The 72,089-nt window shown below is 34.3% G+C and overlaps 4 protein-coding genes across 6 annotated transcripts; 2 read left to right on the top strand and 2 right to left on the bottom strand.

Annotated features, from left to right (window-relative positions):
• Positions 1-17,061: 17,061 nt before the first annotated feature.
• LOC107843557 (protein IQ-DOMAIN 3) lies at positions 17,062-21,723 on the bottom strand. Of its 3 annotated transcripts, none has more exons than XM_047398286.1 (7): positions 21,633-21,723; positions 21,191-21,299; positions 19,877-19,972; positions 19,458-19,778; positions 19,019-19,240; positions 18,490-18,609; positions 17,062-18,119 (listed from the first exon to the last, which is right to left on the bottom strand). In XM_047398286.1, exons 3-7 carry the CDS (start codon positions 19,949-19,951, stop codon positions 17,415-17,417), a joined length of 1,443 nt encoding a protein of 480 aa, XP_047254242.1. In that variant the 5' UTR covers positions 19,952-19,972; positions 21,191-21,299; positions 21,633-21,723; the 3' UTR covers positions 17,062-17,414. The 3 variants fall into 3 exon arrangements, with proteins under 3 accessions (XP_047254242.1, XP_016543355.1, XP_047254243.1); XM_016687869.2 differs by having other exon boundaries at positions 21,515-21,666; XM_047398287.1 differs by lacking the exon at positions 21,633-21,723 and adding an exon at positions 21,519-21,625.
• A 3,310-nt stretch (positions 21,724-25,033) lies between these two features.
• On the top strand, positions 25,034-25,513 carry LOC107844562. The gene has a single exon (XM_016688947.1). The coding sequence runs from the start codon at positions 25,034-25,036 to the stop codon at positions 25,511-25,513; it is 480 nt and encodes a 159-aa protein (XP_016544433.1).
• A 7,602-nt stretch (positions 25,514-33,115) lies between these two features.
• On the bottom strand, positions 33,116-44,222 carry LOC107843558 (importin subunit alpha-9). Its single transcript, XM_016687871.2, has 11 exons — positions 43,858-44,222; positions 41,929-42,154; positions 41,110-41,263; positions 40,605-40,707; positions 36,622-36,806; positions 36,274-36,353; positions 35,389-35,539; positions 34,643-34,724; positions 34,503-34,561; positions 34,122-34,427; positions 33,116-33,558 (listed from the first exon to the last, which is right to left on the bottom strand). The coding sequence occupies exons 1-11, from the start codon at positions 43,907-43,909 to the stop codon at positions 33,394-33,396; spliced, it is 1,563 nt and encodes a 520-aa protein (XP_016543357.2). The 5' UTR covers positions 43,910-44,222; the 3' UTR covers positions 33,116-33,393.
• A 12,255-nt stretch (positions 44,223-56,477) lies between these two features.
• Positions 56,478-58,236, top strand: LOC124888074. The gene is made up of 3 exons (XM_047398285.1): positions 56,478-56,819; positions 57,499-57,683; positions 57,975-58,236. The coding sequence occupies exons 1-3, from the start codon at positions 56,750-56,752 to the stop codon at positions 57,993-57,995; spliced, it is 276 nt and encodes a 91-aa protein (XP_047254241.1). The 5' UTR covers positions 56,478-56,749; the 3' UTR covers positions 57,996-58,236.
• The last annotated feature ends 13,853 nt before the right edge of the window (positions 58,237-72,089 follow it).

Here is a 72,089-nt window from a genome sequence, read left to right as displayed (position 1 = left end):
ACTTAGTCTTGAACTCAGCAGACCCCATTTGGATGTGCAAATTAATCTCTTCTATGGTATCTCTCTGCCCTCCATCAAATGCTCTCACATTTACATGGCTTTGATGAATTTTCCCAAATCATACCCCATTTGAACCAACTTGGAGAGGGGATAAATGTTCATACCAGATCCGTCGTCTATTAATACCTGATTAATTGCATAATCTTGACAAATGACGGTGACATGCATGGCTTTGTTGTGCATTGCTTCTTCAAACGGCAACTCTTTATCACTGAATGATATGCGATGATTCCCCATAATATTTCCTATCATCGCAGCCAGGATCTCAACACTCATCCCTGCGGGAACATATGCTTCATCCAAGACCTTTGATAAAGCTTGTCGATGGTATTGTGAACTCATTAATAGCGCCAAGACAGAGATTTGAGTTGGTGTCTTCTCTAAATGTTTGACAATTGAATAGTCTTTGGGTTGCATACGCCTCCAAAATTCTTCAACCTCTACTTCAGTGATTGGCCTTTTTTGTGAATCCCTTTTGTTGGTCAATTTTTTAGGGATGTAGCATCATTCCGATTGCGTCATCCCTTGGGCATCAGCAGTCTGCACAATAAACTCTTTCCTTGGCAGGGGAGCGTACACTTGAGTCGGTGCAGTCATCACTATAAATGAGGCTTTCACGTTGATACTCAAGGCATCTACAGCCTTCTCTATCTTTTCTACCTCTTTCGCTCTTTTGCACTTTTTATAGTTCACATGGGTAATGGTCTTGCCAGATGCCTATTCAACTTCTATTTCAATCATGTTAATTGTAGATCCCCCATGGTTAGGCAATGGATTACTGTTAACATTTGGTGTAGGTTCGTGGAGTATGATGACCTTCTAATCGATTAAATCTTGGATCCTATGTTTCAGGTAGCCACAATCCTCTGTACTATGCCCCGCTGCTCCTGAATGATAGGCAAAATGTTGATTTGCATTAAAAATTGAGAGTTGGGATTAACATGCCTTGGCTGTATTGGTTGCAAATGACCAGTATTTTTTAATCTTTCAAATAATTGGGTGCGACTTTCAGCTAGTGGGGTAAAGTTTCGGGGAGGTTTCTTTTCGTGGTTTGGATGTTGGGAGTTGTACTGGCTTTGATTTGTTGGAGGAGATACTTGGTGATAATTTGGAGGCTCTTGGAAATTTGTTCGGTTATTTGAAGGAGTGGATTAGAAATAAAACTGATAATTTGGATGTAGAACTAGGTATTGGGGAAAGATATTTAGTTGTGGAGCTTGGTATGAGGATTGGAGGTTTGGGAGTGGAGTTTGGTACTGAGTTTGGGTATTTGAGAGTGGATCTAGGTATTGGGGGTAGGTGTAGAACACGTGTTGAAGGTTGGGTGACGGTGGAGAAGGTAAAACATTTCTCGAGTTGAACCTCTTTTTCGTTTTCGCAACAAGATTAGCAGAAATCACACCTACATCTTTCTTTTTCTTCTTCGAGAACATGATAGTCCCAGACGATGTTGGGGTTTTGGCAATTTTCCCTGTATGAATACCTTCTTCTAATGATTCTCCTATTTTTACCAAATCCGTAAAAGGTTCCCTGACAACGGACACCATCCTGGTATAAAATGCTCCTTCTTGAGCGCGAGAGAACACAGATACCATTTCCTCCTCTTACATGGGGGGTTGCACTTTGGCGGCTTCTTTCCCCAACGAAAAGCATAGTCTTGAAAACTCTCAACATTCTTCTGTTTGATCCGATCTATTGAATATTGGTCAGGGACTATTTCAACATTGAATACGAACCGATCAAGGAAACCCTTGGCCAATGCTTTCCAACCAGTCCACTTTTTTGGCTCCTGAGACATAAACCACTCCAAGGCTCACAATACCTTCTCAGATGGGCCATTGGATTTCTGGTACCGTCAAACATCTCAAACTTAGAGACTTTGTACCCATCTGGTAGGTTTATTTCTGGGTGAACACATAAATCGTCATACCCTAAATCGTTGTGGTCCCTGTCTCCATGAGACTCTTTGATCCTCATGATCTCTTTCTTCATAGCTAGTAAATTCCTTTCATGCTGGGTCCTCCACTCTTTATTCTTCTCCTTGTAATGGACCATCTCGAGGTTAGGAAGGGGTTCATAAATATCAGGGTCTATGATAGCTTGAGAGGGATTTGGAAGGAGGCTTGATTTTGCGGAAGAAAGGAACTTGGTTGGTAAGTGGGGAGCATATTTTGGAATTTGGAAAGGTTCTGTGGACTTTATGAGTAGTTTGGCAGAATATGAAAAGGATTTTGCGGATTTGGAAATGAATTTAGTTGATTCGAAGGTAGGTTTGACGTATTTTGTGGGTTTGAGAGTGAATCTTGCGGATTTGGGAATGCATTTTGTTGATTTGAAAATGTGTTTTGAGGATTGGGGAATGGATTCAGAGATGGGTTCTGTGGGGTTACAGATGGATTTTATGGTAGGTAGGCGTTTGGGTTATTTTCACGATTAGTATTTTGGACAAATGGAGGAGCGGAAATAGATGATACGTTATTTGGATGATCCCCAAGAATAGGTGTGCTGAGGGGAGGGATTTGGAGTGGAGTCCCATGTCCTCCTGGAGCGGGGGCATTGACGGTGATGGCCAAGTTAGCCAAATATCGAGTGCAATTTATTTCCTCCTGAAGCATTTCTAACTTTCTTGCAAGTTCCGCAATCATTTCATTTTGTTCCGCTATCATATTGTCCCGGATAGTCAATGCGCTTTCTTCGTCATTTCCTGTCATTTTTAAATGACGGTCAGAGGATGGGATTTTGTGCGCTTTCAATCAGGTGAAGTAGGGATGTTCTGCTAACTTATATCAACATAGAGTAATTTCTATTATCTGTAAAGTAAAACAACTCAAAGGCAGATGTGTTAGTTTCCGTATATGATAAGTAATGCAAAATATTTGATAGGAAATAACACATAGAGTTGCTTGAGTCATAGCCAAATTCATCCATAGGACATAGTGGATAAACTTGTCTTTGATCCAAACAAACGCACATAAGCACATAAAATAGTTATATCACACAAAAGCATTATAATAACACGTATCCTAGCTGGGGTGACCCTTTTTTCCTCGAAGTCAATCCATTAACCCCCAACTTCTATAGACACAAAAAGGGCATAAATTCGTACAAAATATAACGAAAAAAGGATACTATCTTTAGGGAAAAGGGAAATAACATGAAAGAAGATAAGTTACCGCGCAGGGGAAATAGAAAAACTAGCTACTGGAGGCTCCTTCGTCTATCTTTGCCTTCTTTGCCTTGTTTACTTCCTATTCTATTTGATACCTATTGATGATAAGATGACTCCTACATAATTGTGCCTTGCATTCGTAAGTCATTTTCCCTATACTATCGAGTTGGGAGGCCATGCTATCATCCAAATCGATTAGACATTGTCTGGAGTCATTAGCTTCTTGCCTAGCTCTTTTCAACTCTTCCCTCAACATATGTATTGTTAAAGCATCCTCCATGTGTACCTGCCGGTGCGCGATTTCACTTTTCTGGAACTCATCTTGTAGCCTGTGGAGCCAAATTTGATGCTCGGATTCTACATCCACAACCCGAGTGGGCACATTTGGTCCCGGAATCAATGCTCCGACTAGACTCTTTTTCAACCACTTCTTGTAAGTGTCGCTGACTTCAGGATCATCTCTATACGAAAAGTCACTTCTGTCCACCTTCTTCTTCTCCATCCATTTATCATGCCGTCTTTGAGCGGAGACTCACTTTTGTTGTATTCGGTGAAAAACCTAAGCATGGAATCTATTTGTGGTACGTCCTGCTTGATCTCGAATTTCCTAAGAACTCTGCCAGGATTGTAGGGACGGGTCCCTCTGAGATCGAAAAGCATTAGGAAAGGCCACTTGCCCCCTCGAATGGTGTATTTCCCTGAACGAAGAGAGTTAATGGACCATTGCACATCGTCATCTCTTAATTCCCCGAAAGTCTTAAACCAAAATTCATGAGATGCTTCCCTTTTGAACTTGTGTAGAAACAACCACATGTTACGCGAAGCCAGCATATCCACCCTTGTTTTATGATCAGGTTGTACCGTTCTCTAATCCTTTACCAAATTCTTCATCATCCACCATTGTAATATGAGGTTGCAACCTTGAAAGAAATTATTTTCGACTTGACACCTTCCCAAGGCTCGATATATGTTGGCGACAATCATGGAAGCTAAATTATGGAATACCTTGTTAGAATCGTAATCCATTCCAAAGAAAAGTGCATGAGCCACCGTAATAACCCTTGGATGAATTGTGTCATTTTTCCCCTGTGGGAACACCATGGTTCCGAGTAGACCTACCGCAAACGCAAAGGCTCTCATCTCCTTCAATTTTGCCTCGGACTCAAATTTACGTCCAAATTTGTGAAAGGCATTAAATCTTCCAAACCGACGATAAAACTCCCGAAAAGTGATATTTGCACCATCACGTTCCCCTAGCTAGTGTCATCATCGGTTAAAAATGCCTCTTTGATTGTTTGACGGTCCCACACGACAGGAACTAAAATGTTCTTATCATGTTTTTCCTTTCTCTTGAAACACATTTCAATACTCTCATAGCAAATTAACACTTTTTCGATGGTAAGAGTCAATTTCACATCCCCGAAGCGAAACACCATATTCTGATCATCCCAAAAAGTGGTAAGCACGTGGATCATTTCGAGCCAAGCATCCATTTCAATCAATGAAGGCAGGTATCCGATGTGTTTTCTAACAATTTTTCTCTCTTCTGTGCTCATATAGTCCCACCATAGTTTCAGGTAATCGTCAGGTTTAGTAACCATCTTGAACTTCTCGTGGGAATGCAATTGAGCCATACCTATACGAAAGCAAACAAAGATAAGCCTTCCCCCATATCCCAAAGGGTAATGGATTGAATTAGACAAGCATATATTTCTTCAACACATAAATATGATTCGTCTGTAATTGACTCAGGGTCAATAGACGCAGGGCAGGTTTTCTAATGGGCCCAATACCCTGCTCGGGTATTGGGTCATCCTAGGCTCATGCCTAAAATAGGGTTTTGATTTTGCTCTGTCCTAGGTACCTAGAGTGGGTTGTTCTCAAGCGGACAACTTGAGTTTGAAAATACAAACAGCCATCAGACGACTCACGTGCTAATAAACTATTTGTATTTCCAACGCATTTTTGGAATTGATCAATAGGGGCCGGGATACCCATGAAACCCCAAAATAGTTTAAATAATGTAGGACTATGCCATGAGATGCGATAGTTAAACTTTACAAAATCAAAGAATATAAACACATAAATAGTTAATCAAAAGAAAAAAATCAAACAATTGGTTAGAACCTAGTTCCAATTCCCCAGCAGAGTCGCCATTTCTGTTTTGCAGAAATTTAGCTTTTGAAAGAGTCTCCACTTAAATTTTGAAAAGGAATTAAGAAACCTTTGTAAAATACTTAGACGATTCAAAACAGGAAAATCGTTTAAGTCAGAGATTATGAGTAAGCGGTTCCTATTAACGTTTTAGGAAGGTGTTAGGCACCTAAAATGTCCGTTAACATGCGGTTATCCGATCTGTTTGAAAACACTCTTTTGATTAACTTCAAAAAATAAATTTGTTGGAAAAATAGTTGATTTAAGGAAAAAAGTTTTTTTTTTGCAAAATCAGTTTTTTAGCGACTTAGTTAGGGATCTAACTAGCTTCGCAAGAGAACACGTAAAACAAGTAAGCAAAAGGAAAAGGGGAAAAGGGAGAAGTAGTGATTTAGGCCATTGGGCCCGAATCAATGAAACTTGCCCTAGTCTAGTTGGGTTTTCGACCCATTTTCACCTGTCTAATTCTATATTTTCGAGCCTTTACCTCGAGTCTCGCTTCACCTGTATTAAGTACAACTTTGGCTTCGAGGCCTAAATGAATAAATAAGAAAATAAATAAATAAATAAACATGACAATAAATGAACAAATAAATAAAATAGAAAGCGAGACTTTCAAGTTTCTGTGCCGCTTAAACGATGGGATTTTAGCCCCTTCTTTTCTTCTTCGCTCGACTCTTCATATTTATGCGCCATGGGAGAACTTTGGAATTAAACATTGAGGATACGGGCCTCGTTGGCCCACTTGATAATGCATATGGGGGAGTCCATTGTGGACCCCAAAACAGATTCACATGCATCGAAGGAAAGAGAAGAGTCAGAGTCATTATAAACCATATAATTCACAAAGTAAAAAAAATGAATAAATGCGCATATAGAATGGAGTAGGAATAAACACTGAACTAATCTTATTTCGTCGTTTTGGTCAATCGATGGGCTGAACTATGTCCTAAAAAATGACTTGGTTGCAGGCAATATATTATCGAAGAACCCGCATTAATACAGATTAGTCATACTGAACCAGGAAGAAAATTTCTAAAATATCCAAAATGCACATTAGTCATGACTCATTGGCGTCGTTTTAACAGCAATCATAACGTGATTTTCAATATAAGAAGCTAAGCCTCCGAACTTTGAAATGACCCACAAAAATGGAAAGAGGAAAATAATACTCATTTGTTGATGCATTTCCAAAGCCACTGGAAATAAGTAAAATACATGACCACGGATAAACTTATTTTAAGCAAATTCAAAGGTCCTTATCCTTCTACTGAATCCTTACTCTTAAATGAAGATTCTCGTGAGTATTTAACCTGAATATAGGCCATACGGAATGCCATGTCACAGAATTAAGCTAAATTTCCTAAACAATGTATTCAAATGTGTAGCATCCCACAACACAACCATATTCATCCTCCTGATGTATATTCATTCCAAAAAGAGCCCAAAAGAAAGGTGGAAATTCAAACTTCTAGTCTTGAGACCAAAAGAAAGACCTAACCCATTAAACTGAAGGGAAATATGGCAAAATCTACTATCTTCATCCTTACTGTCCATTCAACAGACACAAAGAGAGCCTTTGGTCCCTGAGATAAATCATCGAGGAATCCCAGGATTTGCTATTTGTAAGCGAACTTATCCTTGTCGTTCCTCGTCCCTCGAAAAATCGGGGAACTTGAGAGGATGTATCGCTAATAATACTACGGCTCAACAGTTTTGATAATCAACGAATACCAACAACGAGCAAGATAGTAGATTTTTTTCTTCCTCCTCGCTTTGGCAGACTCAAACGAGATAGTCATCAAGGAATCTTAGGACTTCCTAGCGTATTTTAGACCTTACTCATTGTCCCTTTGGCATATGAGAAAGCTTCTGCTAGCAACATGCCATCTTGACGAATACAACACCAATCCATAGTAACAACAGTTGAAACACCTTCAAATAATATCTACAAACAGGACAACACACGGCTAGAACTATTGAACATAATCAAAACCACAAATTTTAATTCAAAATCCAGCTATGGCGCCAAAAGTAGTAAAATGAGAACATCAGATAAAATTGAAAAAGTAATTTAAACTAGCATTTGTTTGAACAAAATAATTGTTGTGATTTTATTTTAAAATTGAAGAAACTCAAAATTAACTTAGATTGCGGAGGGCAAAAATTAGGTGTCTACAGACGCAATTGATCTATATAGATGGATACTTCTTGGACTGTTGTCCATGATCCTGGAGTACATGTTCATCACTGCTTTAAAGAGTATGTAAGCTGACATGAAAGAATGCCAACCCTTGGATTGAAGTGAATCTTCTTGAAGTCATTCAAATATTCATTTATTACCTCTTCTATTTTCTATTCTGTGAGGTGTTCAATGTCACTTAATACTCCTTTAGCCCACTCATGTTTCAAGTTCTGAAAATGCAATTAGGAAAATTCGTTCAATGTCACTTAATACTCCTTTAGCCCATTCATGTTTCAAGTTCTAAAAATGCAATTAGGAAAATTTCACTCAGCTACTCATGTGTTTTTTACATTGAATTATCGAATTTGCTAATAAATAACCTATCTTAATTATTTACATTATGTGTATTAAGTTTCATGTGATTGTAAATGTATTATGCAGACAAACATCCCCTTCAAATGTTAATGAAAATTAGAAAATTGACAAGACTAAAACCTATCTTAATCGTTTACGTTATGTATATTCAGTTTTCTGTGATTGCTAATATATTATGCAGACAAACATCCTCTTCACATCTTAGTGAGAAACAGAAAATTGACAAGACTAAATCCAGGTTAGCTAGTTTATATGAAATAAAAGAGGTATGAGGTCCCTTTTTTTAGGGAGTATTTTATCCTCACGGTGAGACGTTTAAGCACGAATCCAAATTTAGTTGGGTTCCCATATGAATACCGAATAAAAAATTATTAAAAATGTATGAATCTAATGGTCGACAAGATCGATGATTAAAGTTTGGAGGTACATGAAAAGCTCTAAAATCCTATAAATGAGTTTTAACTTTTTATTTGGAAAGGAGTAGCGTGTAGATGGCAAATAAAATTAGCCAAGAATAGAAAGATTTTTGCCTAATTTAATGCTGCCCATAAAAAAAAGTACAAAAACAGATAATTAGGATGCTTAACCATGGTTTAAGGGGCTGCTAAATGTTGATCATTAGATTTAAAATGAGACAGATGTCGCAAGAATAATGGTGTACTGCAGCAACTAGAGAGATCATCTACTAGAGATGAGCCTCGTCCCAGATTTATATACATTAATCATTTGGCCCGAACATTTAGCATAAATATTTAATTTATCAACAACTGTCCAAGCACTCTAACTATTGGCTAAACAGAAAATTAAGGAATCGTCTGCTAAAAGTAGATGTGAAATTGTCGATCCATTTCTATTCAAACTTAACCTGTGAAATTAACCCTGATCTTCATTCTTTTAAGGAAGTGTTGATAGATGTTCAGCATAAATAAAAAAAAGACAAGGTGATAATAGGCCAACTTATCTTAGACCTCTATTTGGTTTAACCCTACCCATAATTTCACTATTTAACTAAATCTATAGGTCGTAGAAGTGATACATTCCATTATCCAACCCACAAAAGATTGGTAAAAATCCATTTTTAGGAGCATTTCCTCAATAAAAATCCATTCTACTCTATCATAGGCTTTAAACATATCAAGTTTCATAGTCATAATTTTTTTTTCGTTTTTTATATTTTAGCAAATGCATAAATTTATGAGCTAGCACAATATTGTCAGTAATTTGTCTATTACCTAAAAAGGCAAGTTGATTAGGAGAGGCTATCAAAGGAAGGACATCTTTCATTCTAGCAACTAACATGTCGAATGAGTTGACAAATTTAGTCATAATCTACTCCACTAGTAAGTTGACATATTTGAATAAAATCTGCTCAAAAAATAAATTGGATATGATTGTACTTTGCTTTTATAAATATGAGCTTCATAAATTGTTATTCTAGGAAAATAGATTAAAGAAAATCTCTTCATTCATCTATCTGAGAATTAATTAGATCATTTTGATCTTCTAGTTCACCTATTAATATTGTGCAGAACTCTATGAATAAAATCATATTTTTGCATATCAGAGAGGAACTTTTTCCCTAATATCTTATGGTCAAAAGAACTTTTCATAGAAATAACTTTTTGGAACATCAAAAGAAGACAAAATATCTTTTCTAAAAATTCCGACAGAAAATCTGAGCACTGAAGGAGGAAATGTTTCTCACATTCCCTTTCAGTTAACTTCTCATCAATTAAGCAGGAAGAACTATTTGAAATAGGCACAATCCTTGAAGCTTGTAATCGATAGTCATGAAAAGTTGGGACATCTGACTGGAGAGACGAAAAAGTTAGAAGTTGGAGATTCAAAGATAAACACCCGGAGATCAGAGAATTCACTCGCGATTGCCTAGTTAATAAATCTTATGGAGCCAGTCATGCATAAACTTTATCTTTTTTACCCACTATTAAGAATATGTGGGAAGCCGTTAGGGAGACATATACTGATGCAGTCCTTCCAAATTTTTAAGTTAAAAATAAAATTAAGACAAGTTAAGTAGGTGATAAAAAAAGTCAATGTTTATTATAATAAAATAGTGTCTTTGTGGAAGGGGTTAGACTAGTGTTACAATGATAAATGGGAGTGTCCTGTGGATAGTGGAGAGCAATAAAAGAAAAAAAATGAGAGAGTTTACTTTTTTAATAAAAGTTAAATTGAGAGTTTGATGAGGTCAGATCATGAATTCTAGAAAGAAATCATTTACCCTCAGTTCGTGAATTTTTTCATAAAGTTAGAATAGAGAAAACTAGGAGAAAGGTCATGTCAAAATCAGATCTACATGTTGAACTAAAACCTGCTATAGACTGTTCGACTCTTATAATAGTGTCGAGCCAGCGATGGACCGTTGCACGAGCCATCGCAAATCTCATTCAATTATTTTAAAGTCATTTTTAAAAGGGTATTTGGGTCTTTTTTCACCCGATTTAATCCTTAATTACACCCGACCATAGCTCATAAGTTCATTATTCTTTTATAACATCAAATTAGTGTTTCTCTGCAAGATCTATCCTCAAGAACAAGAAAACCCTAGGTGTTTAATTCCTAGTCGAGAATTTAAGTTTTCCTCCATCAATCTTCAAGAAATCACAGCCTAGGTATGTCATGTGTTGATTCATGGGTTCCTTTCACCCATGAAGCTCAAGAATCTCTTTTAAAATCCAAGATTTGGGTATTTATGAATATTCATGATTTAAATTGAATTGAAATTCATGTCCATTATGTTGTGCGATTTTGATTTATGTTTTAAATTATATTTTCCAATGATTAACCCTAGTATGTGATGGTTTGCATAATAACCATGATAAACCCCCTTCAAATTACAAGTTGATTGATGTATCCATGATTATTAGATGTGTTGATGATTTTATGACCAAAGCATGTCCCCCTATGTGTTTGATTAAATGCCTATGTGAAAGAAAAGTGTCATACTAGTATGATAATATGAAATCCCCATTCATGTATAAGTTTATGCATGTCAAATGTTTGATGAAATTTCTTACTCAATGAATTATGGATTGTTGATGTTAGTCATGTATTCAAGAAAGTCATGCTTTGTCAGTTTCTTTCCATGGAGTCCTGGGGGTACTTGTTCCCAAAAAATATAGTTGTGTGCCTAGAGTCGGTATTATGTTTTCACGATATCCTTAGTCAAGCCATGATTCATAGAACTCAGTCAGTCATGTGACTTAGAAAATCTCAGTAATACAGTAATCTCAGTACTATTCCGTTAGTCAACGAAACTCAGTTAATTCAGTTAAATCAGTTCAGTAATCCATGTTCAGTGTCTATTCAGATAGGAGTAGGAATTAGCACCGAGTGAACCCAAGGATGGGAACTCACCTGTTATATGAGGGTGTGATTCTTAAAAGAAATCCTTGCGTTCCAGAACTACGTAGTCAGCGTAGGTTGAGACATCATAGCCTACTATATGAGGGTAGATGAGGTGGCTTAACCTGTTATGTGAGGGTTCCCACCGTTCTCACTAGAGTTACCTGTTATATGAGGGTTACTCACAGATTGTCCTTACCAGTGGTGCGGTATTGACACCCTTCCAATTGGGATTACAGAGTGGACACAAACTCAGCTATAATGGCGTATTAAGGGCATGTTGATTAGATAACTACTTTCCATAGCTTCAATTATAGAATCAAGACTGTCAGATACAGTCATTTAGTCTTAGTAATAGAACTCAGATAATTCTACAGAATTCAAGACTATTAGATACAGTTGACTCAGAATAGTACAAAACTCAGCTAGTTTCATCAGAAACTAGACTGTCAGATACAGTCGCTCAGTATCATTTAGTTCAGTTATACAGTTATCAGTATCTCATGTTATCAATACTCAGATTCAGTAATCATGTTATCATGAACTCAATTACATTTATTATGTATTCATGTATGTATTCTCACGTTCATGTTATCCAGTCAGTTAGTATAGTTCATGCATGTACACCCTTTTCATTCAGCCTACCTTTTATGCATACCAGTATATTCAAAGTACTGATGCATTTGTGCTATGGTGTTTTATACCATAAGTTCATAAGCACGAGCTCCAGAGCATCAGTAGCATTTCAGTCTCAGCAGTCAGAGATAGTAGTGAGTCCTCATCCTTCGAGGACATGACCATTCTTTATTATCTCATTAATTAATTAATTAGTTGGAGACTTGTCCCATCAACTCCTTATTCAGACAATTCAATCAGTTAGAGGATTTTCAGACTATTATGTTCAGGCAGTTATTTCAGTGTTTGGGTATTTCATACCCCATCCATATGTTATGATTTATCAGTTATGTTTTATTTTTGAACCTTAAGGCCTTTCAGTTCATGTTTCCGCATTTATACAGTATATTATGCAGTTCTCAGGTACAGATATCAGTCAGGGGTTAACTTGTGGTCCTGCAAGGTCATGAGCACCGTGCAGCATTTCGGGTACCAAATTTGGGGCGTTACAATACTCCTCATGTAGGAAATAATAAAGTCAAGGTAGCTAATAGTTCCTTATCTGTAATTGCTAAAAAAGAAACTATTAAACTATCACATTTTCTCACACTTCATGGTATTCTTTATGTTTCAAAATTCTCTTATAACTTGTTTTTTATCAGTAAATTAACTCATTCTCTTAATTATCGTGCTATTTCGACTCTGATTTGTGTGAATTTCAGAAAAAAATCTCAAAAAAAAAATAATTGATAATGCTAGTGAATTTGGAGGTATTTATTTTCTTGACATCGGAAACAACTGTCTACAATTGAATTCTATTTGTTTGAACTTTACTTTTGTTTTGAATAAAGTCATACTTTGGCACTATAGGCTTGGATAGTCAATTTTTTATTATTTAAGACATTTGTTACCTTAGTTATTTAGAAATAAAAGTTCGTCCTTGTTCCAATATGAATTCTGTGAAATGGCTAAGCATCATCGATTTTTTCCCCCTAAAAATACCAGGCTTCAAAGCCCTTTATAATGATTCATACTGATGTTCGGGGACCATCTAGAGTTTTAAAAATATCTGAAAAATGATAGTTTATAACTTTTATTAATGATCATACTAGGTTGGGTTGGATTTTCTCATTGAATGACAAATTTGAGGTTAAAAATGTGTTTGAGACGTTCTATGCCATGGTGAAAACACTGTTTAATGAGAAAATCAAGATTTTTCAAAGTGACAATAATCGTAAATTTAATAATGAATAATTAGGAAGTTTTTTTAAAAAAAAAAACTGGATAGTATACTAAAGCACTTGTTCAGATACACCTCAACAAAATGGCATCGTAGAAAGAAAGTGTTATGAATGGACAACAATAAGCAATATGATAAACAAAACAAAAAAATAAGATGAACACACAGACTTTGTAATACCCTACATTTTTGGGCTAGTCTTTGAACTGTCGTTCCTACGTGTATAAGCTAGAATCTAAATAATTCCCATGTGATTATAAGTTTCATGATTTTTATTCTTATGTTTGATTTTCTTTTGAGGTGGAAAATATTCATAAGAATCAATTAGAATAAAGTCGAGCTTAGAGCCTCTTATTCATCCAAAGTTTGGTATTCGATTCTACAAGGGTCTACTTAAACGTAGATAATTGAATTAACTTTCCAACAATACCAATTTCTCCTGAATCCGATACCCGAGCGAAAAGTTATGGCATTTTTCGTGTGAGGCAGTAAGCCGACATGATAGCAACACGATGCGTCAGCCTGCACGTTACGGAACTATTTCACGCACTAATTCATTTTCTAAAGGGTCTAAGGGAACTTTGGTCACTTCTCCTCACCCAAATCCGCCCATAACACTTAATTTCAGCCCCCCAAAAGCAATATACACTCAATTATTCATTTTTCTTTCAAAGAAAAACCCTAGCCTCCTCAAGAACACCAAGAACTTCATCAATTTTTCTTCAAAAAAAGCAAGAACTCAAGTTTTCTAATTCAAGAATACTTTCAAGATTGTGTTTCTTCTTCAAGATTAAAGCTTTAAGGTATGTGGGAGTTCATCCATGGGTCCTCTTTCACCATGGAGCCCAAAAGCTCTTCTATTTTAATTAAAGAATGAATCTTCCATTACTAGGGTATTTTGTATGTTCAAGAAAGATTGAATTTCATGTTTTCATGATGTTTTTAATTCAATTCAGCTCATGTATGATTCCATGAAAGATTTTAAATTCATCATGCTATGAATTTGAATTTTTCATGCTTTATTCAAGTAAATTCCATGATAGATCCTAAATTCATGATGTTTAGCAATATTTTCATGTTTTAAATTCATGCCTTCCACATGTTTGATGAAATTCTCATATCATGTTAAGTCAATTTCAAGATGAATCCCCAATCTATGAACTTTTCCATGTAACTCTATTGTTCCCTCATGTTTAAGATATTCATACATTTAAGCTACGAACTTTACATGTTTTGATGAAACGCTCATGTCCTACTTCAAGCGAATTACATGTGAATTTTCCAATTCATGATTTTAGTTATGTAATCGCCCGCTTCTCATCTTCATCCTTACTCTCACCCAACTTATCATACGTCTCCTTCTTAGTCTCCGTTTTCTTCTTAACTTCTTCTTTCCACCACCAATCCCCCTGACAATGACCGGCCCGACCCTTGGACATACCCAACACCTCACTAGCAGTCTCCTTGATGCACCTAGCCACCGTATCCCACATTCCATCCACGTCCCCCGTACACTCCCACCCCCCATACCCTCCACCTTCTCCCCTATCTCCCGCACATTTACCGGTGTTAAATCGCCCCACTTAATTCTAGGTTTACCCTCCTCACCCCTTCTCTTCTTGTCTTTCTTAATACCTAAGTCTATCACCAAGGGCCTATGCTGGGTCGAAAGATTCTCACTCGGAATGACTTTACAGTCCTTACACAACACCCTATCCCCTTTCCTAAGCAGCAAAAAGTCAATTTGGATCTTGGTTATCGTGCTTCGAAAGGTAATCAGATGGTCATCCTTCTTTGGGAAGCTCGAATTCACCACTACCAAACCAAAGGACCTCGCAAAATCCAACAAAGAAGCTCCCTCTTCATTTCTCTCCCCAAAACCAAAACGACCATGCACATCGCCAAAGCCTTCCGGCAATGCCCCGATATGCCCATTGAAATCTCCTGCTATAACAATCTTCTCAGAACTAGGCACTCCTCTCACCACCTCATCCAATCCTCCCATAACTGCATCTTCTCATCCCTATCCAAGCCCACCTGAGGCGCGTAAACACTACACACGTTCAGGGTAGACCCCCCAATGACCAACTTAATAGTCATCAACCTATCGCTGATCCTCTTAACCTCCACCACCTGCCCTCTAAGCTCATCATCTACTAAGATGCTAACTTCATCCCTACGCCTCTCGCTACCCGAGTACCAAAGCTTGTAACCGTCTACATCCCTAGCCTTAGACCCTACCCACTTAGTCTCTTATACACACACAATATTGATCCTCCTCTTTCTAAGAATCTCCACCAGCTTTATAGACTTACCCTGAAGAGTACCTATATTCCAAGACCCAACCCGCAGCCTATCCACTCTAGCACCACGTCTTTTTCTACCTCTCTTAACGCCAGACCTCTCCCTAACTCCCACACTCCCCCTACCCTTCCCCCACCCCCAGCACAGCCCCCTACCCCAACCCCCGTCGGACATGACCCTATCCTACCATCAATGCCCACAGCCACAAGTCCAGGAAAATACCCACAACAACAGTAATAAAGTAACAGAAGGAAATAGAAGGCAAACGCACAGTATATGAAATAATCAAGAAAAGGTCAACGCAGGTAAAGACAACACAAATAATATCCACCACTAAGCAAAGAAGCCAGTCACAACTATGCTCACTAGCAGCAAGTAATGAACGCAGAAAAGAGACCAGAAACAAAATAGTATAAAACAGCCAAACTATATGAAGTGACAAAATAATCAAAGTTTAGGTGTCACTGGTACGCCTGCATGCTGCTGGTCCGTCAATTTTGATGTTGAAAATTGGTTGACAGAAGAAGGTCGACTGGAACGGGGCCGCTGTTTATGTCGACGGAGTGTCACCGAAGTTTCGTCGGAGCGTCTTCAGGGCTTGCCGGGATCTGGGCGTCGATGGACGTCGAACCAACTCGACTAATCTACTTGTTTGGTTGCTTATGGATATCTCTCCCGTTACCTGAGTCGAGCCGGCGGGAACCCTAAACCCGCCGGCGATAGTCGCTACGGGAAAGAAATAGAAAGGGTGGGGAAGACGCTAACGAGAAACTGGGGAGAGAGATCTGAGGGGAGAGAGAGAAAAGGAGAGAGAGAAAAAGCGAGAGAGAGAGAGGTCTTATCTTCTTCCTGCTCGTCTACGCCGGCGCCGGCATCAGAGTCCGCCGGTCATTCGAGGTGGAAATGTTAAGTTGAACGTTACAAAGTGTACGTCAGAGTTCGTGTCACTTACCTCCGGTCCACAAATCCAACTTTAAAGTATGATTGAAGACATTACGCATGTCATCCAACTAAATTTCATTTAATCCATCTCAATTATCTTTAACTCGTCTCATCTTAGAACCTAGCCCGAATCCCTTTTTACACAAAAGCCTTATCCCTTCTCCGACTTCTAAATAAGAGAGAGTTAATCGAATAGTAAACATCCTTCACCTCCAACTTTAAGATTGTGAGTGAAAAGGTGGGAGCATCCTAATCCCTTCTCCTCATTTCCTCTCTTCTTCACTTCAAAAAAATAAAAATGCATTCGATGGTACACAAATATTCACCCCTTCTTCCTCCCTTCTTGACTAAAATACAAATGCATCCCAATCCATTTGGATGGTCATTAGTAGCACATATTATTTCCATGTCACATTTCATTTATTTTTTTTCATTCTCAATTTGTCATTATGATTTTTCTCATGATATCCAGTTCATATGTAATAATTTCCAATTCTGATGTTTTATTTCTAATTACATCACCTTCTTTTCTGATTGAGCTTCTTTAATTCCTAGTAAGGTTTAAGGCCATGATTTGTCAACCATCTCCATAATTCTTGAAGGCAAATATCACTTGGTCTAAAGACAGAAAAACAACAATATCCACTGACGAAACAAAAAAATAGTCTCACTTTTTTCACCATTTTGTATACATAATAAAAGATGAAATCACATATAATCACAAACAAGAAAATGTTTCCTCTAAAGTAAATTCACAACTATCACAATCTGAAATCAACACTCGTGGAAAAAGAAAATATTTAGAAAGCATTATTTTTTTTTTATAAATTAAAAAAGCAAGCACCACACAGGCATGCACGTATAGTAACGAAGAACTCGTTTTGATTTATGAGGAAGTCGAAGTTGCATGAATCGATCAACAAATGGCTTTGTTATAAATCTTTATATCTCCTCTACGTTTAGCTGGTGTAGAAGGGCCGCGGTACAGCTTGTGATAAGATGAGCTAGTTGACAACTCCATTCACATATTCCTCAGCAATAGCGGTATTTGTGGGGGTAATCTCGACCTTTGGTGGGCCTGAATGCCGCCTTGTAATGGCTGGTGAAGGTGAGTACGAGAGTCGCTTCTTCACAGACCCTGCTGATCCCTTTGCTGGTGTTGTGCTGTTTTCCACGCCCAATGGACTCTGCAACCGTGTTCTTGCTTTTGCTGACTGAGTGGATGCCATATAACTTGGTACTGATGAGCAGCTTCCCAAGCTCTCATCATCTCTTACTGATGATCCTGCAATGCTATGCCTCCTGTTCATTTCTGATTGAACACTAAATACACTTCGTGCGTCATCATCTTGGTTTATTGCACTGACTCTTGCACTTGCTGGTTTCAGTTTTCTAGCTGTGCCTGGCTTGGAAGGGGTAGTAGGAGACTGGCGGCTTGAAGGGCGATTGGGTTTTTGGCTGGAAGGAGAAGACGGGAGTTCAGAATTCAGCTGATGACGTGCAAATGACTTGGTTATTTCTCCTCCAGCAATGCTTATACTGGCACTTCTAACGGACATTTGATCACTTTTTAGTTCTTTCTCTGACATGGTTTGGTTTTCTCGAGATCTAGTACCCATCCATCGCTCTAACCAGCTCCAACCCCATTGAGGATTGGTTGGATCCATAAACAACAAATTGGTAGATCTTGATGACTTCTTCCAGGTTTGCTGTCAAGTCAACATTTTTTACATAATCAAGGACTAGTAACGTCGTTAAAAAGCTCACAAGGAAAAACATGCATGTTTAAACATGGAAAGATATTCCTTTGAAGATATGCATAGATTAGTGGTCATTAAATTAAAGTTAACTTTTTCTTTTTTAAAAAATAAATTTTGGCAAATACTATCATTGTAAAATTTTGACTGTACAAATGTGAGAGGTTAAATTATGACTTTTCATATCTCCTTGGAACAACGGTAGCAAGCTACATACATCACCTTCCACATACTACACAACATAGCCTTATGTGACAGAACTCTGCCCTCTTTCACATTAATGTTAATAGTTGTATATAAGAAAAATGATTAAATGGAGTACCTGGTGAGAATATGAATAGGCTAGTGCTCTTTCTCGTCTCATTGCAGCTTCATATCTGCCAAGCAAACTTGCTTCAATTTGCTCCTTCGATTGTAGTGTGTCATCCCATTCCTCCCCTCTCTATCAAAACAGAAAATGTTAGACGAAAAGCATCTGAAAACCTCACACATCCTTAGATGAGAGGACCCACTCAAAAAAGGCATTCAAAATTACAACTTCAAAGATTTTGTTCACAAATTTGGGACAAACAGATGAATTGCTCCTGGTGAAACTTCCAAACACAACTTTTTTACTGTGGAACGATATAATGGTTAAATGGATATACCAGACATCTTACTGTATGTGTTGACATACGCATTACGCATCCCACAATTTTGGTTATAGCATTACCAATAAACTTCACTAGAACAGTGTCACAGTTAATTCGAGAACAATTTCATCTTCAGCTATTTTAATGGAAAATGAAATTCCATATTCCAGCACCAAATCCATTTCTTAGAAAAAGTTGGTGTAAAGGAATAATACTGACCCTTAAACTCTCAAGTTCTTTTGCATGTTTCTGCATGAGCTGCCTTTGAAGAGTTCTGTTCTCCTCCAACAATCTGCTTCTTCTAGAACTAATCTGAGACTGGGCACGAGATAAAGACTGCATGCATTTCAGAGTATTTGCAGTTTGCCGTTTGACAGAAGGTCCATCAACTAGTGTTTTGAGTCTGACAAGTCCTCTTAAAGCTCTCAATGCCCTTCTGGCCTGCAAATGAGAAACCCCGACAACAAGTTCTATCTCAGTACCAAATCATTTGTTTGACGTTCTCACAAGTAATGCAAAATTAAACAACAAAGTAGCTATCTGTTGCTTTTTTGTTTTTAACTGAGAGAATCAAGTTTAGCACAATGTAAGTGAAATAAATTCTCCCAAAAAGGAAAATTCACTTGAAATGACAAAATATGAGAGTAGAAATGCATACCAGATATCCTCGAAATGTAGTCTGAATCCTGATTGCAGCTATTTCCTCCTTGGATTTGCCTGTAAATTGATTGACGGTCGTTAACCGAACAACCTCTGCAGCAGCCTGGGCAGCTGCAACAGCCGCTTCAGCTGCTGCAGCTGTGGCAACTGCAACAGAATAAACATGTTTAGTCTGTTCTTCTTCCACTTCAGCCAGTTTGACGTCTTCTACAGGGGGAACAGGTCGAGGAGGAGAAACTGAGGCAACCACCAAAGTCGAAGAATCCGGAACTGGATGCCTTTCTTTCCCAAACCATTTCTTCTTTGATTTACTTTCTTTCTGAAATTACACTCAAGAAATGTCAGGCACCAGTTACATGTGTCAAAAAAATCTTATAATGCTAGAGAAGTACTAGTATATGATTATTTCAACATAACCTTGTCAGACTTTTCCTTAGAATTTGGGCTCAGAGCCTTCTTTACCGAAGAAAACCAGTTTCCTTTCTTCCCCATCTTCGTATTCAACAATTATCCCTATTTAGAAGAAAAACACACTACATTACAAGGATGACTCAACCTTTTCAATTAAAGATTCAGGGAAACCAAGTAAAATTACAGAGAAATATCCAACATAATGCTCAAAAAGTACTTGGTATGAGGTATCACGTGAGGAGGAAGCTTGTGTACATATAATTTACATATGCTTGTGTTCGAGGAGAGAGGCAAGGAGAAGCTAAAATCCCCACAAGGTATAACAACAATAACCCAGTGTATTCCCACAAAGTAAGGTATGGGGAGGGTGGAGATGTACGCAGACCTTAAGGCAGAGAGGTGGTTTCAGATGGACCATCGGCTCAAAATATTCCAAGGCAGTCCCAAAAAGAAGTAATGGGAGTACAAGAAACAACATCTATAATAACTGAAAAGAAACGACAACAAAACAATCTGATAATCAAGGTACAAGAAACAATAGATAGTAACACAATTCCAAGGACAAGAAACTACAGGAGCAATACTACGACTACAAGATACAAGCTGAAAAATGAAATAACTGAAAGATCTATGCATAAATTGGCAAGTTACAGTCTGAGCTGAGCCTGGATTATCGAAATCTGATTTCTCAACAGAGATCCTAGCAAACAAGACTCTAAATCCATAAAATTAGGCTGCTGACAAGAGAATCTCATCAATGCATCAATTGGCTCTCATACTCAATACTTCAAAAAAAGATCTCAGAAAGCTTCTATTTTTGTTCTTCTAAAGAGGAAACAAAATACAAACTTGGAAGATAATGCACCTATAGCTTAAAAACAACTTTGAAAAAATATTGACACTTCAATTACTATTGGTTCAATTTCAAAGAAAGATATCGAGTTTTCAGAAAATTATGCACTACCCACATACCAAAACAACAGCAAGAACTTCAAGAAAACAACAACAACATACACAGTGAAATCCCACAAGTGTGTTCTGGGGAGGATAAGTTACGCAGCAGACCTTACTACTACCACGGAAGGTAGAGAGGCTGTTTCTGAAAGACCCTCCCTCGGCTGAAGTGCAGCAAATCCGGGTACAAAGAAGGAAATAGTGAAGAAAATATAACACCTAACCACGGAACAGTGCAAAGTCTACAAGAAAGAAATAATAACAACAACAAAATGATGCCATAGTCGAAACACAATAGACCACAGGCTATGATAAATATCACAAGAAACCAGAAAGAAACATAAAATTTATTGATTTGAACAATACCCTTTAAATTGGAGCTGAACAAGATCTCAGACAGCTTCTATTATTCTTCTTCTTCTATTCTTCAAAGACTGCAGCTTTTTCTTCTTTTATCACAATGTGGCATCTTCTTCTGTGTAACAGAAAACAAAAAGATAAGAAAAAGGAGTTGGACCCCTCTATCTTAGGTGACCTTTTCTTGCATTTGTATAGTCAGAGAGAGAAACTAGATCTTGATTAACAACAATTCCAAGTAATGAATTTAGAGAAATTGCAGTAAGAACAGCTGGTTTTGGCAAGTGTGGGGGAGCTGCAACAGTGGACCCTACAATATAAATTATTACATACCCACCGTAGGAGTTGCTCGGATGTTAAGCATAAAAACGAACGACCCCAACCCCACCTTACACCTCCTGAAAGAACCAGTTTGGTGCAGAATGGTCTAGTATACGCAATATTATCTTACATTTTTACAAGAAGCTTTGTCCATAATTTATATTCGGTGGTGTTCTGATAGCTAGCGTGACAACAACGTTAACAATTACAAAGCTGACCAGCACACCCCCACCACACACCAACCACCCTCACTATTTTGGTAGTATCTGATGAATCAATGATTAAGCCGACACAATTCATTGTACCGTTGAGGATTGATGGCGTCAGTGAAGAAAAGTTTTTACATCCCACAGATCAAAATATCAATATTTTATGGCTTCAAATTCACAAATAGATATAACCTTAGCAAACATATATACAGTTACATTCACAATGTACATACCTTATAGACTATAATTTTTTAAAATTAAAAATCGTTCATTGAATGTGTAATAAAATATTTGAGATAACACACTCAGAAACGTATGAGAAATAAAAAAAGTCATAAAAGCGAATTCATCGAGCACTAACCAAGTATTCTCTTTTACTTTTACATAAGATTTCTTGGACGTCTAACTTTTCGAGTTGGATTGTAACATGTAAATCAGATTTTGAAGTAATATAATTCTGCTATTTATGAAGGAAAAAAAATAATAATCTAGCACAATAAAGTCTCACGGGTTCTATGAACAATTTATTTATTTAATCAATTTTTTTTTCCATGTATATTTTGAAAAGAGCTTTTTGAGGTGTGATGTTCGAATGGTGTTTCATATTTAAAATTTAAATTCGTCTTTAATTATGAAATACAGTTGGTGAATATTTATGGAGTTGTAAAAAATAAAGGACTTGTGACCAAATTTAATAAAGCATTTATCCCTTCATTCAGTTATTACAATTGCAGAAGTGGTCACAGAAACTACATGTGGTCGGTCCTTTTGATGTCTCCAAAAACAAATGATGAATTTTTTTAATTTTTTTTTGTGAAGAAAATATTTTAAATATCCTTGAACAATATGGCAATTAAGAGAAAATAGAGAGCGAAAAAATGAATTATTGATGGATAAGTAATATACTTTTTATTGCAGCGGTAAACCCTTAAATGAAGCTCAAACCCATGAAGGATTAGTCCTTGGCCTATCGGACTGGGAATACCTTGAGAAACCAAAAAAATAAATATTTTTTTTTGATAGTTGTATTATAAAGCTGTCATTGTATTTGATATTTTGAGTAATTTCAATGAATAGTCACCCATATTTTGAAAATTATGTACTTTAGATTTTATATTTATTTTGTCTTTCTTAATATATATATATATATATATATATATATATATATATATATATATATAAATTATATTTATTCTTTATTAGATACGAGAAAAATTATTATACATGATAAAAATATCGGATAACCACACAACTTAAAGGGAAATAATTCATCTGGTAATGCTATGCACATTACTCATCAATGAAGTAGTTGATATGTAAAGGTTTGAATTATTTTATTTGGTACTTTTCATAGTTTTTCTAATTTATTTATTTTACTACTTAATAATATTTTTAAAACTCAAGGTATTTATATGAATTGGTACTAATTTAATATTTTTTGGTTATTTATTTCATATATTAAAGATTCTTAAAATGTAAATGAAATAAAAATGATGGCTTTCGGATTTTCATATACATACGAAATGTACTATTTTTGAAGGAAAAAAAATTATTTAGTCATGAAACAAATTAAATTTTTTAAAAAATATTAAAAAAAATAATCTAATATTACAAATGAATCTTTAAAATAGTACGCAACCAATTATCGCTTGTTTTTTGTGGGTTTAGGATTAGAAAAGAATATAAATTGGCGTTTAATTATATAATAATACAAAATATAGTATAATAGAAATAAAAATTAATATGAAAAAACTAATTAAAATTTTAAAAAATATTTTCTAAAGTTTTTTGCCTATGTTAACTTTGCGGATTTATTTGATTCATTTATGAATTTACTTGGGGAAAATCGCAAGACGAATTCATTTTTTATCAAAAAGATCTTGCTTAAAATTTTGCAGGTGATCTACATGCTAATTAAAATTTTCAGGTGATAATTACCTTAAAGATTTTTCGATCGAATTTTGTTTGACAAAAAAAAAAAAAAAAATTAGATTTTCTCCTTCAAATTTTGTTTGATAGAAAAATTTGTAGGTTTTTCATCGAATTAGTTTGGTTGAAAAACTTGTAGAGAATTAGGTTAGCGGTAAATTCTTTTACAAATTTTCAATAATTTTATTTTACATAATTTAGATTTTTCTTGTTATTTATAAGACGTAGGTTTGAATAAATGAATTTGAAGAATTAAATAGGTTTATAATTAAGAAAATAAGAATTTAACAACATGGCATGCCAAGTAGGAGAGAAGAATGTTTTTAAAATGTTAAGTATTTTTTGAGGAAAATATAGATAGTTGGATGATATTCTTATCCTAAAAGAAACAAAAGTGATATTTGTAGGCAATTGTCAAAATATGGGTGACTATCTGTAGAAATTACCCATATTTTGATAGTGTCAAATAATCTCAGCGTTATAGGGAGTGATGCTTACTATTCGAACAACCTCTTCTTGTCGATGCATTAGTGTTGATATGACTATGATCATTTTGTTAAGAAAAATGGTGTGGATGTCTCCACCTTTTGTCAACAAAATCTGCCCCCTTTTACTTTCAACAATAGAAGCATAAGTTTGTTCAACAATGGCTGCACAAGTTTGCCTATAAAAGGCATGAATGTCTTTCATATTTGATGTAGAAAAAGAAAAATATACAGAGTACAAAAATAATACATTTCTTAAAATTTATTTCTTCCGCTATTTTATTTCATAACACGTTATCAGCATGAAACTCTAATCATTTCAAAACTTGAAGGCTAAGGTATTATTTTTCTCTTTATTTCAATATGTCTAATCTTACGAAACTTGAATTTAATGCCCTTCAAAGTTCGTCCAGAAATTATCTTTCATGGAAATTGAATGTTGAAATCCATTTAGATGCTATGGGTCTTGGAGACACCATTAAGAAAGAAAATAAAGCATCAAATCAAGATCGTGCTAAGGCCATGATATTTTTGTGTCATCATATTGACGAGATTTTAAAGAATGAATATCTTACTATTAAAGATCCACTTGTTTTGTGGAATAATCTGAAAGAAAGGTATGACCACCTAAAAATGATTATATATCCACAAGCACGATATGATTGGATGCACCTGAGATTTCAAGACTATAAGTCTTTTCATGAATATAATTTTGTCTTGTTCAAAATTTTTTCTCAATTGGAATTATGTGGAGAACCCATTAATGATAATGACATGATGGACAAGACACTCTCCACTTTTCATGCCTTGAATGTGGTCTTGCAACAACAATTAGAGAAAAAGCGTTCAAGAAATATTCTGAACTAAGTTCTCACCTCCTTGTCGCTGAACAAAATAATAATTTGTTAATGAAAAATCATGAGCTTCGACCTGCTGGATCTACACCATTTTCTGAAGTGAATGAGGTGTACGCCCACCATGCTAGGCGTGGAAGGGGTCGCGGATCTGGTCGAGGACGTGGACGTAGGCGTGGCCGAGGACGAGACTATGGTCAAGAAAGAAACCATGTTCCTGGCATTAATCACTCACCAAATAAATGGTTCCATCAAAATGAACAAAGAAGAAGTGACAAACGTGAAGCAGGTAAAATATGTGTTTGTTTTAAATGTGGAGCAAAAGGACACTATCAACGTGACTGTCGTACTCCCAAGCATGTGGTTGAGTTTTATCAAGCATCACTAAAAAAAGGGGGGGAAAGCCCTGAAGCTAATTTTGTCTCAGAAAATCATACTGACATTGCTCACTTAGATGTAGCAGATTTCTTTGAGAATCCTAAGGGAAAGATAGATCACCTGATTGGTGATGGTTCTGTGGCTACGGAAGAATGAATAACTTTTGATATTTGTTAGTAATGATAATGTAATGAATAAATGATAAAGTAGCTGTTCTATTTTTATTTTAGTCATATTATAATAAGTTCATTAGTAATTTTTTTTTAGTTTTTAATATTGCAATATATTGTTTGATTATGAAAAAAAAAATACTAATAAATTATGGTCTTAATTCTTACATTATTTTGGATATCATAAAATATAGTTCACCGGGTTCTATCAATAAAGAAACATTTAATCAAATCACTCATAAATTTTCTTTGATATGGACTAACTATTATTATTGTTATCGTTTTATGAACAAGTACATGAAAAATAAATTTGTAGTACTTATGACTTCCTATTAATACTTACCATAAAAAAGAACATCACTCATTTGATTGCTCAAATTTATTATACTACTTAGTGTGGACTTTGTAGTTTATTCACTATTAATATTTAATATATATTTGTTTTGTGTGTGCCATTTTCTTTGAAGATATGGATAATTTTTAAAGCAAGTTGTGAAATTATGAAGACATTTGCTCAATTGATTCTGCTACAACACACACAATATTTAAAAATGAGAAATATTTCTCTCATTTAAATATGGGCAAAATAAATGTTACTACAATTTCTGGTAGTACTGATTTGATTAAAGGCTTCAAAAGAGCTATTATAATTTTGCCTAAAGAAACTAAACTCATCATAAATAATGCTATATTTTCTCCTAAGTCTCGGAGAAACTTGTTGAGTTTTAAAGATATCCATGAAAATAGCTATCATATCAAGACAATGGATGAGTTGAATCAGGAATATCTTGGTATTACCAAGAATGTCTCTGAGCAGACATGTGTTATAAAAAAGTTCCTTGCTTTGTCTTCTGGCTTGTATTGGACAAAAAATAGTGCAATTGAGGCACATTCTATAGTAAACCAAAAGTTTACTAATTCTAATACTTTCGTACTTTTGCATGATCGTCTGGGACATCCAGGATCAATAATGATGAGGCTAATCATAGAAAATTCAAATGGGCATCCATTACAGAACTTGAAGGTTCTTTCGAATGGTGAATTTTCATGTAATGCTTGTTATCAAGGCAAGTTGATTGTGAGGCCATCACCAATAAAAGTTGAGATTGAATCCCCCGCGTTCTTAGAAAGTATAAAAGGAGATATTTGTGGACCTATTCACCCACCTAGTGGGGCGTTTTGATATTTTATAGACTTAATAGATGCTTCTTCTAAATGGTATTACGTGTGCCTATTGTCATCTCGCAACTTGACATTTGCAAAATTATTGGCACAAATAATAAGATTGCGGACACAATTTTCTAATAATCAGATCAAGTTTATTCGTCTTGATAATGCTGCAGAATTTTAATCCCAAGCATTTAATGATTATTGCTTATCAATTAGGATAAAAGTTGAGCATCCTGTAGCTCATGTTCACACTCAAAATGGCCTTACCGAATCATTAATTAAACATTTGTAATTGATAGCAAGACCATTGCTTATGAAAACTAAGTTGCCCACCTCTGTTTGGGGTCATGCGATTTTGCATGTTGCAACACTTGTTCGTCTCAGACCGACAAATTATCATAAATTTTCTCTATTACAACTGATTTTGGGGCAAGAGCCTAATATATCTCATTTGAGAATTTTTGGATGTGTTGTGTATGTGCCCTGGCACCACCACAACGCACTAAGATGGGCCCCCAAAGAAGGTTAGGAATATATGTTAGGTTTGAATCACCTTCTATTATTCGCTACCTAGAACCATTAACTGGAGATATATTTACTGCTCGATTTGCAGACTGTCGGTTTGATGAGACTGTTTTTCCAAAACTAGGGGGAGAAGAAAATGAGATCAAAAGAGAAATTTTATGAAAAAATTCATCACTGTCTCATCTTGATCCACGTGCTTCTATTTGTGAACAAAAAGTACAAAAGATTATTCATTTGCAAAAAATTGCAAATCAAATGCCAGACGCATTTACAGATTTAAAAAGGATTATAAAATCAAACATTCCTGCAGTGAATGTCCCAATACGAATTAAGGTCCCTGTAGGACCATCTAGTAGTGTCATGGCTAATTAGTCCAAAGCACACCTGAAGCGTGGTAGACCATTAGGTTCTAAGGATCGAAATTCTAGAAAAATAAAAATAAATGGTCAAGATGACACTACGACAGAATCTCATATGGAAGTTCAAGACTTGAACAATTTTGTTACCCCTGAAGGAATTAATGAGCCTGAACCTCAAGAAAATGAGAAATCATCCATAAATACAAATGATGGTGAAAATAATTTGAATCGATTGAAAATAGTGGTGGACTATGTCTTTGCATATAATGTTGCGACAAAAATCATGCAAGATAGTGAGGATCTCGAACCTCAGTCAGTCACAGAATATCAACAAAGAAATGACTAGCCGAAATGGTAAGAAGCAATTCAATCTGAGTTGAATTCACTTATGAAGCGTGAAGTTTTTGGACTCATTGTTCAAACACCAAATGATATTAAACCTGTTGGCTATAAATGGGTATTTGTGAGTAAGAGAAATGAGAAAAATGAAATACAAAGATATAAGGCACTCCTCGTTGCACAAGGATTTTCACAAAGACCTGGTGTAGATTATGAAGAGACATACTCACCAGTTATGGATGGAATAACATTGTGTTATCTCATTAGTTTCACTGTTCATGAGAGGCTTGAAATGCATTTGATGGATATGGTTACAGCCTATCTTTATGGGTCACTTGATAATGAGATATACATGAAAATTCCTGAAGGATACAAAATGCATGAGGCACCTCGAGAAATGTATTCAATCAAATTGCAGAGATCATTATATGGTTTGAAGCAATCCGGATGCATGTGGTATAACCGTCTTAGTAAGTATTTATCTAAAGAAGGCTATATAAATAATGAAATTTGCCCATGTGTTTTTATAAAGAAAACAACATCGGAGTTTGTTGTGCTTGACGTTTATGTTGATGATATAAATCTTATTGGAACTCCAATAGAGCTTCAAAAAGCAATTGATTATTTAAAGAAGGAATTTGAGATGAAAGATCTTGGAAGAACAAGATTATGTCTTGGTTTGCAAATTGAGCATTTGATAAACGGTATCTTTGTTCATCAATCTACCTATACAGAAAAGGTTTTGAAAAGATTTTATATGAATGGAGCACACCCATTAAGTACTCCAATGGTTGTTCGATCACTTGATGTGACTAAGGATCCATTCCGACCTTAAGAAAAGAATGAGGAAATTCTTGGTCCTGAAATACCGTATCTTAGTACAATCGGTGCACTAATGTATCTTGCTAACTCTACGAGGCCTGATATAGCTTTCTCTGTTAATTTATTAGCAAGGTATAGTTTCGCTCCTACTAGAAGGCACTGGAATGGAATCAAACACATATTGCGGTATCTAAAAGGGACTACTGATATGGGCTTATTTTATGCTAAAGATTGCAGTCCTGATCTTGTTGGTTATGCTGATGCAGGGTATCTATCCGATCCACACAAAGCTCGATCTCAACAGGCTATGTATTCACATGTGGGGGTACTGCCATATCTTGGAGATCTACAAAGCAGTCTATTGTGGCTACTTCATCAAACCATGCGGAGATAATAACTATTCATGAAGCAAGCCGAGAATGTGTGTGGTTGAGATCCATGATACATCTCATTCGAGAAAAATAGGTCTGGAATGCAACAAAGTACCCACTGTTTTATATGAAGATAATGCAGCATATAGAACGAAGCACATTTCGTCAAAATTTTTCTACACACATGAACTCCAAAAGAATGGTGATATCGACGTGCGACAGGTCCGTTCCAGCGATAATTTAGCAGACTTATTCACCAAAGGATTGCCGACCTCAACATTTGTGAAGATGATATACAAGACTGGGATGCGACATCTTCGAGATGTTAAGTGATGTTTTAATCAAGGGGAGTAAATACACACTGCACTATTTTTCCTTAGTCAAGGTTTTGTCCCATTGAGTTTTCCTTGATAAGGGTTTTAACGAGGTAGTTGAAAAATAAAATGTATAGTACAAAATATGAATTATTAGAATTTCTTTTTATTTTATGTTAGACATCCAAGGGGGAGTGTTAAGAAAAATGGTGTGGATGTCTCCACCTTTTGTCAACAAAATCTGCCCCCTTTTACTTTCAACAATAGCAGCATAAGTTTGTTCAACAATGACTGCACAAGTTTGCCTATAAAAAACATGAATATCTTTCATATTTGATGTAGAAAAAGAAAAATATACAGAGTACAAAAATAATACATTTCTTACAATTTATTTCTTCCGCTATTTTATTTCATAACACATTTCCTATTCTTTCGATAGTTTTTATATTTTCTTATATATTGGTCAATTAATTAAATCATATAAATATATTATATTCTTCTTTCATCATATTTTTTTGGTCTGATTTATTAGTCCCTCCGTTTCACAATAAGTGAATTGTTGGGGTATTTATTGGTGTTTCAAAATAAGTGAATCGTTGAATTTTTTTTCAAATTTACCCTTATGGACCCACTGGTCCAACATACTGATTTGTTTTTTTTGGGTAAAAGTGTACTGATTTGCTTGATGGAAAAGGGTAAAAATGGAAAGTTGTGTTAAATTTATGCCTTTAATGTTTTTTCCTTAATCTGTGTGTCAAAATCCAACAATTCATTTATTCTGAAACGGAGGGAATATTATTTAAGAATTCTAATTATTAACTTCAGTACGACGTTCTGTTATTTCGATCCGATGGGCTGAAAATTCCGGAGATATGTAATTTATTCTCATCACCTACAATAATTTTGTTCCCTAACCAAAAGACAAAACTCAAGAAGCCAATTATATAGTATCTGCAAATAGTTGATGGTAGTTGAATGTCTGATTAATTAATTAATTACTCACTGCTAATTAATTAAATTATGTGTAAATGGTGCTGTTGAACCTCTCCATCTTATTTCATTTTTGCTGAGATGGAGTCATATTAGTTGGAAAATCAATCGTATTGTATTTAGTTGTTATTTTCTTGTTTTCTTAATTAGGGTTTTGGTAGAATATTTGGTATTGTCATTTAACTATATATGTGTTTTAACTTAAAATGTGGATTAAAATTTAAATTGAGTTTGTAAGCTAGGGTCAAGAAAAGGTGAGCTATAGTAACCACAATTAACCTTCTAACAATATAAATTCCTTATTATTACGCTAGCTACTTATAAAGATTATTACGTAATGCATATTGATTTGTCACTGTCATAATGATGAATTTCGAATTTCTGAGAGTCTGTTAATCTTGAAAGCTTAGCGTATTAGGTCTTTGATGATCAATCCAATACTTGACTCCGACTCTCCGAGACAAGACTGTCTCGTATCAGTGTAATGAGTTCAAGTGAACTAGGTGTGAGCTCGAAACGAGCTCACAGGATATCTCAATTACCAATTAAAAAAACCTTTATTAATGATTTGCATTGTCACGTGTTGACCTTTGAGTTGTCCACGTGTCGACCATATCTTAATTATATACTCAACATCTTTTGCGAGTATAATTAGTTGTTAATGTTGTAGTACTTGGTTGTCCAAACGCAATAATGCTTCTTATGAATAGAATTTATTAAAGTTAATGTTAATAGGTTAACAAATTTGAGAAAATTAAGTACTATATTCTTGTGAGCTGTCTAGGTATGGCCCCATCTTTCTGGATCCAAAGAATTAAACTATTAAAACCAAAGTTTGAAATTCTAATGGACATTTTTATCATTTAAATTGCTCAGTTTCTTCTAATGGCACCCTCCTAAATAATCACCTTTTTGCCACATAAACTAATGCCCTTTGCCATCATGTCCCTAAAACAATTATTTTTTCTCTTCTTTTTAATGAATATTGAATCAATTTTTTTATCCAACAATGTTACTATGTCCGTCCTAATTTATGCGATGCTCATTCTTTGTTGGTGTTTCAAAATGACTTTTTTTTCTTGAAACTATTATTTATTTATTTATTGCGGACATAATATGTTCAAAGGATCGTACATCATCATTCACAATCCAACTTGGAAATATTCTTTCTCAAGAAAACTCATACAAACAAAGTTGGAAGCTTAGCGACGTTGTGAGCTACAATGTTGAACCTTCTGAAAAAGAATGACACATTTCTAATTTAGTAACAATTTGACTTTAAACTTCTTATTTTACACTTAGTAAAATGATTTATATATACCGAAACAAATATCTATAACGTATTTTAGACTTCAAAGTTTCAAACATATTCTTTTCTTTCTTACACTTCTTGTTCAGTTAAACATCGTCACATAAATTAAAATGGTGGGAGTATTGAGATTAACGAGTCTCGTATTGTTCCATGTGTTTGTAGAATTATAGCCCCTTTTTTCAAAAGTACTTATTTAAATAAAAAGAGGTGTTTGGCCAAGTTTTTGGGAGAAAATTAGTGTTTTTGTGGGGTAGTAGAATACTTTTTTAGAAAATATTTTTGAGAAAAATACACTTAAAACACTTTTAAAAATTTGGTCAAACACTAATTGTTGTTTAAAAGTGTTTTTTTTTTAAATTTTTTGGTCAAACACAAACTACTTTTCACCAGAAGTATTTTTTGAAAAACACTTTTAAAAAAACACTTCTCAAAAAAAGTTGATTTTATTAATTTGACCAAAGATTTTCTTGGATTATTCCTCTATGAAGCCAATATTCAAGGTGCATAGTTGACTTTTAAGAATCCCTTAAGCAACACTTAATGTAAAAATAATTGGCATTAATTACTTAATAAATTAGAAACATGGTCTATAAACTAGACTTTGTTCAATTAGTTGCATTTTGGCCGAGGGTTTTTTCCAAACAATTCATCTACCTTCACAAGATAGGAATAAAATATGCGTATACTCTACTCTTTCTTTTTAGACGTCACTTGTAGAATTTCTAGAGTGGATTGTTGTTATTGGTCTATCGACTAGAATTGCAATTGCTCATAGGGGCTAAAAAGAGTTCAAAACACCATACCTTTTGAGATCATCCAAGAATATGATTGTGACAATAATAAAACCAAGAAGAAAATGGATGACATGCAGACAGGGAATTTATACAAACTAGGATTTTGAAACTTGAGAAGATGTTTTGGGAGAAAATTTTCCTCTTGGTCTTCTTGTAGGAAAAAGTATAGAGCATTAGAAAATCATACTATATATATATATATATATATATATAAAGTCAAATTATTTATATGTGCGTTGAATATCCTTAGTGGAAATCCAACCATTACCACTGGGAGAATGCCGCTTTAGCTCTAAACTCGGGCTCAACGACCTATCAGCTCTTCCAACCTTGTGATTGATAGTACAATGACAGAAATGACTTCAATTTTCTGTTCTTGTTTGGATTGAAGGACTAAAGGACAAGAATGAAACTTAAATTGTTCCACTTAAAGAGTTCAGACTTGGAAGGAAGAATACAACAAAAACCTAAGTTGCTCGAACTTTTTAAAAATGTCCATCGGTGCACGTCAGATCGTCCAAAAGTATTTTTGGAGGATCAGCATTTTTAGAGGGTCAAAGCAACATAGACAAAAAGACAGAAGAAAAACACATTGAATCTGTAAGCACATCTACTGGCAAATCCTATGTTTTTTTATGTTAGAAACATACTATTACAACATTGGAAGCTTGTACATCCATGATCTACCCTCCTCCCAACACTCACCCACCCCCACCACTCAATTCAATACAACTACATCTGGAAAACCCGACGATTCAAATTCAGATTACACAAAACCAGGTAAGTGCTTATCTAATATATGCACACCTTGGTGAGCTACAAGCTTCACAGTAGTTAGGGAACCAAATCAGTTGGCACATGAACATGTTCTTATTCATCAAGCCCATATTCTTCTCCGAAATAACAATCAACCAACTCGTTCGCCATGCTCCTGAGTTCTTCATTTTCATGAAATTGATATCTTTCCATTGCATCAATACCATCTTCCCTTTCAACATGCTTCGGACCCTCTCCATTCGGCATTCCTCTCAAGACCTGTCAAAAGAGAGGTTCCTAAATCACCATTGTATCTATATCAACATACAATTGAAACAACAGAAGATAGCAAGTCAACCGGCCAGGGTAGAGCTACATGATCCGAAGGAGGTTCAACTGAATCTAGTTCGTTGGATAGTGCAAATCGGGTAAAAACAACTTTTTTTGGTATATATATATATAGATATTAAGTGTTGAATCCCTTTACATAAAGGAAGCTTCTAATGTAGTGGCAAAGGTTGGCTTAAAAGTTGCTTTAGGCCGCAGATTCAAATTCCTAGTGTGGAGTTCTTGCATTTTTAGAATCTTCTTCATTCGTTTCCTTCTTGTTCACTGCAACACCATTATAATCTTTTTTCTTTTGACACTGGAGCAACTAAACACACCAATATGTCAACTGTCATTATATATACAAGTAAATATAAACGTGCGTCCGTGACTGGCCTTCATTATGATCTTGTTGGGGAATGTAAACCATAACGAGTGTACTCTGTTTAGAAGGAAAAGAAAGAAGCAGCAAATAGAAGCTAAGATCGATCAACAACAACCATTCCTCTGCTTACCAGCTCAATGAATTGCAGTCCCAATCTGGCTGCCTCAACATCAGCAGATCTTACCAAATCCAGAAAACCTGTTATGCATCCTCCATGAACAAGATTGACCAAGTGGTCCAGAATCACATTTGGCCTTCCAGAACCTTCAGCAGGGGCGACACAGATGTTTCCCAGGACATATGCTACCTCCTTTTTAATGTCAAATGCAGCTGTTGAAAGAAGATCTAAAAGAAACGGCATAGCTTCACTTGAATATATCAACTGCTTGTGCTCCACTGAACCAGCAGCTATGTTAGATAGCACCCATGCAGCTTCCTGGAAAATTCTAGAAATTCTAATAAACAGTGTAACAATCTCTAAATATAAAAATAGTAAGTACCACTAGCATACCTTCTTCAAGATGCGGTGTTCACTCTTTAAGCACTTCACCAGTGCTTGGATGGCATTACCTGGAAATAATTAGGATGTCAGAGTTATAGATGTCATGTAGTTTCTATGCCAAAAAAGGAGGGAGAAGTTCAAAAACTAGCCTGTAAGGTCATGCCTCGCAACAAGAACAAATTTAGTTATATGAGTCTCACCAGCCACAAGATTTCCCAAGCTTCGGAGCACCTGAATAAACAAGACTCAAACATTGATGATGTACACATAGATGAAGGAGCACGCACATATAATGCTGATCAGTAGAAAGATGAACATCTTCCATCAGCAACACTTAAAAGGCAATTGGACAAAGATTTAATTAATTAATTTTTATAAGTGAAGAAATTTGACGATTATTTACCTAACTCCCAAATGCTGTCAAAAGCATTGCAAAGGACCTATTCTAGTTATAATAGACATTCTGCATCAACTGTAATTCAATCAAACACTGCAGCTTTACTATCTTACCCTACGATTTCATAAGCATGAATATCAAGCAAAACTAGTATCCAGCAAGAACTACAGAAAACTCAATTAGCAATCCGAAGTTGAGAATAAGGAAAACAGAATTGAAAATGGGGAACAGAAAAACCAAGAGGAACACAATGTTGCACATTTGCATATATTTTCTATTCAGCAAATAGTTTTAGATTTTCAGAACGATACCGATCCTTTTCATTTCGAAAGGCCCAAAAATGAAGTCAGATCAGCCTTCTTATTCCATCAGTGATTTTTTTTTTTTACTTTTATATGTCAAGTTTCATCAGTGATCGTTTTCAAAGCTCAGTAAGTACAAATAATAAGAATATTTCTCATAACATAAATCCACTAAATATATTAGTATGCATTTTACCGGGATAAGCAATTGCAGACTAGTTGACATGCCCAATATTTCTATCAGGACTTCTACGAGATCACTCTTTGCCAGTATTGTAGTTGCAACATTTGAAAGGGCAGTGAGATACACAATAACCCATGCTACTTCCGTGGCCAACTCATCATCCCTGGATTAGCCAGCTAAGCAATTAGAAAAGGACATTGCAGAAAGATATAGGATAATTTGAATAATTATATAATTTAACAGGCAAGTCACTTCTCCTTATGAGGTCAATAGATATTACTATAAAATCTACAACAAAAAAAATAGTGCCATACACTATAAGAATTATGGTCAACAAATGACAGTAAATTAAATGTATATCTTTGTGGATCGTAACCATAAATATAACAAAATTAATAGAGTAAATATACAGATGTACTTAGAAACAACTTATACTTTTTTTTTTTGGCGGAGGGGGGAGGTAGAGTATTTATTCAATACTTGGACCTTGGGCCTAACACAACTCTTGCTAGCTTATTAGGTAAGGATTGCCTAAGACCATATAAGGAGATAAACAACCCATCCCTCAACCAATGTGGGACACTTAGCACCTCCACATGCCCAGGCCTGTCAACTGAAGCGTGCACAACACAACATAGAGACCCAAAAATGGGACATACAATAACAGTAATGGACCTAGCTCTAATACCGTGTAAACAAATGGACTTTGGGCCAAACTCAACTACAAAAGCTAGCTCATGGGGTGAGGATTGTCAAGATCATATAAGGGGACAAATAACTCATCCCACCAATGTGGAACACTTAACAATAATAACATTACAAACAAGGTACAGTAGATAGTACAAAAATTCTGGAGTTGTGCAGCACTACAAAGCAAGTGATTCCAAAACAACTTACCCTTTCTTTAAATGTCGAACAATTCTATCGGGTATCCCGTCAATTTTTATCAACTCTGTTGCAGCTCTAGGATCTGGTCCCTACGCAAAACAAAGAGAATCTTTTATTTCAAATGTTCAAAAAGAAAATTCAGAAGACATACACAACCAAGAGGGGGAAAAAGTAACAAGCAAACCATCTTCTCAGATTTTCAAAGAGTAATTAGCGTAAAAGCAAGGTAATAGGCAATTTGCTTTTGGCTGTCACCTAAAGATGAATTGTACTGAGGGGACAGACAGTAATTGAAAAAAAAATTAATCAGATAATATGCAGTTATGCACAACAAGGATAGAAACTTTATTCCTGAACCTTGATTAGGTTTGATAATGCCCAAGCAGCTGTTCTCACTGTTGACTTCTTGTTAGGCAGCAGCATCCTTGCAAGAGCTGGTAAGGCTCCTTGTAATAGGAGAACATTTCTCAGCTCTTCACCTTCACCAGCAACATTACCCAATGCCCATGCACACTGCTCTACTACATGTAAGGAACTCTTCTCTACAAATTAAAACAGTGAAATAGTTAATCAAAAGAAATATCTCAACAAGAAGTTATATAAATCTAATCCATCGTCCCAATAACTTAACTCTGAAGAAGCAATGACTTATTATTTTTGGCATCAGACCCTGTTACTGAGGGAATAACTGCTCTACATAATAATAACACTTGAAATTAGTTATTTACCACGTGGAAAAATAATAATGAAATGTTGTTACGTCTTTACAGTCAATGTGGTACAGAGGTGAAATTTTGTCGCCTTAAAGTCTGATTAATTTCCAAAGGATACAATCAGATATAAGGTCTAAGTACAATCATATATTTCTCTGGTGGCTAAAATGGCATTATTTGTATCCTCATCTCTGTGGTAGTCATATTTCGCTGGCCCTTTTGTCAATTAGTAAAAAGATGTTTATAACTTTTGAGGAAGTTAAATTAAGTAATCAACATCGAATGTGCCAATCTGTTTATGGCCTCAATCTCCACGGGCATGGTTTGGCTTTTCTAGCTCATATTTCAAAATGAAGCAAATCATCAAGTCTTCTACAACATTTTTCTTCTTTCGTTCTTTCTTTCTTTCTTTTGATAACAGAAAAATCTCCAAGAGCCATTATGCACCGTCCGAAACTCGATGGTTAATGGGCCCGCCACTTTATCCTTCTCCACTTAAATACCAAGATTTTCTTTATGGTAGGGTGCGAACTCGTGACGTGCACCTAATCCACACATCACAAACTGTGATCTTACCACTAGATCAAAGCTCAGAATTTCCTAGTTGTTTGTGTTCATGGCACTATCATTACATATGTTGATCATAAAGGGTTGATCAATTAATAGCAACCTGTCATTTCTGGAGCAACTAAATACCTCTTAGCAATAAAGGCGACAATCTAGTAGTGGTACTTTCATTACAAAAAAATATACTGCATATTGCTAAAAGAATTCTGGTATGCTGGATCCCGACTATTTCACCCTCCTATATAACGAAGCCTTTTAAATGGCCTAGGAATATATAGGAGACTTGTTCACAGAATCAAATTTCTCCAAATCACACAACCTGATATCATTCATTGTTAGTGTGGTAATCCAGATTCCACCAGCTTTTTGTAACAGTTGTTGGTATGCTTCAATGCGCATTCTCAGGTGTATCAATCACCATGATAAGAACTTTTTAAAAAAAAAAAAAAACAGAGGAAATGTATCAATTCTTGGGTATTTTACTGCAGGCAAGCAGAAACTCCCTCGGATAGACAATCCACCTCATCGAGTCTCTTTAGAAAAGTACAAAAAAAAAAATGTGATGACCAAACCAAGTGTGAACCTAGAGTATCGAGCCATGGCCTTAACCACGTGAGCGAATATGAAAAATTGTTTCTTCAAAAGCTAAAATATAACGAAAAATTGATACAATTAAGCCACTATACAATCCACGTTTCGCCAAAGAGAAACAGATTGTTAACAAAAGATTGAATATGTAATTATGAGTCATAAATTCAGACGACCAACTAGTAAATATTCCTAAATAATTTCAAGGTTCCAGAACTGACTGCATTGGAAAAAAGCTATTTTTAAAATTACATAAATCTTTGCAATATTTTTTGAAACTGATAAAGTTGTATTTCTCAGCATTAAGGATATATGCTCGCAACCTCCAAAAAGTTGCAAAGCTCCTAACAAATCTACAAGCTGATTTATATCCTACATACACTGTTGTCTGCACCAAAAAAATAAAGATACAAAACAATTCTACTTAACTTTTGAATGGAGTTGGATCTGTTTCCAAAGCATCTGCCATTACTCCCCTTTCACACAGTCCCCAGATGCAAGATGGGATAATCCTCCACCATCTCATTTGGTTTTTACTTCCTCCCCTTCTAAACCAGCAGCTTAGCAAATCAGCTGTGCTTTCAGACATGATCCCCCTTGGTGTTTGTGAGGGTGAGGAGAAGTGTCCACAGTTGAGCAGTAAAGCTGCGATGGAGCAACACATGCTTGTTTGTTTCCTCTGTTTTGTTACAGAGGAAACATCTTGACACCAATTGCATTACTTTCTTCTGTAGCACTTCATGTGTAAAGCAAGCTCTCTTTACCACCAACCAAGTGAAGCATTTCACCTTGGTAGGAGGACTTCTCCAGATATAGTTCCATGGGTACTGTTAACAGTGTTGCATCCATCCTTGCTACGCTTCCAAATAATTTTGTTTGAGTCCGTTGTGAAGCCCCTAAGTTGCTAATTTTTCCGGCAGAGATGCCACCCTGTTTATTTCCCAATCATTCATAAGCCTCCTAAAAGACAGATCCTACCCCTGTGATTACCAATGCTCATTCACTTTTGCTTCAGGATAGTTGCAAAGAGTGAACAAATCTGGGAAATAGTCCATGAGAGTTGATCAATCCAAGCTTCTTTCCAGGACTGGATCTTGTTCCCATCTCCTACCTTTAGTTTGAGATTACCTTCCATCAGGGGCCATAGAACCATAATAGCTCTCCAAACTCCTACTCCATAAGAGTCTGTGATTGTCTTTGTACACCAACGATTTGTTTCACCAAACTTTGCCTTGATAACCTCCTTCCATACCATTGTATCTTCAAAGTTATTTCATCATTAGACAATTATTCTGCATGCTTAAATTCCTGATTCCCAAACCACCCATCTTCTTGCTCAGTAATACTCTTTCTCACATCACCAAGTTGTAACCACTTCCTTCTTTAAACCCTTGCCATAAAAAATTCTGCCTTAAATTGTCCAGTTTTTTGACAACCTTGGAGGGTATAGGAAATAGTGACATCACATATGTGGGAGAGAGTCCTGAACAAATTTAATCAGGGTGAGTTTACCCCAAAGAAAGATTTTGGGCTTTCCAACTAGCTAATTTTTTCGCTGTCTTCTTCACTATACCATCCCATATCTCCGATGCTTTGTGCTTATTTCCCAATGGCATGCCAAGATAGGTAGTAACTGTGGTAAGGATTTGTGATAATCTTCATATAGCTTAAATTAGATAGATACTATTTTGCATTAAATGTGAAGATTTTCTTACATGTACTTTCCTAATCTAGACCATATGTAAACACTAGTGTCTAGTTAACCCCAAACTTTTAGGGAATAATTGAACAAACATTTCCAAAACCTCTTGTAGTGGTATGAGGTAGTGGTATGGACTGGGTACACTCTACCCTCCCCAGACCCCACTAGGTGGGAATACACTGGGTATGTTGTTGTTGCTGTCTTGTCCTCTTATTTTCTTCTCTTCTTCCTGTTCTTTTCTTTTACAAAAATAAATTAATCCTCAGACATGAGACAATATTCTGAAACACTATGCCTTCAAGATAGTATCATTAAGAAGAATAAAAATATGTCCAGAAGAACAGCAAAACCAAAGGATGAAAATTTCGTAAACTTAGCTATTTTCAGAAATGAAGAGGACCTTGGTGAGTTAAATTCACGAGAATATTGCCCACTTGACATAAAAAATGGAAACCTCGAACATATTCGCAGAGACTGCACAGTTCGTAAGAACAAACGTTAAGAACTTATGAGCTGTCACATAGTTGTGCTCTTATTCAACGAGGCAAGGAGCACACTTTAGGATCACAAACAAAGCAGAGATGACAGATGCAAGATTTTGAAGTCCATCCCTCCTTCCCTCAAACAGCTAAGCAACTAACAGGTCACTGTGTTAATATTTCATTATTTGTATTTTATGTACTGCAATCTCAAGCTGGCTATGGTAATTACAAAAAATAACTTAAAGTATACTTGAAAATCAAACTGAAGAAAGAGAGGCTTCCACCAACCTCCGAGATGAGCAACAAGCAACGGTAATGCAGGTAACAAAGCTTTGGTTTCCTCAGGTTTTCCAGCAGCAATATTAGTTAGGCACCAAGCAGCCTCAAGCAACTACAGCAAGACAACGGACCCAGGAAAGAGATCGTCAGTATATAATACATAGGTTTCAAGTCATTGAAACTTTTTCCCATTTACTTAAAATGGGAGATAAGGCCACCATTAATCATTTTGGTTACCAAGCATGAGAGAGAAATTTATATATGCGACCATTCAGTAATATGCATAACTTGTTAATAGAAGCTTAATATTCTGTGAAATCAAGCCAAGGAATATCACAAGAATTTGACCAAATAAAAGTGTGATCTTCCATCAAGCAAAAAGCAACTCCCAACAAAGCCAAAAATACGGTGTGATCAAGTTCAAGTATGCTGTGTATCATATGAAAAGCCAGAAAGAAAAGCTCAAAACTCCTTAGATTAACAGTCACCAGAAATTGGCTAAACATTTCTTTACCTGCTCATCTGGAGAGCCAAATGAAAGACACTGAACAAGAAGAGGTATAGCTCCAGCCTGTAGGGCAGCTTCAACAGGAGGGAATTCTGACCTAGAGAGAAGGCGTCTCAGCTCACGAAGAGCATTCACCCTTTTCTGTGTTGGCCCTTTACCCCTAGCAATTGTAGGACCTCATGTCATCAGTAATTGGAAAGCATATCACATACATAAAGCTTATAGCAAATCAGGTGGTGAAGACTACAGAAAAAATCATTATCTAGGTCCCCCATCCAATAGACTAGGGGGAGCTCCAAAGTTCAACGGCAAAGTGAACTCTAAAAGGACCACACAATTCATTATTAAAGTACATCTACTGCAACAACCCTTATGCTTCAATCCCAAACGAAGTTGCTGGCAGTTAATATACCCATTCATTCTATTTGGATCTGTTTCTTTCCAATTCTAAATAAGTTATCTTTTCATACAGATTAGAGATTCCCTATATATCACACTTATTGCTATGAAATTGCTAAAGTAAAATACACCAAGAATGTCATATGAATGGGGATTCCCTGAATAGCCAATGATGACTAAAGGTGTTAAAACAGGACACGGCAAACTTAAAATCACAAGACAACAAGGTAAACAACGTAAATAAACAGAAGCAATTACAAAAAACGAGATAACTGAAAATAGGGACGACCCGGTTCATACCTACTCCGTAGGTGTCGGGGAGGGGGGGGACCACTGAAAATATAAGACAGAAAACAAAATGAAACAAAAAGCCAAGGTCCACAGACAAAATTTTCTTCATAGAAAAATAAAAATTATTATCCATACTGGTGGGCAACGGCAAGCTTTAATTCTTCCACAGCTGACGAAGTTTGAGCCTCCAAAATTGATTGATCTTCTTCAATCATCATATCATTATCATCAGGAGAGGCATCATCAGAATCACCACTTACTCTCACTCTGCATAAACGCTTTGTCCGCATAAGGGCTTCTCTCCTTTCCTTCCCCACTGTAACAGCATGTTGCCGTCTCCGCTGTGCTGCAGCATTGCCAACTGAAAACCCAAATTCACACTAAATCAAACAGAAACACGAGGTGACAAAAATAGACAAGACAACCATTTAGCACATAAACATTCCCAAGTCCAAATCTTGATGTATATCACTTGCAATCATATTACAACTAGTCTACTATTGAAACTCTAGCAATCAGGAGAAATGAACAAGATTTCAATAATCAACAAAAAACTTGATCTTTACTATTACCTCCATTTCATTTTGTTTGTCTTACTTCCCTTCTTAGTCCATTTTAAAAAGAACATCTAATTTCATTTTGGCAAACTCTTTAGTTTTTACTTTCCCATGATATGTTTAAGACCACAAGATTAAAACACATTTTGATACATTCTATGTATCTTTAGTTCAAAATCATAAAATTCAAAAGTATCATTTACTTTCTTAAACTCCGTGCCAACTCAAAACCAAACAAACAAATCGAAACGGAGGAGTAACACACACAAAAAAAAAACAATACGACAACCATGCTTATTTTTTTTAATAAAGACATTTAATCACAGATTAAAACTTAATCTTTACATTTCGAGAATATCGAGATACATCTTCAAGAAAGTCTTTTTTTTAACATAAACTGAGCAACATGAAAAAAAAAGCAGCACATAAACATAACTAAATTCAAATCTTGATGTATACACCACTACTATCATATTACAATTAATCTACTATTGAAACTTTAGCAATCAGGACAAATGAACAAAACTTCACCTGTCAACTAAAATCATGGTTTTTACTACTCCCTCAGTTTCAATTCATTTATCTTGCTTTCCTTTTAGTCCATTTCAAGAAAATCTCTCTTTCCATTTTTTGCAACTCTTCAATTTCAACTTTTCAAGCAACATGTTTAAGATCACAAGATAAAAGTATAATTTGGTATATTCAGCATATTTCAAAAGTATCTTTACTTTCTTAAGCCACGTGCCTAGTCAAAACTAGACAAACAAATCGAAACAGTAAACAGACAAAATAATCCAATACCACAACCAAGCTTATTTTTGTTAGACATTTAACCACGGATAAAAACTTAGTCTTTACAGTTCAAGACTATCAAGATTTATCTTCAAGAAAGTCTTTTTTTCCTACATAAACTGATCAACAAGAAAAAAAATAAAAAGCAGCACATAAACATAACCAAATTCAAACCTTCATATATACCACTGCTATCACATTACAACTAATCTATTATTGAAACTTTAACAATCAGGGGAAATGAACAAAACTTCACTAACCAACTAATTGTTAGCTTTTTCTTAAGCTACTCCCTCTGTTCACTTGTTCACTTTTACTTGTTTATTATTCTAAAAATAAAATATCACTTTTACTCGTCTCTTTTAACATATCAACAAAATACAATTATTCTTTTCCACATTTTACCCTTTACTTATTCTCCAAATCATTTTCCACGACCTAATACGACACATCAATTTATAGGGGTAATGTGCAAAAATAACCATGTTAATCGTGCCTTTTTTTTATATGGGAGTGTCAAGTCTAAATATGACAAAGTAAAAATGAATGGAGTAAGTAATAAACAACCCCAACCCCACCATCCCAAATACCACAACCAAGCTCATTTCTCGTTAAGACATTTAATCACACATAAAAACTCAGCCTTTACATTTCAAGATTATTTTTCTACATAAACTAAGCAAAATGAAAAAATAAGAAATGGGGTTAGACATACCTGAAGACTTAATAGGATCTCTTTTATGAGAAACCAATCCTTCATCTGCCATTGATTTTTTTCTTGATTACCCAATGAACCTTTTCCAATGAGGGAAATGATAATTTTTTTCTGAATTAAACGGGAAATGGGGTTCTTGAAGTACTAAAATCTTGAAAAATAAATTTGAAAATTGCTGCACTCAATTTAATGATGATTATTTTTTTTTTTTGGCAGCTAAACTTGAGTTTTTTGGGGGAAAATTGTATTTCAGCTAGGTATAGTTTGGGTACGCTTTTCCTATTGTTTTTTTTTTTTCTTTTTGGTTAGTTTTTGTATTTTAGTAGTAGTAATTTTTTTTTTATTCTTCTTTTGAAGTCAAAAAGATTCTGACATAAACAGATTTAAGTGGTAAGCAATTTATAGCGGGAGCCTTTTCTCCTTACTAATAATCTATTACTCACTCCGTTTTCAAATAAGTGAATTATTAAAATATTTATTAATATTTTAAAATAAATGAATCATTAAATTTTTTTTAAATTTACCCTTATAATTTGATAACTAATTAACTTTTAAAAATATATTACAAGATCAATATTTTTTTTGGATAAAAATAGAAAATTATGTTAAATTTATGTCTTTAATATTTTTTAATTAATATATGTATCAAAATTCAGCAATTCATTTATTATGAAACAGAGGGAGGACTACTTACTCATAAACACTTTATTTGTCCTACTTGTTAAAAGTAAAAGGAAAAGGTTTATTTTTGTGCATTAAAAATTAGGTAAATGTATCATTAGTTATATTTTGAGATCAAATTTTCTCTCGATATCATATTTTAGAGTTATATTTATCCTTATTGTTAAAAAACTTTTAACATGTATCATTCTTTTTACAGAAAAGTTTAAATCAACATTAAATTGTTCATTTTTTTAAACAAATCACATCCTAATCTAGTTCTCCCGATCTGACCCACAAAAATAAGCAGACAAATATAACGTTGCTATGTCTTTGCTATTTTTTGTGGCTCGAGTCAGGTGGATTAGATTAGAATGTGATTTATTTTTTTAAAAAATGGGTAATATAATGTTGATTTGAGTTTTATGTTAAAGGAAGGGTATAGGTGAAAAGTTTCTTAACAACGAGGGTAAATATAGCTTCAAATTATGACATCGAGGATAAATTTGACCCAAAGTATGATAGTAAGGATACATATGACCTCAAAATATCCCGAAATATATATTTAAACAGTTTTTAAAGTAAAGGAATAAATTTGACTTTTTCTCCAAAATAAAATATGGACTGTTCATAAAAATATACAACTGAATATATTCTTTGCATTATAACCTTAGTACTAGTAATTATTTTTGCAAATAACAAAAAATGACTCGTTAGAATAGAAAAATTAGGTGAAGAGCATATACATATACTTCAATACATTATGATTATTTAGATAAACTCTGTTTTTATTTATTGAAAAGTGATTAAAGCGACAATGTTTATTGAAGACAGACAAATCTAATAGATGATTTGAGACAATAAATAAGGTTATGGTGGTAAAAAACATAGTAATTTCTTAAGAGATGCGTAAATAAGAAATGTAACGAGTAAAGTGATCCGAGGAGTATGTTATACGTAAATAATATCAAAATTATATATATATTATCAGAGGCGAATTCAGGATTTAAAGTCTGTGAGTTCTCTGCATTAGCAAAAATAAAAACAAATAGTGGCTACGGGGATTTGAACCTACAACTAAGAGGACAATAAATCTTTTACAAACTCATCTACTTCACTAAACCAACAACACACTTTATTTATGGGTTCCTAACCTATAATTCTTATATATTTAGTTGATTTCGCTATATAAATAATAGTTCTTTATGAAAGTTGCTGGGATCCCAAAAACCCCCACCCAACACCTGGATCCGCCCCTATATATTATAAAACTTTTGAAATAATTAATATTGACCATGCTTAGTTACATACTTCCTCTCTTGACACTTACTGAACTGACACCCTTAAAAGAGTTTTTAATTGTGTATTTTATTAAACTAACCTTATTATTGATAATTTAGAACTCTAAGTTTGACTAACACTCTTTTACGTAGCTATTTCATAAATGTTAACGTGTAACTGTGTATGCTACAGTGTCTTTTTCTTTTCACTACATAAATGTTTCCTACACACCACATTTACATCAGGGCCTTATAACAAATTGATGTGTTAGATGGTGACATTTTCAATTGCCAAAAAAATTGTGAACTTCCCAAACTATGTATTTTCTTCTGCTTCTTTCACTTCATATTTGTTCCTTGATATATTTCCTCCCTATTACATTATATACAAATTCACTCATTTAAGTTTTTGAAGGGAAAAAAATTCAAGCTTCCTGTTAGTTCAATAGTTGTTGATATATTCTGTAATGGATTCATATTTAGTGGTGAATATAGATGTTTTTTGGTATCAAATTAAAAGATAAATATAAAAGGAGGTTTCAGACCGCTAAAGTTTTAGCTAAGGAAATAACGATACAATTTGTTCGATGTCTTGCTATCTTCAGTGGCGGATGTAGAGTAGAAGGTGTGGGTTCCCGGGAACCCACACTCGCTACCGTAAGGCTTAAAATTACATAGAAAAATTGCCAAAAGTTATAAATATTAATAGGTGGGAATCCATAACTAAACCAAGGGATAGTTTAGTGGCAGGAAAGGAGCCCTTGGGAACCCATAAGTTTAAAATTCTGGATCCGCCCTCTGGTTATCTTCTGGTTGTGTCTCTTTTATAGCTCGAGTAATGTGTAGTTTCAACCTGACTCCCATTCACGATTTGCTAATCTTTTGTTGTTGGCATGTGACCAGGAGGTCACGAATTCAAATGTTGGAAACAACCTCCGGCAGAAATGCAAGATAAGACTACGAACAATACACCTTGTGGTAGGGTCCTTCCTCGGTGGAAGCTTATGTTCTCCGGACCGCCCTTTTCTTAATCTTTTATTGGGCTGTTTAGTCCATGTAAGCCCAAGTTGATATTCATGCTCCTCGTGGCCCAACTCTTGAGTACAGTACTTCATAACATAATCTCTTTTCCATGGAGATGAAAAATAGTTTCATTTGCATTTTCTTATTTTTTCCTTCTTATTGCTCCTTGTTCTTCTTCAGGTAATTTATCTTCAAATGAATCTTGTGGTCTATGAAATAGTTTCTCTTTTTCTCAACTCAATGCCCGTTAGTCCATGAAAATTGTGAAAAATTAGAATGAGGAGAGTAATAAATAACAAATAATGTATTATGTGCTAGCGGATAATATAATCTTTTACCTTAATAAGCGGTAGTCGTTTGATTTGAAGATAAGTTATGCTGGAATTGTGAAGGAGAATCCTTGAACCTGTCCTTTCTATTATGGAAAGAATACATCAAATTAACTTTTGTTAAGAACTAAGAAGTAGAAAATTCAGAGAAAATGTGCATTGTATTACTTACTGGTTGTATTTGTTCAAACTGTACATGGCCAGGTGACCAGTATTACTTCTATAACTATAAAGTAGCATATTGCTAATATTATTGGATGGTTATTCATGATTATATATTACACTCCAACTAATGTACATTTTCTTGATAACTGTGGTGTCTGACTAGCGTGTTTACACTTTGATTACTTCCACATATGCCGGGTAATTCTATGTCTCTATCCACTCAATGCTTGAACCGATGGACAGAAATCACCTAGTATTTTCTTACCTCTATTGGAAATTGAAACTTGAATTTTCATGATTCTCAACCACTTTGAGACCATGTGCATAATTAGGTGCTAGAAGTTAAGTATTTTAAACTAAATAAAAAAACAACTGAGGAGATAGTTGAGATTCCAATAGTAAATTGTACATTAGAAAGACATCGGTTGAATAAAAATGGGACGAGTTTAATAATGCCTTGTTAATTATCAAAAGTTAATTCTCCACACCCCGTATTACAGGAAAAAACTTATCTGCACTCAATATATTTACACACCAATAACTACCTTGCACGTTCTTGCTAATATATGATTATTATTTAATCATTGTTAATAAACAGTATTTATTGTATTAAATCACTTAATTATGTAGGATAAGCTGGTATGAATTGATGTAAACATCATATAAAAAGGAAAAGCTTATCATGAATCCACTTATTTATATCGCTTTCAATCAGGTGCACCAAAGTTTTTGCTGCGTGCGGGATTCGTAGAAAATATGTAAATATCACATGCGGATATATATTTCTCTTAAGCTATAATATAATGTTTCTCACCCCTGGTCAGTTGGGGAATAAAACTAGCTGCACCGAAAGATAATTATTCTCTTCTAGTCAGTGAAAAGAGACAAAAATTAAAGGTGACAATAACATGTGTTAAAAGGGGTTTCATATCCCAGTAATTAATATAAAAAAAGATATGGTTATCCAGCATTATTGGGGCTAAAGTTAAGCTACATACATAAAATTACAAATCACTTACCATTATTTTAAAAGTACTCCTAATTAACAAGTTAAGCTATTATAAATAAAGGAGTCACTACAAAAAAGTTTTAAAAATTAGGAAAAAAAGTTCGACCTCATATATATTAGCATTGGATTGAGAACGAAAATTGAACTAATAAAATCGAATCCCATGCATTTTTAAAAGCTCATGGCAATAATAAATTTCCGATTGGTCATAACTGATATTATAAGATAACCAACAAAGTTACGCGCATAATGGAAAAAGAATAACAAAAACACAAATGATATACTATAGTTAATCTAATTCCCCATATTAATTAAGTTGATTATAACACGGGTAACTGTTTGTTGGAACCTTGAAATTTTGATGAATGACAATATGAATGAAATAAGTTGAATTTGATTCAAACACTTGATGAAAAGGGAAAGCAAGTTGAGTTGAAAAAGGAGTCCTATGTGAAAAAGGAGTTTCACTTCTAAGCATATCCTTAAGAGTCCAATGTGTGGAAGAAGAAAGATTCTGAAAATTGAAGGATTCAAAAGAGTTGGAGTTTTACTACAACACTAAGGAGACAAGAGTTGGAATTGAAGAAGAAGTCTCACTTACAGTAGAATTCTATACAATGAGAGTTCTAATAAAGTAAGAGTTTGAAATAAAGAATAACTCTTTGGAGAGTTGTGCTTAAATAGAAGATGCAGCAGCCAGAATAATTCATGCACTTAAAAAACAGAAAAGCTCAATCGACAGATTGACTTCACGAAGTGCTACTCAATCACTGAAGAAACACGTTGAAGAACCCGATCCTCAGTACAAAATCCAACTAAGAGTTTTAGCGTTGATTTTTAGAGTTGTTCATTATGTTTGAGCTATTCATGTAATATTAGTTTCAGTGTGTTATAAACTGAATTATGAGCTAGTCTTCGAGTTGGGGAAAATTTAGAGACTTTGGGAACACATACCTTGGGAGGTGTGTGTAGTTAGGAATTAAAATTTATAATTCCTAGTTATTGAGTTATAGGGATTAGAGTTTATAATTCCTAGTTGTTGAGTTATAGGAATTAAAGTTTATAATTCTTATTTGTTGGTTACAAGAGTTTTGTAATCAGTCGTTGTTGAGGCTCAAAGTTTTTTAGTGAAGTTGGGGTTAAATCCTGTAGAGGTGCAGGTCGTGGTTTTTTACACTTTTTGAGCCGGGTGTTTTTCACGTAAAAATCATTGTGTTCTTTACTTTCTGTTTAACTGTTTCCTTGAAACACGTCAAGGCAACACGTTCCATCGATAAGTAAAAATTAGGCAAAAATAAGAAAATCAGTAGGGCACGAATTCTTAACAAGTGGTATCAGAGAGGGTTATCTTGTGAAGGTTAACACCTTAAGATAAGATCCAAGATGAATTCTACACCACCTACTGGATACTATGAAGGATAAGACATCAATAAGGCTCCATTGTTCAAGGGACAATACTACTTAGGATGGAAAGAAAGGATGAAAGATTTTCTTCTACGAACTATGGAATATAATTATCGATGGACCTCAATACCCCATGAAGAAAAATATTGAAAAGAAGGAAGTATTAAAGGACAAGAACGAGTATGATGAGGCTGACTTTAAGATGCTTGGAAAGAATGCTAAAGCCAAGTATATTCTTACTTGTGGACTTGGAATAGATGAACACAATAGGATCTCAGGTTGTACCTCCGCAAAACAAATTTGGGATACTCTTGTGGATAGATATGAGAAGAATATGGAGAACTTCAAAAAGAACGAGGGAACCAAGGATAAGTCACCAGCATTAAAGGCGTCTGACAAAGAAAAATCAAATATGAATGATAAAAAGCTTGTCAAGAACTTTAAAAAATAATTTAAGAAAGATAAGCGCCAAAATAAGAAAGGAACAAGTAGAAGGTGTTGTTCCAATGATAAGTCTCAAGGTGGTTGCTTCAAGTGTGAAGAGATAGATCACATTATCAAAGATTGTCTAGTTTGGGAAATAGAATGGAGAAAGAAAATGACTGAAAAGGAATTGAAAAAAAAAAACAAAAAGAGGAAAGAATATGCAATGGTAGCAGCTTGGGGATTTGACTCAGATGATGATGAAGTTGATGAAGCAACACTCATGGCTCTTGGAGATTCAGACTTGGAGGAAGAAAATGATGCTTCTGAGGTAAGTATACTTGAACTTAAAGAAAAGTTGCATTTGTTTTCTAAAACAAAACTTATTTCATTGATGAGTGTGCTAATTGATGACTTTCAAGAATCAACTTCTGATAGGGATGAGCTGTTCAATAGTCTTGCAAGCATCAAATTTGATTTTATTGGTTTAGAAGCTTGCAAGAACATTGTCGAACAGGAAAACTGCACTCTCAAGAAACAGGTTGAGCAACTTGATTCTTCAAACAATGATCTTAAGTCTGAAGTTCTAAAATTGACACTCTCTGAAAAGGAAAAAAAGGCCATGAGTAAAGATCAAGAAAATGCTGAACTTGAGCTAGTTAGATACAAATAAGAATGTCATGATCTAACTGAAAAAATGAATAAGCTGAGTCAAGAAGTTTCTAAACTAAAACTTGATCTTAAAAGGATAAATAGGTGGACAAATTCCTCAAGAATTATTCACAAATTGGGGGAAAAAAATTACAGTGAAAAGGTAGGATTAGGATTCCACACAAATTTTGATGTTCCTAAAGATTTATATTGTATTTGTGGTAACCTTGGACATCCAACCACTGAATGTTCAGTTGCTGCCAAAAACAGATCTAGCAGTCTAAATGTGGCAAATAAACTATCTCAAACCAAGAAAAGGATAAGTAAACCTGGTCAGAGAAATAAATCATGTAACCTGTTGCCTGCATGGGCTAGAAGAAATCTGATTCATCCATTTACTCATAAGAAAGGACCCAAGCTTGTCTGTGTTCCTAAATTTAACCCCTAATTTGTTTTGCAGGTGAGAGTGAAAGGAAGCAAGAAAAATTTGTACATGGATAAAGCTTGCTCAAGGAATAAGACTAGAAGAAAATAAAGTTTCTTTCACTCACCGCATTTAAAGGGGGAATGAATCATTTGAAAGATGGTCAGATTTGTAGTGCTCGTGTAAGGGGGAGTAAGAGAGGTTTAAAAAAATGAAAAAAGAGGATGACTATTAAACTAATGTGCATGCACAGGAACATGTTGTACCACCTGGTTCAACTGTTGTACAGACTGAGGTCATATTGACAGGGGGAACATGTTGTACCACTTGGTTCAACTGTTGTACAAACTGAGGGCATATTGACAGGGGGAATAACAAATCAAGAAATTGATGCATCAATAACACCAACACAAGCTGATGATAATTTTGTTGGTAATTCATAAGAATTGGTGTTGTCACAAGAATCTTGAGATATCTCATGGGAATCAATGGCTTAAGACTATGGTATTTAACTGAAAGTAATTTCACTCTTGAGGGCTATAAAAATGTTGATTATGTGGATTACTTAATTGACTGAAAATGCACTACTATCACTAAGTAGATAACATTTGAAAAGAATAGGTTAGACTTGGGAATGATTAAAATTGCATAAACTCCCATCAATGATTGACTAGAATAACCATTTTTCTTTTTGATCTTATTAGCTAAAAAGTTATTCTATTCAGTCTTGCACATTTAGTTGTGTGTTTCAATTCTAGATTTTTGACTTTTCTAACCTAATTTTGTATTAGATTATGCAGAAAATAAGGTACAAGCAAGCAATTGTGACCACAAAGTTTTTCTTATCAGGTATGTTCTACACTAACATAAGCATAGACTGTCTAAGTTGAAATAGTTGAGCACACCTGTTCAATTCTATACAGTTCATCCTCTCATTGTCTAATAAAGCTAATGAATTGGTTGACCAAACTTTCTTTGATTCTCTGCAAATGGCTGTGCACAAATGTTTTAATTCTACACCAAAAATTCCTTCTTCTCTCTCAATTAAAATATCAGTTTTTGGATCATGTATTTGCCAAAGTTGATCATCAATCACATGCAGCATATGTTTCTGAAGAATGAAAAGGGACATGTTCTCCCTTTTAGTTCCTAATTGACTATTTTGGGGATTTTTCAGTCCTAGTTCAGGTTTGACTTATATAAAAAAAATGGATGTTCTTGAACAAATGATTCATGTTGCTCTACCTGTTTCAATAAAGAGGGATAATACTCATTTAAAAAAAAAGATTTAGCTGACAAAAATCTGAACTAGAAGCTGCATAAGATAGTTATGAAGTGTAATAAGAGGTTTGTAAGGTGAGGATCATGATTTTGAATCTTGACCTTGATTGATGGAGGGATGAAAATATTGAAGACATTTGCCAATTGACATAGTTGGTATCACCTCTTCCACCTGCCTCATCAGCTCTTCACTAATTGTATCCTTAGTCATGTTCTATTTTTATACCGTATTCTTTTTTATTAATGCTCTGTTGTTTTTCCCTGTTTAGTACTAGCTTAAGTTTAATGAGGAACATGCTCTGACAGTTAAATGGAATGGTTATCTTTGCTAAATTGACTCATATTTTTGCTCTCTTTAATACATTACTATGTTGGCTAAAGTCTTTGTCTGATTGTTTTGGTGATTGCCCCAGTGGCCATGAATAGCATAACAAATCACTTTGGCTAGTATATTATTGCATTGAAATGGTTTTTGATGATGCCAAAAGGGGGGAGATAAGAGGGTTATGCAATGTTTATAACCCATTGACTAATTTGATTCATTCTGGTGTTTTAAACTTTAGTGCCAACAGGTGAAAATGTTTGAATGCACAAAGACAAAAGGTTTGTCATTATAAAAAAGGGGGAGTTTGTTGGAACCTTAAAGTTTTGATGAATGACAATATGAATGAAACACGTTGAATTTGATTCAAACACTTGATGATAAGGGAAAGCAAGTTGAGTTGAAAAAGGAGTCATATGTGAAAAAGGAGTTTCACTTCTAAGCATATCCTTAAGAGTCCAATGTGTGGAAGAAGAAAGATTCTGAAAATTGAAGAATTCAAAAGAGTTGGAGTTTTACTACAACACTAAGGAGACAAGAGTTGGAATTGAAGAAGGAGTCTCACTTGAAGTAGAACTCTATACAGTGAGAGTTCTAATAAAGTAGGAGTTTGAAATAAAGAATAACTCTTTGGAAAGTTGCGCTTAAATAGAAGATGCAGCAGCCAGAATAATTCATGCACTTAAAAAATAGAAAAGCTCAATCGACAGATTGACTTCACGAAGTGCTACTCAATCACTGAAGAAACACGTTGAAGAACCTGGTCCTCAGTACAGAATCCAGCTAAGAGTTTTAGCGTTGATTTTTAGAGTTGTTCAGTATGTTTGAGCTATTCATGTAATATTAGTTTCAGTGTGTTATAAACTGAATTATGAGCTAGTCTTCGAATTGGGGAAAATTCAGAGACTTTGGGAACACATACCTTGGGAGGTGTGTGTAGTTAGGAATTAAAATTTATAATTCCTAGTTATTGAGTTATAGGGACTAGAGTTTATAATTCCTAGTTGTTGAGTTATAGGAATTAGAGTTTATAATTGTTATTTATTGGTTACAAGAGTTTTGTAATCAGTCGTTGTTGAGGCTCAGAGTTTTTTAGTGAAGTTGGGGTTACATCCCGTAGAGGTGCAGGTCGTGGTTTTTTACACTTTTTGAGCCGGGTCTTTTTCACGTAAAAATCATTGTGTTCTTTACTTTCTGTTTAACTGTTTCCTTAAAACACGTCAGTGGAACACGTCTGGCAACACGTTCCATCGATAAGCAAAAATTAGGAGAAAATAAGAAAATCAGTAGGACACGAATTCTTAACACTGTTGTTATCAATTATCATGTTCATATAACCAAAAAATAAAATTAGAGTGAATGGCCTGCTAAGGGATCAACATACAAGATAACATAATTTTTTTCTATCCTATTATCAATGTATATAATTCATAAACTTTTTCTAGATGTAGTTGAAGTAGAGTCAGGGTTGGTGCTACAATATCATGTATGGATTTGGACCGACTCAATAACTTTTACTTAGATTGATCAAAACTGTAAGAACTATATTATATATAGATTTATATGGAGTAATTAATTGGCAACCTAGTATGATTTGTAAAACGAGCTTTCAGTTTGATGTTACGTTCAAAATAGATAAATTTCAAAACTTGAATCCGCCTCGGAAAGAAGGCATTGGGTATCTGTCAGACAGAGAAGGGGAAATAGACGAGGAAGGATCATGCCCAGCCCACAGAGTTATGTTCATTAGCTGTTGCCTGTTGTCATGCCATTCAAGTTCTCATATGACCATGTCCTTGTCGTTTAAATAACATAGATAAGCATATGTCTCTCCTCCCCCCGCAACCCAACACACCATATGTTGCTCGGACTTTTCACAAATGTTGCGACACACGTGTCGACATGCATTTGTTCTATTTTGAAAGAGTCCGATCAATATTGCCTCACCCACCCCCCACTCACCCACCCCCAACCATGTCAGAGTAGTCTTGTTGCTTTGAAGGGGAGCCTTAGAATAATCGGTAAAATTACTGCCATGTGATCAGGAGGTCATGGGTTCAAGACTTGGAAACAGCATCTGGCAAAAACACAAGATAAGGCTACATACAATACACCCTTATAGTGGGACCCTTCTTTTGACCTTGCGCATAATGAAAATTTTAATGCACTGGACCGTCCTTTTTTTAGTCTTGCTGCTTCGATCCGTTAAGATTAAGTACTATGTTGCTTCGGTTCGTAAAAAAAATATAATATTAACAATCCTTCTAGAAGTTAGCTATTATCACCAAATAATTTTTCACTAAAAAGTTGCATGATAAAGTCAACTTCTGCATATGATAAAGTAGAGAAAGTAAGAATTAAAATTAATTTTGAGATAATACTCTATTATTTCTGAACTATATCCAAAACGGCAGAGACATACCTCAACTTAAAGGGGTTCTATTATTCTTGAACTAATTAAAAGTGTAATTTTGACACCTTAGTGCCTACGTGGCACATATGTGGCACAACACACTGAAGTGTCCACATAGACACACGTGTGTGCCACATATGTGCCACGTAGGCACTAAGGGTGTTAAAATTACACTTTTAATTAGTTTAGGGGTAATAGGACCTCCTTTAAGTTGAAGTATGTCACAATCGTTTTGGGTATAATTCAGGGTAATAGGGTATTTTCTCATTAATTTTTTTCAACTTCATCTGCAGAGCATTTTATATGCTACAAAGGAGCATAGTGAAGGGTGCCAATCTTTGCTTTAAGAAAACAAAGTGGACAAGATATAACTGCCCCATATTTTTCAACTAAAGTCCAAATACTACAAATCAAATTGAAACAAATTTAACTTTTGTCAAAAAAAATTAGAACACAAAGTCCCCATAATGTGTGTAGTGTCATCCTATTGCAGAATTTATAAAGTCCAAGAGGAAAATAAAATATACAGAAAAATAGCAGGCAAGAAAACATAGGGTAAGTTTGGATTTTATTAGTGGAATTAGGTCCAGCCAATTGGGGTCTGCTAAAGAGGATGTCCTTCTATGACATTTACAATAATACACACATGGGACTGTCCAGTATAGTTCCCAGACCTTCCTTTCAACAATTAAAATAAATTATTGCAAAAAAAAATCAGTGTCCGAGTCGATTAACGTCGACCTTAACTATTAGACGAAGTAACCTACTACCTTCCACGAGTACAAATAATAGCTAACTCTATCCACCAAGACTCGAACAAACAAAAATAAATCACATATGTTTGCCTCCGCTAAGTTTTAGACCTGATGATGAGACCTCGTATAGTTCTTTATAAAGTTCACATTTAGTACTGAATAATGTATTTAAAATCTGTTTTATTGTACAGTCGTAGAATTTTATTTACTATGAATAATATTTACATAATCAAGCTACTCAATAACATTGCAAGATACCATCATAGCTTTGGTACACATGATGTGTTGCTTAGGTGTACGTCACAATTGCTAACTCTACTACAAATAAAAATATAATATTTAAATGGAGAAGGATACTAAAACGATCAGGCCTATTGTCTATAGAGCTATCTGTGATGGCGTCGATTGTCCCTCGTAGATTTTTCAGTTATAAAAAAATAAAGGTTACCTGCAGGCTACACTTAGTGTTTTTCTTTTCACTACATAAATGTTCCAACCCACCACATCTACATCAGGACCAGCTTGTAAACTAATTGCTGTGTTAGATGGTGACATTTTCAATTGCCAAAAATTGTGAACTTCCTTAACTATGTAGTTCCTTCGCACTCTTTCACTTCATGTTTGTTCCTTATACATTTGCTCCCTATTACTTTATATATAGTTTCTTGATCAATTAGCACAAAACAAATTCACTCTTTTTTTAAGTTTTTGAAGAAGAAAAAAAACTCAAATTTTTGATATATTCTCTTTGGCATGGAGATGAAGACTAGTTTCATTTGCATTTTCTTGATTGTCCTCCTCATTGCTCCTTTTTCTTCTTCAGGTAATTTGTCTTCAAATGGATCTTGAATCTCTTGTTTTTGAAATAGTTTCTCTTTATTCTTAACTTAATGTCACTACTAAAAATGCGTGAATTTCTGACGAACGTTCATATGGTAGGGCTTATCATTCCCCTAGACTAGTTTACTCATAGGAAATCATTCAGAGAGGAATGTTTTCCAATGGCCTTTGTTTATTGTGAATCCGTTCGACACATATGCCTTCATCTGGCCGGTCCTCTCGGTCAACTTGCTTGTCCCTGATGTTACCTATCATAGGACTTCCGTCCCCAAAGCAAAGAAATAAAGAGAAGCCGTCAGGTACATACGCCAAGAATCGAGGGAGATCTCGTTGTTGCATGAGCCCTTCACACTTGAAACAGGAAAATCATTAGTTGAAGAACCCTTTCTATAGGGTAATGTTCACCTATTACAAAAGAACAAGTTATTCATGGAAATAATTAGGAGAGTCGTGCGATGAAGACAAGAATGTCAGAACGTTAGTGGAAATATGAAATTTCCAATAAAAAGCCCGTCAGAAATATAGATTTTCTAATAGAAGGTCCGTCAGAAACGTTTTTTTCAAGCTAAATTTTGACATATTCATTAGAAATTCATGTTTTTTTTTAGTAGTGTGTGAAATTTAATTGTGACTAATTATGGAAATATCATTTTTCTTGACAGGAAAAATGGATTTGTCAAAGATGGATTCAGAAATTTATGAAATTGATTATAGAGGTCCAGAAACTCATACTTACATTCCTCCACCAAAAGGATCAAGGGGAAAACACAACTTTCATCATCAAAGCATGTTAAAACATCATCGTAAATTCAAAGGCTTGAAAGCTAGTAAACTTGGAGAAATTAGTGTAAGAAATTTCATTTACTCTTTTATACATCATGAACTATTTCATTTTTTCGTTAATTCACATATAGAAGCAGATCCACGATTTTAATTAAAAGGTGTTGAATATCACTATGTTAACATCTTTTGTTAACATTGTTCAAAATTGTTTTGAGCTACATACATAGAGTTCGATTCAAAGATAGTACACGCACTTGCGATCCATTCCTTTCTTCCTATGGATTCTTGTTTTATTTGTCTGTTTTTCATTTTTGATATTCAATTTCTGATTTAGTATTTCTGTTTTTTTTCGTAGGGGGAGAAAATTCATGGATGAATTTGTAAGAAATTTGATGTGTTTGGTGGAGTTTTCTTTTTTGAAAGTTGGATGAACAATTAAGAAGAGTGTTTCTGCAGTTTGGAGATACATATTAAATGCATTAGAATGTGGTTTTTATTTCTTTCATTTATAATATATCTCCCAAAAATTGTATAAATGAGGCTTATGAGACTTTGATTAGTGCTATGTAACCATTATTATCATTATCATTATATTATTATTATTGTTATTATTATTATTATTATTGTTATTGTTATTATTATTATTATTATTAGGTATAAGGTTTTTATAATCATGGATATGGATGAAGTTAGTACTAAAAGTACTAAACTCGAAGAAATAGATTTACCTCAGAATATATGAATTTATTAAATAAATGGACAATTCCAAAGTAGATTTAAGTACTATTTATGAATATGGTTTATTTGATAAAATTAAACACAAACAGATTATAAAGACTACAGAGCAATCTATTGCTCTGAATGCTGATGAAAAAACTCTTCAATTGCTCAAACAAGATGATATTGATATGTTTAAAAAACATTAAAATTACTTACATATTGGCTTAGTACAAATTGCATTTAAACCTTTAACTTTGAAAGGTCTTCCTGAAACCTTTTTAGCTGCACTTCATGATGCTAGAAATTTAAACTTTGGATAATCCCTTATGGGATCTATAAAATCTACTCTTACTTATGGCCCTGTCTATTTTAATACTCAGCCTAATTTAACATTATCTTTGACTGATGTTAATATCACTGATGCTTTAACTTTAAATGTAAAAACTCATGGCTATAATTATGCGCCTGAATCTGATCTTATAAGCTTATCTTATCGTTTTTTGTCAACTTTAAATCCTCGTTGTAAATTAATCGATAATGCTTCAGATTATACTATGTTAATTGAAACTAATTTTGCAAAAGCTAAACTCACTACCAGAAGATCTATTCGATGGGATGAGATTAATTTTTTTTAAAAATAGATTTTAAATTCAGTCATTTCTCCGACATAGCTTGCGGAAGAGGTTACAAACTCAGAGTTAACTCATGTAACTCAGAGTAGTGATGGAAAAATCTGTCTTCAGTTTGATGAAGATACTTCTACATATAGAAATCCCTTGCCTAGGAATTCTTTTTCCATGCCTAAAATGCTGCCTGCTATGCATCATATTTCTCCAGTTGAACCAATTTATGGTCCAGCTCGAAATCGTGCTGCATCCTTACATACTTTAAATTTTGCAGATTCACCTAGAAATGTAGAAAAAATTAGAATCAATCCTAAAACAAATATTGTTCAATATTATGAAAATTCTACCCCATCTGAGATGGATTTTGATATTATTTATGTTTAATTATGATGACACAACTTATTGATTTTAGTCCTGGTTCTCAGGCAAGAAAATATGTTCAAAAAGAATTTTTCTGTGAAAAATGGAAAACCTTTAGGACATAGTTTTTTGAAACTTATACTCCTAATGAATTACAAAATACCTCTGAAGAATTCTACGAAATATGTGTCTTACATAATAAAATTATCTTTTTTGTGCCATGATTTATGTCTGCATATTTGTCGTCCTATACAAAAATTATTGAAAGATCTTATCAAAATTCTGATGGTACAATTACTCAAGCCATGTATCCTCCTCAGTCTTCCTTTATATTACCTAATAATACTGGAATGACTTTTTCTGCCTTTCAAAAGTTTGTTGATGAGGATGTTGGAAAAATAACTGTTTCTGAAATAAATAACCTTATCGCCCAAAATAATTATTTGAGTCTTTATGTTAAAGTTTTAGGAGAAAATATTTCATCTCTGGATAAAAAACTTGACGAATTAATTGAGTTAGTTAAAAAACTTAGTGAGCAGATGGATCACTCTAACATTCCTTCTACTTCCGAAACCAAAGAAGAAGAAGGATATATTTTATCTAAACCTTGTATTCAAAGACCGCCTGCAATTGAAGGATTTGAAAAATTTTCTCAATTAGATCACTTAGAAAAACTTTTAGATAAAAAATTCTCTCGTTTAAACATACCTCTTAATATATCTGATGATTTTGTGCAAAAACTCGAGTCTAATTTTGCTGATAATATAGAATCTACTCAAGACGTAGGTGATACTATCTCTTCCGAGCTAAATAAGCTCAAAGGTATGATTAGAAAATAACCGACAAAAAAATATGCTGACATTCCCCACATGTCTACTGTGTATTATCCACGTCCAACTTCTCAAGATGTTCTGATAGAGGAAAGGGATTGGAATCAAACAAATACTTCGTATAGTGGGGATGCTATTTATGAATGGAATATTGATGGATTATTAGATCGGCAAATCTCTATTCTTATCCACCGTATGTCAATGTACTCTACTATTGCCACAGCAACTGCATCAGCAGAGAATCGGGCCAATCGTACTGACCCAACAATTTGCAAAATGATTGTTGCGGGTTTTACTGGCCAGCTTCGAGGCTGGTGGGATAATTTTCTCGACGATGATAAATGCGAGGCTAGTTTTAATGCCACTAATGATAAACCAGGTAAAGATAATTTAGGTCGATCGCTTCGGGCAGGACGACCAGATGGCCTTATGCTTATAATTATTGAACATTTTGGAGGTAGATTTACCAATCAGTATGAAAATATTAGAACTCTCCTTAATGGTTTAAAATGCAGACATTTAGGAGAATTCAGATGGTATAAAGACACCTTTCTTAGTAGGGTTATGGATTTACCTGAAAGTAAGTATGAACATTGGAAAGCAAAATTCATTGATGGTCTTCCCCCTTTATTTGCTGAAAGAGTTAGAAAAACACTTTGAAGATCTTATGGCGAGATTCAATATTCAAAGAAAACTTATGGTCAGCTTATTGTAGCTTGTACTCAAGAGGGTTTAGCCCTTTGTAATAAGCTGAACCAGATCAGGTTAATAAATGCAATGATTGTGATAATGATACTTGTAATTGTGATGAAATGATGTATAGACTTCAAGCGCAATTCGAAGATCTTGATTTAAATATTCAAACTCTTACTGCTGATAATGTTCTTAAATTACTGAAGGAAGTTACAGATGAAAAACCTCATGAAAAAATAATTAATTTTGCTACTCAAAAACTTCTACTAATACTGCTAGTATTTCTAAAGATAATTCTTATGATAATTATCATATGTCTTATTCTTTATCTGAGGTTAATCGACGTCTTGCGTTGAGTCAAACTCCAGGTAGAGATACTACCTTTGATGATTTAAAATAGAAGTTGAAAAATTAAAAAAGGAAATTAGTTCTTTAAAACAAAAACAGATTATCTCCAATCATAGGATTTTGAAAATTGAAGAAAAAATTTCTGACATTCCTGAAAATACTATTTCTTTTATTTCGGAAGGAAAGAAAAAGGATTTTAAAAACTCTGAAGATTCTGAGATGGATAAACTTAGTCTAAAAGATGATTTGAAAGAGATTATTTCTTAGGTATGATGCAAGTAGTTACTGCTCATAAATGGTCTACAAATTGCACTATCCTGATTAATAAGGAATTTTCTATCACTAATATTGCTATGATTAATAGTGGTGCTGATGTCAGCTGCATTCAGAAAGGTTTAATTCCAACCAGATATTTTGAAAAAACTACTCACATAATTAAGTCTGCATCTGGTCATAATCTTTACATCAACTTTAAATTGCTGTATACTCATATATGTCGAAATAAGGTTTGCATTCCGCATTTCTTATTTTTGGTAAAAAAAACCAGTTATATCCTCCTATTATTTTAGGAACACCTTTTATAAATGTTATTTATCCTTATACGCATATCGATGCGAATGGTTTTAAGGCTACCTATAAAAATAAAGAAATCTCTTATCCTTTTGTTACTGATCCTTTAACAAGAGATATAAATGCTCTTATTAGTATGAAGCAAAGGCAGGTTAATTTCTTATAATTAGAAATTATGAGTATTAATATTCTTGATACACTACATTCTGTAAAAGTCTAAGAAAAAATAAAAATAATTTCTAATCAATTGATTGTTGATATTTATGCTGATCACCCAAATACTTTCTGGAACCGAAAGAAGCATATTGTTTCTCTTCCTTATGAAAATAGTTTCAGTGAAGAAAAAATTTCCACAAAATCTCGACTTTGTCAAATGAATACAGAGTTAGTAGAATTCTGTGAAAAAAAGATTGACAGCCTTTTACAAAAGGGTCTTATAAAACCTTCGAAGTCCCCTTGGTCTTGTACTACTTTTTATGTTAATAATGCTGCTGAAAAAGAACGGGGTATGCCTCGACTAGTCATCAATTATAAACATCTGAATAAAGTTTTAAAAAGGATTAGGTATCATATACCGAATAAAAAAGACTTACTTTCTAGATTATATGATGCTAACATATTTTCTAAATTTAATTTAAAATCTGGTTATTGGCAAAATCAAATTGATAAAGAACATACTTATAGAACTGCTTTTAATGTCTCCTTTGGACAGTATGAATGGAATGTTATGCCATTCGGTTTATCAGAATTTTATCATTGTCTATATTGATGATATTTTAGTATTTTTGAAAACCCTAGAATCACATTTTAAACACATAAATATGTTTAAACAAATTGTTATACAAAATGGTTTAGTCATCTCTAAACCAAAAATAAGTTTATTCCAGACAAATATGAGATTTTTAGGACACAACATTTGTCAAGGTACTATTGAGCTTATACAAAGAATTTTAGAATTTGCTGAGAAATTCCCCGATATTATTACTAACAAAAAACAGCTGCAAAGATTCCTTGGTAGTCTTAATTATATTTCTTCTTTTTATAAAAATTTGTCTAAAGATTTAGCTCCTTTATATGATAGACTTAAAAAGGATTATAAAATGCCTTGGGCTCAAGTCCACACTGATTTGGTAAAATTAATTAAAAAACGAGTTCAATCTCTTCCTTGTACATCTCTTGCAAATCCTAACTGGTTAAAAATTATTGAAACTGATGCTTCAAATATTGGGTATGGCGGAATACTTAAACAAGTTAATCCCCATACAAAAACAGAATGTTTGATTAGATTTTATTCTGGTAAATGGACTGAAAGCCATAAAAAATATGCCACAGTAGCTCATCAAATGTTAACAATTGTAAAATGTGTTTTAAAATTTTAAGATGATTTGTATGACCAAAAATTCATAGTCAGAACTGATGCTCAATCCATTAAATATATGTTTGACAAAGACTTCAAATATGATGCTTCTAAACTAATCTTTGTCAGGTGGTAGGCTCAGTTAGCCCCTTTTGATTTTGAAATCCAGTATAAAAAGGGAAGTGAAAATTCTTTGCCAGATTATCTCTCTAGAGAAAAATTAAAAGATCAATGAATTTTTATACTTACTATCTCTCTGACAAGGTAGTCATCTCTATTATTAAATGTCTTCCTTTAAATGAAGATCTTCATTATCTTATATTAGAAACTTTGATTCATAAAATAATTGAAGAAGAGTTTATCCCTACTCACGATGAATTCGTTGTCGATAATATCCATTGGTTCGATATTGATTTAAGTGACTAATCTTTGCAGGATCTTTTCAATAATGAAACTCTTCCTTTATTTCTTCTCTCACAAATTTCTAATCGCTTTCATAAAAGCAACCCCTCTGAATGCTGACATGCATATGCTTATTCTACGAAAAGTCATCACTAGTTTCATTACAAAACATACACTCTACGAAGATATATCTGAATATTTGGACTGGTATGTGGATGAATGGAAGAAATTTGACAGACTCGACTTTATTTCTGATGCAGAATGGATCCTCCTTGGCAAATAGCCAAAGGAAGAGGAAGGGGTAGAAGAAGTCAAAACTCTTCATATCAAGGAGGACTAACAAACCCTTCATATTTTGATTGTAGAAAAATTTTTGCATATAGCTCTGTAAATTCTAATTTTCCTGTATTGCAACAAGGAAATAAGACTTTAATTAATTGAAAAATTCTTCAAAATGAATCATCGTCATCAAAAACTCCAAATATTAGTTCTTCCATACATTTGAAAGATATTCCTGAAGACCATCGGTTATATAAACAACTACAATCCTATATATCTAATCAACAAAAAACTGCAGATTCTTTTACATCTATAGTTCAAGAAAATTCCAAAAATAAACCTTCACATGAAAAATTGGATGCTAGAGAACTTATATTACATATTGAAAATCAGTATATTCCTGGTCAAGAAAATATTGAAGAAGCATGGCGAATACTCAGAAATTATCTCACTGCCAATGTTTATTTCACTGGCGAATCATATAAAATTCGGACTTATTATGAGCATATATTAGTTCAAACATTCAGTGTGACTTTTGATCACAGTCCCCTCGGAGAATCTACCCCAGGAGTCCATGGATACTCCAAGATAGTAATTAAAAAACTTATTCCTATCGAAGAGTGGGATATTTCATCAATGACTCAAAAATCCATGCCAATGGGGTCAATGGGACAAACATTTGCAAATTTCACCTATTGGGATTACATTAAAGCATTTTCTCAAGTATTATATTATAATAATTATAAGCGCAAACACACTTGGTTTATAAAAATTTGTGCTAAAGTATTTGAAAAACCTATTCCAAATTGGTTTATCCAATGGTGGACTCAGCATGAACCCACAGTCAAAATATTATCTCTAGAGTATTCCTCTCTTTACCACTCATGGAAAAAATCCTCACCTTTCTTAACTAAATTATATCTTTCAGAGCATATTTGTAAGATCGATACCATTGACCAAATGTATTTCTACATAGAATTCTCTATCCCATGGATCCGTTGATGGTCAGTAGAAATAGGTTATGATACCCAACAAATTTCTGCTATATATCGAGTATTCTATTGTAATTTCTGGGACAAATTACTTCGAAAAGATCCAGATACTAAACTCACCTATGGTCATGATCAACGGGAGGATATAGTCAAGAAAATTGCTGAATATGAAAAGACTCCCAAGAACACAATTTTAGTTGAAGAAAAAAGTCTTAACTATGTTTCTAGGAAAATATCTGCATATGATGGAAATAAAATAAAAATGATAGAACAATATTTATCAGAAGTAAGAGATAAATTACTTCAAACTGTCGAGCAAAATTCTGATATCTCAATGAATAGTGCCAAAGAAAACACTGAAGATATTATAGATTCTCAACCTCCAGAAATTCTGATAGAAAATGAAGAAATTATTGAAAAGGCTGAAGCATTCATCAAGAAATGAAAAGACAAAGACAAGATATGATCACCTGACCTCGACATCAGGCCACTCTACTTTTACTATTTTTATTTTATATGCTTGATAAAGACTTATGTAAAATCATTGTGCACAGGGACCCATCTAATACTGTGCAAGATTATCTTTTTTATTATTTATAGACGCCTCATTCTTGTTAGAGAGGCAGAAGTCTTGGAGTTCTCTTCTTTTTTTATCTCTCTATACGCTCTTCCCTCTCTCTACACATCTCTTTGTAATATGTTTTGAGGAATAAATAAGAAGCCACTGTTTACTACTATTTCGGCCTTGCTTCCGGCTATTAAGGTACATATTACTTTCTTATTTGTGTGCATTTAATACAACTTCTACCCTCGTCTAGCCGTGACTATGTACGACTAAAAGACTTCTTATATCTATGTTGAAGCTCTAACTTCGTTTACATAATAACTATGAAAGATCCAGACTCTATCAAAATATGAAAAAAAAATTCTATAGTTTCTTAACTTGGGTTCCGAAATGGTGGTACAGTCGAGTTTATAATACTTATGTTAGCTTTGTCTATGTGACTACGTCTAGTAAGTTGTGCCTCTTTATCCCATTGTACTGATACGAAAAGGGCGACTTCTGCACAATTAGAACTTCTAGACACATGGGTTTAACATAAGGTTATTAAATCTCTGACAAGCCCCTTATTTGGATAAAAGATTCCATATAGTCATTAAACTATTTGAAATTCTTTTATATTTTGGTTAGTGCTTTGATTCGATTTTCCGACTTTGGTGTAATCCGATATTATTACATGGTCTGGCAGGCTGAGCAGCATACCCCAGCCTAGTGAGATCCTGGTAATGTTATTATTATTGTTGTTGTTGTTGTTGTTATTATTATTATTATTGTTGTTGTTGTTATTGTTGTTGTTATTATTGTTGTTATTATTGTTATTATTATTGTTATTATTATTGTTATTATTATTGTTGTTATTATTATTATTATTATTATTATTATTATTATTATTATTATGAAATTGTTCAATTATATATTATTTCTGTATTATCTTTATATAAATTACTAGATGGACGGTGCCCGTGCATACATGGGCCCAATATTTACCTGCATAAAATTTTGTTGAAATGTAAATTTAGAAGACATGTAGGACATATTATTTACATTCATCATGACACTATTTATGCATCCCACATTACTTATTTACACAAATACATATGTTGGTATTGGCAAAGGGCAGCATAGCAATGTTGTACTTATCTTATTCTTCGTAGATACTGATATGGTTGTGAGACCACTGTAGTTGTGTGATCTCTTGATTCACAAGTACCTGTAAAGGGTTTAATGAAAAATAAGAACTGTTAAGTAGTGGGTGTAGTAGAAGTAAAGCTAAAAAGTGTAGTAGAAAGGAAGTCTAATTAGTTTTCGCATTTCTTTTTAAGCATCAGACATTATGCATATTTTTGTTGGTCTTCAATCAAGAGAAAACTGAAGGAAATGTGTCTTTTAATTCTTGAATGAAGGATTAGTGACATTGACCAACTTAAAGGGTCAAACATAATTAGGAAACTTGATTAAGTTAATTGTGGACTTGATTAATATTTTCAAAACTTTCTAATCTTTTTAAAAATACAAATCAATCCACATCCCTCTCCTCCAAATCAACCATCTCTCTCCTCTCTCTCTCGAGAGACAGTCTCTCTCAACTCTCTCCCAACCAACAGTTCTACAAAATTTCTCCCTTCAATCCCCGGCGACTTCAAGCTCCGGCGACAAATAGCTGGGCGAGTTCCTTTTTGACTTTCAACACTCAATTGACGTGAAAAAATAGAGGAACTTGAGCCAACTTCTCCGGCAACAACAACTTTGAGTTCTTCATCGTCCTATTTCTTCTTTTATAGGTAAAAAGTTATGTCTTTTTAGTTATGAAGAAACAGAGGAACTTGAGCCAACTTCTCTTCTAGTATTGATTAACAATTTCAATATTTTTTTCTTAAATTTGAAATGTTGACCGAATAAAATCCTAATTTTTGGTATTTCTTCTCTACTCGTTTCGGTATGAAATATAATTTTTTATTCTTATTGTAGTTCCTATTGTCGAACTGCTGATTTGATTTGTTGGTGATTTTTGGTCACCGTTGATGTTCTTAGTGTATGTGTTGTGTTGGTGTTTCTGAGTTGATTTGTTGTTTTTTGGGTAAAAATAGTGTTGCAACAGATAAATTATCTGATGTAACAGATTAACTATCTGATGCAATAGATAAATCATCTGTTGTACTAGATTAAACATTTGATGCAATAGATTAAACATCTAATGCAACATATGAACAGAACAAATCATTCATCTGTTGCGACAGATGATTCTTCTGTTTGAAAGAAATCTAAACAATATTGATCATACAGATAACTTATTGGGCAACAAATGAGTGATCTGTTTCAACAGATATGTGGCCTATTTTTATTGATTCCAACGGATTACTCATCCATTCGAATAAGTTGCTTATAGGCTGCAACAGATAACCTACCGGTGCAATAGATGTGTTGCCTGTTTTTATTATTTTCAACGGATTACTAATTCACTGCAACAAGTTGGTTATATGCTGCAACAAATATCTTACCTGGTGGAACAGATCAGTGATCTATTTTTATTGTTTCCAACGGATTACTCATTCGCTGCAACAAATTGGTCATATGCTGCAACAGATATCCTACCTGGTGCAACATATCAGTGATCTATTGAAACTGTTATTTTATTTTTGTACATGTTTGATTTACTATAATTTTTGTAACGATGCATTAATCAATTATAATTTATTTTATATTCCTAAAAATTTTAGATAATATGGCTCCCAAAAGAAAAGAAACTGAATCAAGTCCAAGTAAAGGAACAAGTGAAGCAGCTAGGCTACATCCACAAGTCTATAAGCTTTCTTTGCAAGCATTATCTTAATCAGGAGCAGAAGATGATGAACATAGGGAGGAGGAATATTTCAAAAGAGAAGATCCAAATGCTAATAGCCCTTCTATCGAAGAGGTGGTCAAAACCTTCAGCATTGATCATTATTATGTAAGTATGCACTGTGATGGTGCCACAGATTTAACTGGTGATTTCGTGGTTAAGTTAGCCATGAAAAAATCTTTCGACGCCTTTAGAAAAATACTTCGAGAATAAAAATTGAATATTTATTTCAGGGACAGTTGCTTTGAGAAATATCTTGATTTGTTGGAGGACAACAATGCTCATTTTTAAATAAATATGGTATATGATCTTCTCAAGGTAGGTTTATGTATGAAAACAAAGGTAAGATGGATGAGGTATGGATAAATTACTGTGGCATGCCTGTTTGTTTTGGTTGGAAGGATTTTTCCATAGTTACCGGACTAAAATGTTATCCTCCTTCTCAAGTTATACCTATTCTAACCCCAAAAAAATACCTCGCACACCCAAAAAAGGCAAAGGAAAGTTAAGTGATCATGATGACCTGGTGTCCCTTGTTGGTCCAAGCTTCAAAAACAAAAATTTAATAGAAGCGTTGAAGGTAAAAAAACTCTCAAAGAAGCACAAGCTATTGTTGTGCTTGTAAAGCTTTCCGAGGATCTTGAGGCATTTAACAGCTATCCTTAGGGTTATGAAAGCTTCAAAATAACTGTCAAATGTTTGTTGACTCCGTTAACACCAAAGACAGTCAACTTATATGGCTTTCCATGGGCTTTCATGGTAAATGCTTCTTTCTTTTATTATGATATGATTCATTTTTTTAATTTAGTAACGGTTTTAATTTAGTGGCATTATTTTATAGACTTGGACATTTGAAACCACTCCTTAACAACAAGTGAACTACCAGAAAAAAAAATTATCCAAGAATTTTGAGATTGTTGTCGGTCAAAACTGATAAAAATGTAAAATTTATTGATCTCTTCTACCCTCCGAAGGATGCAGTAAGTATAATTATAATTAAGTTTTTAATTTAATTAATGATTTTTTGAATGATCTAATCATCATTCTAATATATGTAATGATTTAAGTTAGATTGTGCATCCGTCGCTTGTTCTGACCAATCGAGAGTTGAAGATGCCATCTTTTCTTACTTTATGATCTATGCAAACTTTATCGGACCCTAATGTCATTGACAGAATAAAAATAGAATTGTTTGAAGCAACAACCATCACAAGAAAAATAATTTTAGCGGGTTGACTTGTTGTTATTGATGGTCTTAGTGGTGATGGAGCTATTGGTGGTGGTAATGGTGTTGTTGTTGGGGCTAATGATGCTCATCTTACAGTTTTTAAAATAAATCATTATGAGTGTGACCATACTGTTTATATAGATTTTGCCTTTACTTGCGAAGTTTTGCATGTAAATTTGAAGACTGCAAGACAAAATATGATGTAAAGATTAATGTTATTAATGAATTAACTGCTTCTGTAAAGGAATTGACATCTATGAGGGGTGTCATTCCATCAAAGAGGATTTCATATCCATCCACTTCATTAGATATTAAGGCTAAGAGGAGAAGAAAAGTAATTTTCAAGGCATTATCAAGCATCCAAAAAAGTGAATTTGCAACTCCTCTGTCCATGTGTTGCACTATTGAGCAATGTACAAGGGCCATCGGAGAGCAACACAAGTTGAAGCAGATGAATAGATATTGTCTGTTCCAACAAACAGACACACACATCTATTTCAACAAATGGCACATTTGCTGAAAATTATCATATAGATATATATATCTGTTGCAAGAGTTGACTAACTTATTGGATTATATACAGTATCTGTTGCAACATATGTCTCGTCTATTTTAGCAAATCAAACAGATCTATGTACCATTTTTATTTATACTAACAGATGACCTATTTGATGCAATAGATGGATCATTTGTTGGGATAATTTAAATCAAGACTTCCTACTATTTCAGTTTTTCCAAATATATGAGTCATATATTGCAATAGATGGTTCATCCGTTGTAAATTATCATACAGGACTTTTTCATGTTATAATTTATCCCAAAAGTTGATCCATCTGTTGCAACAGAAATATAATGTGTTTGGGATAATTTAAAAACAAGAGGAAGACTTGTTTGATTTTCTAAAACAGATGAGTTATCCTTTTCCATTTTTTTAAATCTCTGTGATTAGCGTTGACCAATTCTGGCTTTCCAGGTAGATGTCATAGTAGAAGCTACTTCCGAACAATATTGATAATATGCTACTCTTTTTATGGAAATATGGAGAAGCAAAAGCGCAGAAGTAGTACACAAGCTACATTAAAGATCCATGATGACCAAAGCCGAATTTCATAGCACCGAATGAATAACAACCTGTCCATATTGAGTAGATCTTTATAGCTTGAGTCTGTCAAAGTAATAACCTCACCTTTCCTTAGAAATTATTGGCATCAAAACTTAAATTGTTGATTTATTGTTGAGATCTGCACCTCTAACAATTTTTTTTATATTTCATTTTAAATTATAATTTTTGAAGGATTCGATTTATTTTATATTGTCTATTAATTTTATTTATCCTTAGATTTGAACTTATTAATTGAATTGAAATACTAGATTCAAATATTACAATAAATACCTTATCTGTTGAAACAGATGAAATATCTGTTGGAAAATATCAAATAGACTTAGGCAACTGTTGCAACATGTAGGTCATCTGTTGGCAATTATCAAACAGGTCTTCCAACTGTTGCAACAAATTAGACCAGGATAGAAACATCGGCATAATGCAATAGATTACTAGCCTATTGCAATATATAAACATTTGTTAGAACAAATAGAATATATTTTACAACATATAGACAATCTATTGTATTATAAAAAATTAAACTTTCATTAGAGAAAAAAAATTATCATTACGTGTATGTAATGTAAAGTAAAGTGACTTGAAATAAAAAAAGGCGGAACCCATCGACATGCACCTAAATTTGCAACGATCTTTCACGTTGGTACCTCAAGTAGACAACGTTCATTTTAAACACCTAAAATAGTCATCAAATATGTCAGTTTTTTACTTTTTCCCCGATGGCAGCTCACGCATAATTCACGCAGTCAAGGCTCGTCGAACCCCCTTTTTTGCTGACTTGGCATCTGATTTGGCCCCCAACAGTCTCCCCCCCCCCCCCCATTGTATTATATATTCATCTTCTTCCTAAAATTTAACCCTAAATTTCCAAATCTTCTTCTTTATCATCTTTTTTTATCTATCCAAATTCTTCAAATTATTTGCATTCGGTCTTTCTTTATCTTTTTTTTTCAACTTAGCTTGACAATGTAGAGCTCATCTTCCACTATTTTTTGTGATCAAGATTTTTGATATTGTAAGTGAGGTCATGAAGCTCTATTGAAGACTTCTTGGACTCAACAAAATCCAGGTTGTAGGTTTTTTACTTGTAAGATTTCAAAGGTAATATTTTTTTTATTTAATTAGTTGATTAATTATTGACTTGTAATTATTTTGTAATTGTGTTCTTATTTTTATAGAAATTGGGTGGATGAAATTACTTTGATTTGTATGAAGAACGATACCCTTCACAAGTAAATCGTGTAATCTGAGGTTTGTTGAAGAAAGTCAAGGCTTTTGAAGAGAAACAAAATCGAGCAAGAAGATACTGCACTGTTGTCGTTATTGCTACTTGTTTGGTGTTGTTAGGAACATGAATATTCAAGCCTAATTACTGAAATTGTCATGGTGGTGTATTTGCTACTAGTTTGGTGTTGTTGAGCACATGAATATTCAAGCGTAATTGTTGGATAATATCAAATAGATTTAGGCATATGTTGCAAAATTTAGGTCATTTGTTGGAAATTGTCAAATAGGTCTTCCCATTGTTGCAACAGATTAGACTT

Source organism: Capsicum annuum, chromosome 10 (assembly GCF_002878395.1).
Source record: "Capsicum annuum cultivar UCD-10X-F1 chromosome 10, UCD10Xv1.1, whole genome shotgun sequence".
Lineage (NCBI taxonomy): Eukaryota > Viridiplantae > Streptophyta > Magnoliopsida > Solanales > Solanaceae > Capsicum > Capsicum annuum.
This window is presented reverse-complemented; position numbering and strand designations above follow the sequence as displayed.

Excerpts from the sequence above, each read along its gene's own strand:
- LOC107843557 (XM_047398286.1), bottom strand. The coding sequence starts at position 19,951 with ATGGGGAAGAAAGGAAACTGGTTTTCTTCGGTAAAGAAGGCTCTGAGC. Across the intron at positions 19,241-19,457 it reads CTACATTTCGAGGATATCTG|GCCAGAAGGGCATTGAGAGC; the intron begins GTATGCATTTCT and ends TCTCATTTGCAG. Across the intron at positions 18,120-18,489 it reads CCTATTCATATTCTCACCAG|CAAACCTGGAAGAAGTCATC; the intron begins GTACTCCATTTA and ends TTGACTTGACAG.
- LOC107844562 (XM_016688947.1), top strand. The coding sequence starts at position 25,034 with ATGAAAAATCATGAGCTTCGACCTGCTGGATCTACACCATTTTCTGAA.
- LOC107843558 (XM_016687871.2), bottom strand. The coding sequence starts at position 43,909 with ATGGCAGATGAAGGATTGGTTTCTCATAAAAGAGATCCTATTAAGTCT. Across the intron at positions 36,354-36,621 it reads CATTATCAAACCTAATCAAG|GGACCAGATCCTAGAGCTGC; the intron begins GTTCAGGAATAA and ends TGTTTTGCGTAG. Across the intron at positions 35,540-36,273 it reads GTTCGACATTTAAAGAAAGG|GGATGATGAGTTGGCCACGG; the intron begins GTAAGTTGTTTT and ends TGGCTAATCCAG.
- LOC124888074 (XM_047398285.1), top strand. The coding sequence starts at position 56,750 with ATGGAGATGAAGACTAGTTTCATTTGCATTTTCTTGATTGTCCTCCTC. Across the intron at positions 56,820-57,498 it reads TGCTCCTTTTTCTTCTTCAG|GAAAAATGGATTTGTCAAAG; the intron begins GTAATTTGTCTT and ends TTTTCTTGACAG. Across the intron at positions 57,684-57,974 it reads GTAAACTTGGAGAAATTAGT|GGGGAGAAAATTCATGGATG; the intron begins GTAAGAAATTTC and ends TTTTTTTCGTAG.